Source organism: Nematolebias whitei, chromosome 5 (assembly GCF_014905685.2).
Source record: "Nematolebias whitei isolate Nwh7 chromosome 5, NemWhi1, whole genome shotgun sequence".
NCBI classification, from domain to species: domain Eukaryota; kingdom Metazoa; phylum Chordata; class Actinopteri; order Cyprinodontiformes; family Rivulidae; genus Nematolebias; species Nematolebias whitei.
The window spans coordinates 7,328,870-7,396,306 of record NC_056502.1 but is presented as its reverse complement, the minus strand read 5'-3'; the positions used below and the strand labels follow the sequence as shown (position 1 = coordinate 7,396,306).

Below are 67,437 nucleotides of genomic sequence, written 5' to 3'. Positions count from 1 at the left end.
GCTGTTATCGTCCGATCCATTTATTTTAATGCAATGCGTTGCAGCGCGTTTTCGATAATTGAACGGCACCTTTCATATTGGTGAGTTATTTTGATGAAATGGCATATGTTCAATATTTAACCTTTATCGCTATTATCGTCCGATACCGATACATGCCGATAATATCGTGCATCCCTTGTTTAGAGTATTTTGAACTAGTTAAAATCACACAAGCATACAAGGAAGCATGCTCAGACGGTGCAGCAGATACAAATGAAACGCCTTCTAAAAGTTTCAGTCGATTTAAAATTGCTAACTTTTTAAGCGCATTTTTCCGGCGACTTTAAAAATGCATAAGATCCTTTTAATGGCACCGCTAAACCCCTGACACAGTTTGATCTCTATTCTTTATTTTATTTCCTCCTTGATCTCCTCTTTCGCTCCTTCTCCAGTCACCCAGGCCTTACACCCTCACCATTTAAAAGATTCAGCTGCCGGTTGCTGTTATAGGTGCATGTGGATGTTTGGCCAGGGAGGTCCGTGCAGCCCTTTAGGGCACGAGATAGTTTGAAATCGCTGGGGAAGAGAATATTTAAAAGCAGAATGTTTGCACAGCTTAAGGCTGCGAGCAGAGAAACATCTCGCCTCGTACCAAAGCAGAACATCAACTTCTATCTCCCCCCGTTAACTCCCCCCCCCCACAAATATTATTAATAGATGGGAGGGAGAAAACCACAGAAACACACAGAGAGAGACACATAAGTCCTCCCTCCTCAGGATATGGAACTCCAACAGACATGAAGGCTCCTTCTGAGGAGGACATGAGAGGCATGGCACAGGATGAAGGGAAATCCTTCATACAGGAACAACACAGGCAACAGTCGAAATGCAAGGTGGCCTTTCAGGAACCCACTGAATGGGTTTCTCCCCATGACCCTTACCCAAACACACACCTCCCGCACCCCCTGCTGCGTTTTGCCTTCTGGTAACTTCTCTTTTCTCCAGCACTGAGCTTACAGTGATCTAGATCCTTTTACATTTACACACATCTCACCCTCTTCTCTTCCTCCTCCTCCTCCTCCTCCTCCTGACTCCTCTTTTTCTTCTCTTCTTCCCTTCGTATCATTTTTCACTCGCACACTGGAACAATCGATATGTAGAAAAGCGTTACAGCATCATGTATCATTGTGGAATATGTGATATAGATTATGGCCACTTCATGTTCACAGAATTTTTCTGTTGTACTCCTCACTGTTTGCACATATATCCAGCCCCTTGGACAGAGTTTAGGTAAATATTGAAAACTGTGAAGGAAGAAAAAAGGAAAAATATGTAAAACATTTTACAGTTTGTGAAACTGATAATTCAATGAAATGACAGCATAAAGGCAAATAACTCAGTGCTGCGTATGTATGTTGACAGGATTTAATGTGGACCAAAGAACCTTCTGGTAAACTATGAATTGCTTTAGCCTTTTAATATTTTTAGATGAGTCTTCCACAGCTAAACAGAAAAGCCAATATCCTCCGCCTCCAAATTTAGGCAATATATTTTGGACTATGACTATTTGAATAGCCTTTGGTTTGTCAAATCAATATTTTTCATATATGGTCTACGGTCGTTTGGAAATCGCACGGGTGCCATAAATATGTTTCATGGAATTTATGTTTTCGTGGAAAATTCTCTGAATACCTGCAACTTCCCATAAAATGAATCTAACAGCTGCTTTTCCATTTTACTTTTGCCACAAGATACGCCATAAACGTATAAATGTGCCACATCACAGTTCGCCGACTGCATTGATCGCGTGGAACGAAAATGGTGGACGGCGCTCTCTCCTCTCCGAGGTCGTCCTTCCTTTATATTTCTGCTTTGCCCGTTTGTCTCGCTGCAAGCTGAGGTCCAGTTTCATTGCATTATCTGCATGTCCGGAGCGTCCCTGAGGGCCTGCAGAATGACCAGTGGCCCTGCTGACCCTCAGCGCTGCTGTCACCCTTCATCACCCCTCTCTCCATCTTGGATGGTGTGGTCACCTAGCAACTGGGGCCAGGGTTCGCCGCTCATGGACCAGAGGCTATTGGGAAATCAATCGATACGCCTCAGCCCAACCCAGAGAGCTGCCTGGCTGGCTTCCCCTCTCCTTTGCGTCTCCCTCCCTCCCTCGTTATGGCCAAATGAAGACGATGCAGTTCTCACTTTTCCACACCTCGCTGTATGTGGATATCCTGTTACAGGATAAGAAATGCCTCTGCTTGCCAGGGGCTTGCAGCTCTTGTGGCTGATGTATTTGTCCTGTCAACTGGCCTCCATTTCCACCAATATTTGGATTGAGAGGCGGAGAGACAGCAATTAATCAAATTTCAGATGAGGATTTCTTCCCGATCACAGCATTGGCCATGAAGAAGTGCTGACCAAAGTGGTGCACAGTTGCAGCCCAGTATACTCCTCCTCTAGTTACGATTTCTTTCAGCGCCTTAAAGGACTCCCATGTCTCTGAGAACAATTGGCCCACCACCACAATCCTTTCTTGGCTCATACTTTGGATTATTTTGACACGGGTCTATACGAATCAGATTAGAAACCTATCAGACATGAACACAAAGATTACTTACATTCAAACAATGATAAATGTTAAAGGGATTAAATAATTCCAAAAGATTATAAAATGATTTTAACATCTTAAAAGGTCTGATCTGTTTAGCGGGACCTTTATTTATTATGAAGGGTTTGCCATTACATCAGGGTGGGGTCAGCAACCTTTGATCCCTTCTGATCGGAGTGGGGGAGGGATGGGCCGAATTCAAGCACCTTAAACAGTTTAAGACAAAAGATTTCTGGAAGAAGGAGAGGAGGATAAAACGATGGGGGGAAGAAAGTGGGTTGAAAATGAAAGAAGCAGCACAGAAGAAAAACGGGCGAGCTCAGAACTGAAAATAAACTCATCTAATCTGTTTTCATGTCAGATTCATCAAACCGAACATCCCAACAGTGTTGCAGTCAAGACCACCTAACCTGAGACCAAGTCAAGACCAAGACCTCAAGTCTTGGAGCTCAATCTTTTCACAGATTATCCGTCTTATACTATACTGTCATGACATAGTGACAGTTTTAACAAATATGTAGAAAACATATGCAACTTTTATAAAAATATTTTTACAAAAGTTACATACTACAACTTTAAGTTTGCTTTTGAATGAATGTATCAGCTTTTATAAATTTTCAAAGCTACATAAAGAAATTAGCCATTCAGTGGTTTTTGCACAATAATTTTCATGTCATGTGACCCACTGACACAAAACTTTTGTTAAACTACTCTACTGGACCTGACAGACGAGGCACCCTCATTCATTTCTCATTTTTTTAAAGCATTTTCTAATTTTACATAATTTATTTGTTCAAAAATCATGGTTTTCGCTCAATAACTAATTAGAAAATGCTTTAAAATGAGAAATAAAAGATGGTGTCTTGTGTGTCAGGTCTATTAGAGTAGTTTAACATTAGTTTTGTGTCAGTGGGTCATATGATGTAAAATATATACATTTTTGTTTCTGAAGAGTGTTTGGTTCGATAATTTGTTGACGGTCCCTAAGCGAACCATTACATCTTGGAGGAGGGACAGACTGAACGCAGCTGACTGAAATCAGACTGTCTGCTTCGGATCGAACGAGAGGAACACACCGCTGAAGCCACGGAGCTCGAATCTCCAACATCCAAAGTAAAACTAACTTCACCGCGGTAGAGAACTGAGGCTCCAGCATCGCACGAACAGTTCAGAAACGATTTGAAATGAGAAAAAAAAAGCTATTTATTAACTCATTAAGTCGTGTTTTAGACTGCTTATTGCTAGAGAATCTATTCTGACCCAAAACGCAGCCGTGACTGGTTCTGAATCAGGCTTTACAACAGACAGACGCTCCTCTCTCTTCCAGACAAATAAACTGGACAATATCCTGGCAATTTAGTGACATTTCTTCAGTTGTGGTCTTGAAATAAAATCCCAAGTCCTCAATGTCCGAGACTGAAACAAGACCGAGACCAAATGCGGTTGAGTCCGAGACAAAACCGAGACCATCAAAAATGTGTCTCAAGACTCGAGTACTGCAACACTGCATCCCAGCTCAAAATCTGGTGATCCATCCAAGATGCTGAGTAACTCTTAGGTCGTTTTCACACCTGATAGTCCGGTAGGCTCGGTTCGATTGGGGACCAGAATTCATAACATTTGTTTACATTTTCAGCTGGTGCGGTTCACGTTCACACTGCACGGAGTCTGTCGAACCAACCTGTTCCCCCACCTCACCTGTGGTGGCGCTGCACCAAAAACTACTGAAGGAAACGACACTAAAACCTCTGAAGAAGAGACTTCTTTTTTTCTTCTTCTGGAAATAAAAACAAAAACAGAGTGGAGTCAACTTTTTGTGGTTTTAGGATTTCTGTTTTGTCAATTTTCAACTATGGACTCAGCATGAGCAGAAGATGAGGCAGAAGACCATGGAGAATGTTGTTTTTCACACAAGTGGCTGAGACGGCTCCGTATGAGGTAAGAGAAACGCGCCTTTGTTTCGGTTGTATTCACACAGAATGCCCTGCGCTGTAGTCCACTTCCTGCTTTTGGAGCGGTCTCCGGTCCGCTTGTATTCGCAATGCATTCGAACCGCATTCGAGTTCACTTCAACTGAACCAAGACCTAGGTATTTAGGCAGACCAGAGTTTGCTTGTTTGGTCCGCATCAGAGTTCGATTGCGCATTCACACCTTCCCAAATGAACCGGACTTTCTAGGCAAACGGACTAGAGTTCAATTAAAGTGGACTAAACAGGACTGGTGTGAATGCACCCTTAATGTCCAGACCTCTACTTTACAATTTTTTTTTTCTAAAATCATCCCAAAACTTCAAATTTAGATGCAAAACAACAGATAACTAAAATGTTGGCCATTTCTAATTATCATCCACTGCAAAGGAGCAAAGGAATATATTTATGATTTTGCCCACGTCTGTCTGTGTTAATACCTCATGAGCCATTGGGTAAATTCTATTAAAACTTGCAGAAAGTAATCAATAGATCTACAAGTGATTATCTGTTGGCGTCAACTCAATTCAAGTTGACTGCCACAGCTCACCTTAACATAAACATAAAAAATGGCTTTACCTCGGTCAATTATACAAATATTGAGTTACTCCGATTTTGTCAATGCTGAGAACGACGCTGAGAGTTGGAATGAACAAACTGGCCAACATTTGTGGTTGGAGGATTCAGAGCGCATGTGGAGGGTAAAGTCTGTCCATATGAATGGGTAGGTGTGCAGCTGCAGTGCCCCCTCCCACCCAACACCAGATTACACTGACAGATTTCTGGACTTTTGTTGTCGCTGAAACTAAGAAGATGATTCTACATCTATTCAGAGGTTTTGCAGATCCCCAGATGGTCATCCAGCACGTGGCCGGAGGTGGGCTGTGAAATGACCCCCCAGCTGGACACTGTGGCCAGGTCACTGATCTCTGAGCCTCAACTGACCCCCCCTTCTCTTCCTTTTTTTAGGCCCAGCTGCCGACTCCACCGTCCTCTACTAATGGTGTTGGTTTGCCGGCCTCTACAGCCCCCCACATCAGTGACTGGCCGGGCCACGGGGAGTGTCCAGCTGCCCGCCTCTCCTCCCCTCCCTTAGATTCACTAGCCTTTCACTGGACACAGGAGAGCCCTGAGGGATGGGGGCAGAGTGTAAAAGGATGGGCTGATCTGAGCCCCCCATTCAAAGAGAGGAAGAGGCAAATGAGAGTAATGGCCACGAGGATGAGCCACACGGGCACGACACTGACACGGATGAACGAAAGGAGCCTTTCAGCTATAAAAATGGAATAGTCGCCTCTGGAAATCAGAGGCGACAGTAAATGCATTTGTGAGTGCCAGGGTGTCTCACTCATTGTCCCTATTACATGTTTCGTGGAGCTTAGGAGACAAAGGGGCGGGGGCGGGCAGGGGGGTGAAGTCTAAAAGCATTCTCAGTGACACAGGCACACATGCATCCATATTTAAATACCTTTCCATCGTGTGCAGCTAATGCACCGCCTCTCCCAGAGACTGGTACAGTCGGATGACTTGGCATAGGCCCACCCAGTGCAGGGGGAGGTATGTCTCTGCTGGGCTGGAGCCGGGCTGCCTACTGAGAGAGGGGGCTTCTGGGTTCGCTTGCCTGGAGTAATGTCGATAAATCAATAGGACACACGTCACTGCAGGCCCAGAGAAGCCACATGAAACTGTCATTGATCGGCATAAGGTGGAGAGTGTGAGGGGTGGGGGATAGGAGGGGTGAGGCTGTGGGGGGAGGGAGAATCCAAACGCATTGAGCTGAAGGGTCATCTATCCCTTCTTCCTCCTGTGTTTTCCTCCTCCACTAACAATGAAAGCCATTGCAGGAATGGGGGTGTCAAAGGTCAACGCAGCGGCCACCGGTCCCTGAACAACATTGTAGAGCCACGTGCCCGTCAATAGCTCTCTGTCACAGCTCACAAAACAAAAAATGCCTCAGAAGACGGCCGCTGTGTCGTCTGCCGCGGTGCCGCTTGCCACAAGCTGACGTGCTGTGTTCACGCATGACTTTCACTCTGCTGTCATTTCTTTTTGAAATCCGCTGCGGTTTCATGATTGGCGTTTAATACTGGTGCAGAACGCACAAAGATATTAAGAGACCCGAGTGATGTGTTGCATAATGTTCAAAGAAACATTGTTTCTTCTGAAGAAATGTTGAGCTGTCAGCCTGATGGAAGAGAACTGACCGTAGTAAAAAAGCCACAGCTGATTGCCTTTCCTCCCACTCCTTCTGCTCTCTCATTCCCAATCTTGCCTTTTCAGCAGTCATTTCGATTGGCAATCAATACAGCACATGATCAACACAGGCCCAAAACCATGATATCCATCCCCTTCACTTAGGGGGATCCCATCTAAGTGCCATGTCTCCACAAGCCGCCGGTTCAAAAATGGGTTGGAAGTTCAATGCCCACCATGCACAGACAGACTGAGAGTCAGGGATCGTCTGGGTGTCAAGTTCTCCTGACAGTCTGTCTGTCTCAACCTGCTGAGTTTTGATCTGAAGAAAGCTTTCCAACCCCGTCCACAGCACTCCCAGCCTACTGCTGCGGCTCCTTACTACGTGTCTGCCCTGCTATCGAACCTTGCAGTTGCTCATAGCGAGCTAATGGCCATCGCATTGATCAAACTAGTTCGACCTCCAAATTGGGGTCAACCAGAAAAGAGACATTGCCTCTGCTGTCTGGAAACAACTGTAGATGTCACACGTGTGTGTGTGTGTGTTTATGAATAATGACGCAGAACCGAGGCATGCATATTTGTACTCACTTTGCTGCATCCTGGTTTGCCTTCGAGCGTCCTTCAACTTATATCGAGAAGGGGAGGAGGTCGCCAAAATCCCCCTGGAACCCCCCCTGCCCTTGCCCCCATTTTTCCTCCACAGATTTCCAGCAAGCTATTAACCTTCATGTAATTCCTTAAATTGTTAAAGTTGACGCTGGGCTGGAGCCCCCGCATCACCTTTGCATTCGTTTTCCTGACACTTTCATTATCACAATAGGTATATGAAATAGACAGGTGCAAAATACATGGCAGCCCTCTGTCCTTGCTCGGCCGGTTGCCATGGAAACGGCTGATAGAGTAGGTTATCGATCGTCGTGTCCAGTTCCCCTCCGTTCCCCCCCCCCCCCCCCCCCCCCCCCCCCCGCCCCCCCGCACCGACTTTTTTTTCTGCAGTGATGGGCGTGGATCAATAGCTTGTATATTGTATGCTTTTCTCCACTCGTCCTCCATAATAGCAAAAAGAGAGCGAGAATTGTAAAAAATGTAAGTGATACTATTTAGGTGGAAAGTAGAGGAGGCTAAAAGAAAAAGGTGTAGAGTCTGATGACATGGAAACACTGAATGGGTTTTAGAAAGAAAGATGGAAAAAAAAGACAGAGAAAAGGATAAGAGGCTCAGGGGCCCTAAGCATTTGTTCTGCTTTCCTGTCACAGCCACTTCAAAACCTTTGCCTTCCTCACTGTCGCTGTGTCTACACATACATGTCACGGCACATTTACCCACATATGTAAGTTTTTATTTCGATTTATATAAATATCCCCCCTTTTATTCAAATCCAACCATCATAGAGAGCCGATTCGAGCCTTTAAACATGCGACGATGAATCGAGGGGCCCGCTGCAGACCTGGGGGAGCTCGTTTAAATCTCGCCTGAGGGATCCCTCGAGCGAGGGGTCATGGTTGAAGTCATGGAGCAGCGGATTTAAAGGTGGGCACTCCTCAAGGTGTCTCTGTTGCCCCGAGGCATGGTCATCACAATTCCAAGAGAGGTGGAAATAAAAGTGCACCGAGAACACAAAGGCTTTTGGACACTTCTGGAGAAATTAGATGGCCAGCTCACTGATGGTCAACAACCTTGGCTTAGCTACAAACCGCCCATACGCCCCCCATGTCTACCCTTCTAAACGACTTGATCCCGTACATCACAATTCATCCCCACAAGTCTCCGAACAGTGTTGATATTTCCCTGACAAATGAAGTTGTAACGATGTCAGAAGAGCAATCTAAAACAGCAAAGGTGCAAGTTCTTATATGTGTGTTTCAGCTCAGCTTTTAGAGTCAGGAACTTTATCACCAAATTAACAAAAAGAATGAAAGACCCGACATAAACCAGTCTATATGTGTCACATTGTCCAGTTTTCGCCCTTGGCCCCCGACTGATATCATATACAGTCTGTCCCCCTACACACATATGTCAATATGTTTGGTCTTCACTGAGAGGAATGTGCCCTGAGGCTCCCATATAAAATTAGTGGACCATTCCCATGTTGGCGCCCTTTCATGCCCCCACTCGCAAAGCGGCCAACGCCACTGTATCAATAATTCAGCCACAATTTAGATGTAGTTGGGCCACATGTTTCGGGTCAGTGGTAACGAGCACGTTTGCCGCTGGATACTTGATCCTTGTGATGGGTTTGTTTCAGCTTTGTGTCCAAATGGGCCATATGACCCACCACTTTGGCTCGACTAATGCAGATCTGTGTGTGAGCCTGTTGAGCGCTGAGATCTCTTCACAATAATGGGATCTTCAGTTGAAGACATTGCGTATACTTATATAGAATAGGGTTAAAAATAGTGTAAATTTGAACCAAAACACGTTTTTTTTCTTTTCTTTTTACATTCATTAACAATTTCTTTCCAAATAAAATATAAACGTTTGTAAAGAAAATACTGTTTCCTTGAGATACAATCTAGAGTAAATTTGTCAGCCTCTTTAGAGGGGACTTCTGGGGCAATGTCTGGATTTAAATGAGTTGTTTTTTACAGGTTTGAGCACTATAATCATTCAACCTTTATTTAGACGGGTAAATCCCATTGAGCCTCGAGGACTCATTTACAAGAGGGAGGGATTCACTTCCACTGAATCAGAATTGAGGCAGAATTATCAAAGCAGAATATCTTACAATGAAATAAAAAATCTGGACAATAGCTGTTTTTTGTCTTTCTTTTTTTTCAACAAGTTTTATTTTTTAAATGTGAATGAACAGTCGTTTTTAAGCTTTTCAGCTTTTGAACCCCATAATGATTTTTGCACAAACACGTGACTCTAATACAAATCCTGCTGGTGTGCCATTTAAACAAGAGCACAACGAAAAGCCACAACCAATTTACAGTTTAATTAATTTAAAATTACTATCTTTAAATTTTGCTATAGCTACTAAGGCAACAGCATGTTTTTGCTCGTGTGCGTTTATCTGTACCATTAGGAAAATATCTTTTAATATAAAAAATAAATAAATTTCAATTAAACTTTTACAAAGAAATTATTGAATTTACAATTGATTACAGTTTGAAGACATTCCAAGTACTATAACATAAAAAATATAAAATATGGCTGTCACAGTTCAACATTAGACAACACGTAAAAGACTAACTCAATCTACTTTAGAAATACTGAGCGTGTGGTGGTGCCAGTGGCGATTTCAGACTCTTTTGGGGGGTGCTCAAGCACGCCTAAATTTTAACTTGGCACCCCTGAAAAATTAAGAAACCATCATTACGATTTTGTAAGGAAACTCAGTTCTCAAACTGTATATTCACCAAAAATATTGAATACATTTGAATTAAATAGGCAATGATGACAGTCTTAAACAGGCCAGTAAAATTTACGATTATTTTTTTTTTGCACGAGTCAGATCCTCGTCGCCACCTGTCAATCATCCAGGCTCGTCAGAAACTGACCAACCAGCGACCTCAATTTGTCCCGAAGTGAAAACGCCCCTTCCCTGCAGGAGCTCCACCCCCTTTTCCTCCAACAACAACGTTGTCAAGGTTTTGCTTTACAACGTTTTACGGTCTGAGGGATTTCATGAAAAATCATCTGGAAAACGATTAAACATTGTCAGTGGGGAACATGTAATTTAGACACGTTACCCTGAATGTTTAGAGGGTGGAACACAATTTATTTCATTTCACAAACTAAACAAAGTTTGGAAAGATGGATAAAGGTCGGGGGGCAACTTCATGAGCAGCTCAATACAACAGTGATAAACAGGAAGTAGCGCGTGTTCGTCTATATGAAGGTAACTGCAGGTGAGTTTTCCATTTTCTGTCGTAATTACATTGTATGCTTAATGGTTAAAGGTTAATGCTTCAAGCTAGTTGTGCCTGGTTCTGTTGGAGGTTTCTTCCTTTTAAAAGGGAGTTTTTCTTTCCACTGTTGCCACTGTGCTTGCTCAGGATGGGAGACTGCAACGACGCCAAGATTCATCTTGTCTGCTGGATTCCTCAGATAGAGAACTTTACTAATTGGCTTTTTTATGTGTGTGAATGTTCCTGTAAAGTGCCCTGAGACAACTTTGTTGTGATTTGGCGCTATATAAATAAACTGAATTGAATTGCTTTGATTTGTGTGTATTATATGTAGATATATGTTGCAACTTCTAGTTGCATAAACTTAGGCTTTGTTTGTCATGATCACTTAACACCAAGCTGATTTTGTACAAAGCATTCATTAGGTTGTGTAATGTAAAGTGGAGCGCTACGTTTGTAGCATCTTAGTTTGCATGTCTGTATTGCGTGCCACTAGCTTAGCACTACATTAGTGCTAGCGGTTGTGTGCTCTATTCACACAAGGAGAGCTGTTGGTCAGGCTACATCTTGTTGTGTCATGTGCTCCAAAAAAGTTATTGAATCAAGTGTTTACTTATGGTAAACATAGATGTTTAAAAACCCATTAAAATACACCAGAATGCAGGAAATGGCATGTACTTTATTCAAAATTTTTGGGGCGAGGAGCCCTTGACCCCCCAACCAATGTGTCCCCCCCACATTACAAATGCTTCTAATGCCAATGGCCATCGTGCTGTTCAAGCCAAGAGCCATTGTCATCACTGGGGGGCTGCCCACCCATAAAGGTCAGATTCTAGAATCGCCCCTGGTAGTAGCAGAGAGTCATTTCTAACACATACTCCGAGCGCTAACAGATTATGCACGATCTCTGTGAAACTGCAGCGTTACAGTAGATGGCACGTTATTTTTTTTAAAGATGAACCAATCTTGGTCTAAAACTCAGGTGTGAAAGGCGGTGGGTGATAAGCGTTGCCTCTTCTTGACCTTTAATCTTTTAAAATCCTTTTATTTCTGAAGATTGTCTCAGGACTCTTAGAACTAAAGTGAAATCAGCTCCAGATTGTTGTTGTGATTAGAGGAGTTATGCGCTTCTTAGAAAAGAAATAAAGAGAACTGTAATCTGTCTGGGGTAAACCCTTTCAAACGGTTATAATCCAAACTGTATGGTTAAGTTAATAAATTAAACCTTATTGAAGCCATGCTTTACTTTACTGACCCATTTAATACCCAAAGTTAACAAGTAAAACTACTATTTTGACAAAAGCAAATACCCCCAAGAACCAAACTTTACAATATTTATTTCCAGTGCAGCTGCAGAGCCAGCTGCATGTGAGGCCCTGGAGTTGACGATAAACTGACACCTCACACCACAGCTCCTTCCAAACAACCACGTGTGTATTTTGAAATCCACAGCGGCCTTACACAAGTCTTAAGGGATCTTCTCCCCCGCACGCATCCCACCAACACTGCTAGTTGTCTGCCCTCCTGTCTTAAGCCAGCCTTGGGGTGGTGGAGCAGCTAATCTCGCGCTATAGCTGAAATGGAAATCCGCTTGTGTACGAGCACATCGGATGGGAGGAAGGGGCTGGGAGAGGGAAGAAGTGGCTGCCCTTGCACCTTGGCTAGATGAAAAACCCTCAGCCTGGAGAGGCAGGGCAGAAGTCAAACACCTAAGGCCGTAAGAGACAGAGAGAGAGGAAAAGAGAAGAAAACTACAAAACTTTTGATTTCTGCCTCTAGCTGATTCCAGTCAGACTTTGGACCTGATGTGAAAACTCAAAGTTATCGTATATGAAGTGTACGTTGGGTCCAGCAGGAAACGTGCGAGGAGCTGCGAGGCTGCAGTGACCTGGCTTCACTGCGAGCATCGCACTGTGCGCTGTGGCTAACACAAACACAAACACAGGAATGGATGAGCGTTCCTGCTTCGTCCAGTCGTTCTCATCGTGTTGCACTTTAACATGTTGCAGAATCTTTTCTGGCCCGGTTTATTTCAGTGTCCGTATGAAGTGAAACAAACTTAACGTGATTAAAAGTGTTTGTTGTAACGTCCTGTGGACTAATAAAAAAACATAAATAAAGTAAAAAGTAACATCTGCACTATTTTATTAAGGGAATGTTTATGAAACAATCACACTGTTATGATCCAATTTTCTTCCGCACGTTTTTCGGCGTGATTCTCGCCTGGAAGTTTTCCAACAAATCATAAATCAAAACGTTCGGCTCTTTCAGGACAATCCTGCTATGACTTTTGGTGTTGGTGCAACTTTAGCTTTTTGAGATATTTAGCTTTTTCTGCCATTTTTTCCTCATAGAAAATGAATTGAGCTCCTTCAGATCTTTAGATCTGTTTACAACCTTTTACGGCTCCTTTCACATTTTGTTCTGCTTCAGCTTCTTTCAGATTCCTTGTGCAAGTTTTTTCAGCTACTTTCAGCTGTTTTTTCATCTGTTTTGTGCTCCTTTCCGATGCTTTCTAACTAAAACATTTTCGTGCTTCTTTAAATTATTTTTCTGTTAATTTCAGCTTATTATGTTCCTTTCAGCTTATTTCTGCAAGTTATTTCAGCTACTATATAGCTGTTTTACGCTAATTTAAGCTTTTTCAGCTAATTCCACATTTTTTGCACTAATTTCAACTTTTTCCAGCCTAATTAAGCAATAATGTGCTCTCTCCACTTCTTTTTTTTAGCTACTTTCAGCTGATTGTTGCTAATTTCAGCTTTTTCAGATATTTTCCACTTTTTTGGGGCTCATTTCTGATTCTTTCAGCAAATGCGTTCCTTCCATTTAAGGTTGTTCTACCTTTTCATCTACTTTTTAAAAATTTATTTTGAAATTTTAGCTAATTTCAGCTGTTTTCAGATAAATTCTAGTTTTTCATTTTTGCTACTTTCAGCCCAATTAGCTTCTTTCTGCTAATTTTTATCTTATGCTCCTTTCAGCCTTTTATTGCTAGTTTCAGCTTTTTCTACTATTTTACATACTGTTTAGCTGTTTTGTGCTCAATTTATCTTTTTCAACTAATTCCAATTTTTTAGCTAATTTCAGCTCCTTCCACTTCCTTCTTTCTGCATTTTCAGCTATACTTTTCAGCAATTTTTTTTGCTGATTTCCTAAATTTTGTACTAATTTCTGCTTATTTAAACCTAAGTCAGCAATGTGTTTTTTCTGCTTTTTTCTAACTTAGGCTTGTTCTTCCATTTCAGCTATGTTTCAGCATGTTTTAAGCTAATTTCAGCTGTTTTTCAGCAAGTTCTTCAGCATTAAGCATTCACACTGCATTTTCGCAGGAAATGCAATTTCTCTTGTTCTTACATTGATGGTTATTATGTCTTTAAATTGAAATTTGTAAGCAAAATGTGTTAATAGTTGTCAACTTCCCATGGTTTGTTTTACTTTTGGAAACAGCTGAAGTGATTAAAAATAGGTCAACATTGAATAGATGGTGACGCCCATGGAAGAGTGGTTTGAAATCCAAGAGTTTTGACGAATTGGTACAAATTTACTCAGTTTTGTTGATTAAAGCAAATCATAAATCATATCACAAACTGTAGATTGATTGAATCTGGAGTTATAAACCTTCTGAGTATGAAGAAAACAGATTAACAAAGATTTCACAAAAGCTGTGTGTGAATAAACGCCGAGCTCTGCCCACCACCCTGCGTGGTCGCCAGTACTTCTTCTTGGCGTTGAAGAGTCACTCTTACATTTCTTCCTAAGCGCCTTCACCTTGCTCGTCTGATTCAGAGTAAACTCTTTTCAACTGTGCCATTTAATGTAGGTCAGGATAAGTTGTTTTATTTTCTAATATGCAGTGAGTACCTTTAATTATTACACACAGGAAATGAAGAGATGCATCATCTTTACAAGTTTACAGTAAATCTGGATGTTAAAGGCATCAAAACATATTCGAAGTACACACATCTGTCAAGGCTAAAAACCAAACTTCATCAAGTCCATAATGACTTGAAGTTCATTATTTTTGTTTTATTAATTGTATTCCTTAGTTGTTTTGCATTATGGTCACACACCTTCATTGTGGCCTCCTCCATCCATCGATCACCGTCTAGTTAAACTTGTCGTTGGGTGCAACATCTGACACGAGACATTTTTTAGTGAGGACTTTTGTTCAGCAACTTTTCTGAACAAGTTGTTTACTACATTTGTCCTTTATCTAATGACAATATCACAAACCTTTTCATTTCACAAGCTGAGGCCAGCAGAGTTTAAACAGAGGATTTATTGTGTTTCGCAGTCTGACCTCACAGTGAACTTACTGGGACATTAAAAACTGGTGCCTGTCTGTAAAACCCAGTAGCAACCTAATAATTTTTATTTTATTATCGTTATCCGTTAAGATGTAAAGTGCAAAGCTAAAACAAGATATAATATCGTCATGGTTTTGATGCCAGTTGTGGTCCAGTTGGAAGCTTACATGATGTGCAAACCACAAAGTGATTAGAATGAGTGTGCCTCCCGTTCTGTGGCTGTTTTCACATTATATGTGCATTTTCATGGATTCTAATATTTAGTTATTGAGAATTGTGACAGATTTAAGGGAACAGTATTGACTAAAGCAGATCTGGTAGAAATCCTTCAGGATTGAATGGTTTTTGCAGTAATTTCAGCCTCAAACGACTTCAAAGTTGCCAAAAGTTAAAACTGGACTGTCTGGACGAAACTGTTTCAAAGCAATGCTTAAAAATCAATAACACAATAGTAGAACTAGCATACTGTACATATTGTTCACACAGTCCCAAAGACAAGAAGGAGGAATATGATAATAGAGGGCTGGTGAGGTCCTTTAGAAACTAGGACCTCTGAGGAAAAAGCAGAAATGTAAAAGCAACTGAAAGCAGTGGCGGTTCTAGGGGGTGGCACAGGGTGACAACTGCTGCAGGAAAAAACAAAACCTACTATGCCACCCTGTTCAGTAGGCTATTAAGAACATCACAGAACGTCCTGATACATGCTCAACCATCCAGGTAAATGAATCCAAAAAAGTTACCAAGAAGAATCCGTCCAGATGACCTGACTTCACTTTTCTCCACAGAACTTTAATCTCAATCCTAGCTCACAGATTTTGAATTTGCCCACCCCTTAAATTAAAAAAGTGGCTTCCAGACAAAGATTTCACCAGGAGAGATAGTCTCAAAACACATTAACCCTCAAAGGCTTCTGGTGTCTTTAAGGCAGTGGTTCTCAAATTGGGGTACCCGGGCCACCGGGGGTCTGCGAGCCGGTGCTTGGGGGTCCGCAAAAAATAAAATAAAATTTTATATATATATAGTTAGTTAGTTAAGTACATAGATGTTTAACAACCTGTTAAAATACACCAAAATGCAGGAAATCACATCTACTTTATTCAAAATTTTCTAGGGGCGAGAACCCCCCCCCCCCCCCTCTCTCACATGACCCCCCACTATTTGCGCTCCGGCATCGATCTGTTTATAAATGAAGCCGTGTTACTTGGTTGGACTACTGCTGTTATGATTCTGTTCAGTTTCCTGTAAAAGTTTTCTGTAATAATTTGAAGAAGTGGCGATACATTTATTTTATCCCAATAGGTAAAGTTTTTGAAGTGGCTTTTTTATACTGTTAATTTTCTCAAAAGTGTAATTTTTGGATGTTGAAATTTAAAATTTTGTTAATAAAATGTGTCTTGAATGAAAAATAGCCCATGTTCAAAAGTATAGAAATTGTATTCTTAAGTATTTATGTTATGCAAATATTTCCATTGCATTAAAGAGACGAACTGAAATTCATTCATAAACACGAGGGTAAATTATGAGGGGGTCCCTGAACCCAAAAAGTTTGAGAACCCCTGTTTAAGTACCGGTAAAAGTGTATTCATTTCATTACCAGATAAATCTACAATAACCACCCCACTCCCCTTCTGGAGCCTCATGCCACACTCCTCCCAGAGGAAAAACATCTACACTTCAGATGTGTCTAGAATCAGGTCAGCTGACCAGGAAACAGACATAATGCAACAATGCACAACAAAGCAAAAGTAAATAACAGAAAATTAAACGATCCCAACTAAACCAATCTACTGTAGAACCTAAAGTGAAAATACCACTTCAAGAAAAAAGACAATTCTCACAGCTGATGTCATCACCAGTTCACTCGCTTTAACCCCTAAATCTTTGACCCCAGTTTAAGTTAAGGGGGTCATCCAATTTTATTTATTTTATCTGTGTGTTTTTCACAAACTAAAGTAAATCCACCCGCTTAAAATGATCCGTAATGAGGAGAAAATGCTCTGAACAGCTGATGATGGAGGTTAAGTGCTGCCGAGTTGCGCTGAGCTATGTGTTGATCAAACTGGGCAAAGCGCAGGAGTGATCTATGTCTTTAAGCACCTCTGTGTGCTCTGCTGGCACACTTGATGAGCTCTCACAATGACTGAGAGGAAAAACAAGTCTAAGTGATGTGGCCCTCCAGTCACCTGACCACTGCCACTGTGGGCCCGTGGCTGGCTCCGGTCTTCGTGGCACGGTGACATATCGTACAGGTATGAGGCAGTCGGTAGTTATTCATCATCCGTAATGTTAACGATTACAGCATGTCGATAGCAAACCCAGGAGTAAAATGAGTTTGTACATCCAGCTACGCCTGCTCGGAGGTGGTTCAAGGTCAATCCCTGCCGTCCCTGACAGGAGGGATGATTCCCGGGCCAAACTGCGAACACACACATCTTCCTTCAAGGTCAAACGTGCCACTATTTAGACCAAATAGATACATAAAACACTCCGTCACGAGGGGTAAAGTATGAGGTGAGACCTTGGGCTGGGGTAAAGTTGGCCAGCAGCTTGTATATTTCGTACCGTACTTGTATTTCAGCTTGACACTTTGTCTCTTCCTCCCTCTGTCTAACCCCTCATCACTTGAACGTTTAAAGTCTCTTTTTATGTGAATGAACGCAAAAAGTTGCCATCGATTTTTGCCGTGTAAGAGTTCACCAGAGTGCAGCGTGGAAGGATCTTGAGATGACAAACTGTGTTCATCGCTCAGCCTGGTGGCTAGCTGAATTCAGACTCTGCAGCCTCCACTGAGCTGATCTGTCAAACATACTGTGACCAAAGCTGCTATTCACCTACGGCTGGTTGAAAAAAATGAAAACACAGAGCGCCTTTTGTGTTCGAGCAGAAGCAGGACAAGGCTCGGGCGCGTGGTCAGAGGATACACTTGATTTGGAGTCAGTTAGCAGCACAAGCCTATCGTTATGGACAATAGGGCGAGGGCGAGGGTCTCCCTCCCCTTAGCTTTCGGCTCTCCCTCACCCTGTCTCTTGGCGTGCTACCCCCATGAGACACGAGCCGGGGGCTGGGCGCTCTGATGGCCAAGCGTGACATTTAAACCCCTGCCCTGCGGTACTTTTATGGGGTCTTTGTAGAGGAGATGGGGGGTGCATAGAGGTCCATCTGAGCGCGGCGAAAGAAAAAAGGGGGTACAGACAGAGGTTCATCCTATAAACTCCTATTACTTGACGTACAAGGACTACTCTCCCCCCACACACACCCGCCCCCTGCAGAAATCTTCAAGAGGTAGGGGCCCCATTGTGTGCGGGCCTTCTGCTGAAGAAAAGGGTACTTTGGTGGAAAACAATTCAGCTGTCCACTCTGATCACAATGGGGGCACATCCCATTGCTTTGAGCATCTGTTTGGAGGTGTTAGTCCCCTCTCGGCTCAGCAGCACCGTCCACACGAACACGACTAAATCCCTGAATCTGCTGGCCCATTACCACCTGCTCTCTGCCTCCTTTTATCATTCTGTATTCTGATCAATACCGTCGACTCCACCGCGGTGTCTCTCAAACACAGAAGGCAGAACGTCCTCGTGCTGGCTGTTCAGCGACGACGCACGCTTTTAAAACCGCGCACGGTGTAAAGGCCAACTGTACGAGCTGACCGAGGCACCATAAGAAAGAAGATGCTATGTGGGGTAAATAAAGGACCAGTAGTTATCCTGATGGATAATCTGTGGCTACCTGTCGCCCCCTTGTGGTCATTTTCCATATTTGATTTCCTACTTCTAAAATTGTTTAAATTTTAAATAAAGAATACTAACGTGATTAATGACTTATTTACATGTAAACTGATCCTAAAAAAGCAGATACCAACAATAAAACCAGGTGAATCCCTTGAAAAGTTACTTATTCGTGTTTTATTAGATATTATACAAAAGAAAGTATAAAACTACTCGATAAGTCTGCTTCAACAGGCATCTGATTTTAATTAACGAGTCTCATTTAAACTATTAAATATTTTTGTGCATTTAATAGAATCACTTTTTATTTTGTAATTAGATGTTTGCGTCTTTATCTGTAGTTCCCAATTATTTTATTTTATTGTCTATTTGACACCTGTTTTTTTTTTTTTTACTAATGCATTACTAAAATGGCCTTTACAACATTGCATCAAACTTCTTATAATAAAGAAATGACAATTTGAAGCATTGTGATGCCATCAGTCACGTTATATTTCTGGATAAATGTAAATATAATGTGAAATTTGCACATGTAATCCATGTTTAAGTGCCCTAAAATAAAATCTGTACAATTTCCCACCAAGATGCCATAAAAGACAAAGTTAAAACAAAAGGAAAACTACAGAATTATATAAAATTTAATGTTTTGTAAATGTGAACCTTTTGTAAAAAAGTGTGGTGTACAAAAAAAATGTAAAAGTTGTTTAAAAAGATTCAATTGATCATTTTTATTTCTTTTAACCACATTTATTTTTCTCAGAAATTATCTGGATGACATTTTTTTACCAGATTTCCTCCGACGCTTCAGCCCACCACTTATTTCCAAAGCGATGGGCGCTCTGCTGGGGAAGCGCTAATCAGCTCGGAAACATTTACTGGCCTTCTGGCAAGGTCAGAAGGGTCAGGTCTTTGGGCTGGACGTCCACTCCACTCTTAGCTCCTCCCTCTCCAACTGTACAGTCCAACCCCCCCTTGGGCCCTATAGGCCCTGAAGGCACAATCATCGCACCACAACTATAGGAGCAGAAGCTGGCTTTAATCTATACGGAGCCATGGGATGGATTGCGTCTGTCTGTCCATCAGCCTGTCAGCGCGTCTTGCCTTGAACGTAGCGAGGCAGCCCCTGAGCAGAGTTATCGACTCAGACAGGCTGAACCCAGATCAGCGATTGGTCTGCAGAGGCGTCGGGCCGGTCCCTCCTGCTGTTTGACCAGCTGATTGATCTGTTAACACTGGCCGCTGGATGTGTGTCCCTGAATTTAATTTCAGAATTCATTTCTGGGAGACGTGTGTGCACAGAAATGATGAAGAGCCCCGAGATCCAAGTCAAGGATTGAGGGTGGAGACCAAGTAAAAACCGTGATTTCTTTCCTCCCACAATCGTTGGGTATTTGTAAAGCGCTAACGCTTCCACTTTATTTGACAAAAACGTGATTTCAAAGTTGTCCTTTTCTCTGGTGGTTAATTTTTCCATATCATCAGTGCACTTCTGTGCTATACTTGGCCATCTGGTCCAAAATATTTGATTGTTACACATGATGATAGACTGTTTGGGGCGGATTGGTCCTGCTTCTGATTCCAACAGGAGGTTGGCTTGAAACCAGTGGTGTAGTCTACATTTCTCTAGTGGGTATACTGGGCTTAGAAACCAAAATGCACCAATTTATTTTGAATCTGAAGCATATTGAACATTTCCAAATTTCTCTGATGCTTATATTTGAATAAATGAACAACAAACTTTGTACAACCGTTGGCTTTGTATTAAAAACATGTTACAGAATTTATAAAACCGTATCAAAGCAAAGCGCCGCATACCGATAGATCGTTACGGAACCGTTTAACTGCGGTTTAACGCATCAACGACACGTGCCTAATATGTCTCATTGGACACTTTTAAGTGGGTATAATGAAATTCTTAAGCTTTTCCAGTGGGTATATTCCATGTGTATCACGTAGACTACACCACTGCTTGAAACACAGCAATGAAGACGGATCTGGTTGGCAGGCCGCAGACTGATGAAGTCTTCCGGATGGAAGACGAAACGTTTCTCCCTTTAAGAAACTGGTCCAGACGACACGATTGAACCTTTTCTCGTGCTATATTTGCCAACGTGTTTTGCCATTTAAAAACTATTAAATATTGAATTTTTGTGATGCAATATTGATAAGACGATACGAGTTCAGCAACACACAACGTCACCTGCAACATCCTCTGCTGCTAAATTAATAGAACGTGTTGGAAAAATGCCACTGGAGTCGGGCTGCGAGGTTAGGTAACCCTGATCATTTCACAGCTCATAAAGAGCGCCACTGCACCGCCGAGTGTCCACCGCGGGTTTCCTGCACCGCGCTGCTTTATGCCTCTCTGTTATCATAAAAAACCTGCGCGCACAATGAAATAAATGTGATGACCGACGGAACCGCTGCTAGGAAGTGAGGATTGATTTGATGGAGTCTTTCACCCTTCTGGCCTGCTGCAGACATGTGGAGAGGGGGCTGCTTGGATATGCATCACAAAGGCTTCCTGCAGTATTGATCTGAAGTGGGTTAAGGCAGTCTATCAGCAAATGTCCCTCTCTCTGGGAAAAACAATAGGAGATTAAAAACACACAGCTTGCCGGGCGGGAGGCTGCTGATGGGCCTTTATCTGGGCCCAAAGGTCACAGTGTACAGATATAATCCACTTTCACTTAACAGCTTCATTTAAGACACCACGCATGCAAATGGTGACATTTTAGACACATTTATTTATTTTTCCTCGAGACCACTTTAACAGAGAGGAAATTAAAGCCAGCAGACGTTTTGTTTAGCAAATAAAGAAACACAACTGTCTTAAACTGCTTTGTGAGACCCGAGGAGCCGGGTTTTATCAGTTATTTCAATTTACTGCATCCTGAAACACAAATAAATGGACGTGTTGCAAATACTGTCTTTATAAACAGGTGGCAAATAGTTCTAAATATCTAAAGGTTGAATGATGACGAGGATGTCTTCAAACTATTACATAAGTCCTAAACGTTTTAGGCCTGTGTGTCAGTCAAATAAACTAAACTGAACGTAACGTTAAACTGCTCTGCAGAACAAACGTGAACTTTTCTTCTAAAAACAATAACTGCGTAACTTAAAGGTATCCCAGACGCATGAGCCCACATCAACAAAGTCGCTGGTTTCGGACCAGCGAGGTCATCAATGATCTTTAGGCTCGCTGAATTTGCGCTTCTTCTTGGGTACGGAGGCTGATGATTCCTGGCTGTTGGTGATGTCATACTGAGAAACCTGAAAACAGCAGAAGAATCGTGCTGCTGACATTTAGAGAACCTTAACATCCCACTCTGAGAAACCAGAGCGATCAGAGCTGACTCATCGAGGAAACAACGGAGGTTCCTACGCATGTTCCTCTGCTAAAATCACCCCAGACCCGAACACAGCATCTTCATCCAAGTTCAAGTTTAGCAGCTTTATTGTGTGAATGTTTATGAAGCATTCACACTATTGTGATCATTCTTCTGTATGTTTTTCGGCACGATTCTCGTCCCGCAGTTTTCAAGCTATTTCAACAAATCATAAATCAAAACGTTCGGCTCTTTCAGGACAATCCTTCTATGACTCTTAGTATTGGTGCAACTTTAGCTTTATGAAATATTTAGCCTTTTCTGCCATTTTTCCCTCATAGGAAATGAATTGAGCTCATTTTACGTCCTTCAGACCTTTAGATTTGTTCACAACCTTTTACTGCTCCTTTTCACATTTTGTTCTGCTTCAGCTTCTTTCAGCTTCCATGTGCAAACGTAAACTTTTTTCAGCTACTTTCAGCTGTTTTGTGCTCCTTTCAGATGCTTTCTGCTACATGTTCATTCTGCTTTTAACTTCTTCTGCTAATTTCTGCTCGTTATGCTCCATTCAGCTTACTTCTGCAAGATTCTGATTTTTATACTATTTCAGCAACTATATAGCTGTTTTATGCTAATTTAAGCTTTTTCAGCTAATTCCACATTTTTTACACTCATTTCAACTTTGTCAGCCTAATTAAGCAAAATGTACTCACTCCACTTCCTCCTTGTCATTTCAGCTTCATTCTGTTATTTTTAGATACTTTTCAGCTGTTTTTTTTTGCTAATTTCAGCTTTTTTCAGATAATTTCCATTTATGTGCTCATTTTCTTTCAGCCTCATTGGACAAACATGGATTCTTTCTGCCTTGTTATGCTAATTTAAGCTTGTTCTACCTTTTCAGCTACCTTTTTAGCAAATGTAGCTAATTTCAGCGGTTTCAAATTCAATTTTTTTTGTGGTAATTTCTGCTAATTTCAGGCTAATTAACATCTTTATACTAATTTCAGCTTGTTATGCTCGTTTCAGCTTTTTTCTGATAGTTTCTACTATTTCAGTTACTATTTAGCTGTTTATGCTTATTTTGCTTTTTCAGCTAATTCCACTGTTTTTTTTTTTTTTTACTCATTTCAGCTCTTTCCACTTCTTTCTGGTAGTTTAAGCTACTTTCTGCTTTTTTCAGCTACATTTCAGCTATTTTTGGTACTTTCTTTTTTTTTAAGCTAGATTACTATTTTTTGTGCTAATTCTGTTCATTTAAACCTAATTCAGCAAATGTGTTCTATCTACTTCTGCTACATTTCAGCATATTTTAACCAATTTCAGCTGTTTTTAGCAAGTTCTTCTGCAATAAGCGTTCACACTGCATTGTCGATGGAAATGCAATAAATTACTTTTTAAATTATATTTTTAAAGTGGGATATATTTCATGTGGGGAACTATTGTATCACAACTTCTCAATATTTTCCAGCTAAATAATGATTCTACATTTATCAATATATATATTTATATATATATATATATATATATATATATATATATATATATATATACTTTTATATATATACTTTCTAGACTTGTTTAGTGTGAACGTGTACTGCTTGAATGTGCCACAAGCCCATTAAAAAGTCTAACATTAAAGTTTATGAGTTACAATTATAGACATCATAATAAATATATATATATATATATATACACACACACAAGTATCAGATCAGAGTTCTGTAAATGATTTATGGAGTTTATTACCGTCTTTTCCTTCGGTGTTGCTGCCGGCTTGCTGTCCACAGTCAGGTCTGTTTTCTGCTCGCATACAAAAACATGTTTTTAAAATCTTTTTGAAATCTTTTGATATTTGTACCAAGCACATTTAAAATGATGCGCATTCTTTTAAACTAAAATGTTGGTTTTAAAGTACACAAGTCAGTCACAACATGAATACCACTGACAGGTGAAGTGAATGTCATTAATTATATCAGAAAGGACTCAACCATGTCAATTTAAGACAATTTGACATCAAACCCAACCCTAAAGGTGAGGGGTGCTTCTGTCAGCTCCAAGCTCCTCCAACAGGACAACGCAGAGATGAAGAAACAAAGAGGAAAGACTTCATCAGAGCCCAAAATTGACTAAATCCTACACCAGACAGTTCGAATCAATCGTGGTTCAAAAAGCTGATTTAAGTTTCTGTGTGGTGTCCAGTGTTTAGACACCAACCATGTCAACACACACGCATATACACATATACATGGTCAGATGAAGCAAAGTTCAACTCACTGGTCATACTCCAGTCCGATACGTGGAAATACTGAGCTGATATGTCAATCTTTGCCACCTCTGAAGGAGAGGTTTGTCATGTGATGCACCGTCTTTAGGCAACACCAAGAACCTCCATATAACCATAATATGTGATTTAAATATTCTTTCTTATTTGTATTTTCTTTTATTAGTAAATCACATTACAGTATATAGATGTAATTTCTTATACAAACAAGACAGATAAAGGTTCTGATTTTAAAATACCACATGTGCACCCTCGTGTTTTTTTACATTTTAGACTCTGAAACCCTGAAGAGTTTGAGTTTAGATTTAATGACTCACGCTCAGACAAAGCTACGTCTTCAGACTGAGCTTTTTCCCTGGTTCAGTTGTTAAAGAGAAGCGTTAAAGCTGAGGTTTAAATGATTAACTGACCGTTGTGGACTTTATTATCCGCCCACTCCTGGTCCTCTTCTGGCCCACGTCCATGTCAGAGGTTTTCTTCACCAGAGTGTCCATCTGACAAAGGATAATGTAGTCATAATGTAAGCAACTTTTAAATGGGCCTAAAGTTGTCTTTTGCTGCTTTTGCACACATCCTAAAGAGATTCTGCATTTTTGAATGACTGCAAGACCCCGGATCTCCCTGATTTCTAAGTTTCAGCCTCTAAACGATGCCTGAAGTGTTTTATTTTGTCCAGTTTCCCTTCAAAATTAATTAAAATCCACCAAGCCACAGTGGTATGGTAAAGGATAAAACATAGGTAGTCTTTTGTACATTGGCTTTAATTTACTGTGCACGCGAAGTGTTCATACGTACCTCTGTGATTTCCTCACAGGTCCCATCCTTCTCATCACAGCTCGGCTGGATCTCTAATTCGAAAAAAAAGCAGACACTAGTTACTTAATTAACAATAATAATAATAATAAATCAGCACAGTTATGTCAATTCCATCATAAAGACTTTTAAAAACAATTTAAATCTCCGCTACACATGGGTCAAAATGACTCACAAGGTTTAAAGCAAGGCCTGTGGGAGGTGGGGGGGTGGGGGGTCATTTTGACCAAAGGTCAGCAGGAGCATTCAATTGATAAACTGAGGTGATGTGGAATGTGTCATAGCTTCTATAAACTTCTTTGTGTATGCAGAATTGTTACATTTTAGTACACACAAAAGCCCAGACCTAGCTCTAGACGGTGTTTGGATATTTACCGGTGTTGTCCAGGTCTGTGTTCTTGCTGTCAGCTTTCTCCACTTGTTTGGGAACGGCACCCTGAATAGGACGGTACGTTATCTGAACATGGCCCGTTTGAACATTCAAGCAGCGCAGAAGCTACAATAAACTGGTGAAAGCGTGTTTAAGAGGCCAGCCAACTCTTGAGCAACTGACACTTTTAACAAGCTCTCTGATCACGTGACTAATTTTTTTTCCAAGAGGCAAACGAATTCCTAACGGATAATGTCACAGAAAAACACAAGTCAGAGGAGGCAGCAGTGCGTTTTGTCTATTAGAAAACTCTTCGACGTGGAAATTAAATCGGACTATAAAACCTGCATAAATTATCACCTAACACCAAGCGAGACCAATAAACAAATAAAATCACAAAAAGCTTCAAAGCTAACTTTGCTTAAAAATGTCTTGAGTTCTTCCAAACCTGTGTTATGACATCGGGCTCCTCAATGGTCATCACCCACTTCTCGTTCGCAGAGACGCTCTTCTCGACCTGCAGACGGTGAAGCAAAGCAGTGAAGCACCGGCTGCAGAAACCGCGATGACTTCGAGAGCAATTTTTACAAAAGAAACATAAAAGCTTTGAAAACAACTGGTGCATCCGTTGGTGTGTTTTTTCACTAATGTTATTTAGATTTATATATATATTCAAATTATAACGTATCACCTGCTCCAGTCTATGCTTCTCTGTGACCATGTCAAACTTAACGCTGTGAAATGGGGTGGCCACCTCTCCCATGACCAGTTTGACTGGTTCCTGCTCAAACTCTATTACATCGCCCTCGGCCTCCATAAAGCCTGGAGGCTGGTAGTCAGGAGGAGTGACTAGGAAAAAAACAAACAAAAAGAATAAATCATCATACATTAATAAATAAATAAATACACTGAAACTGAAAACAACAAAAATAAGTTCACTTTAACGATTTAAATGTTTGTTTTTTTTGTCCTACGATTTCTTCTACTGCTTTTATATTATTGTTGCTAGCTGGAAAACCAGTTTGTTTATATCACCTAAAATATTAAACATAACCTAAAATAAGAATATCAGCAATGGTCCTCGTTTGGAAAAGGGTGGATTGACATCTCTAGGAGTGAGGATCTGCCTCAAATAGAGGAGATCATGTATCTCTGGCTTTTGTTCACAAGAGAGGGAGGAATGGAGGGTGAGATCGACAGACGATTAGTGCAACTACACAGTGTTGCGGACTGTGTACCGGTCCGTTGTGGTGAAGAGGGAGCTGAGCTGTAAGGTGACGCTCTCCGTCTCTCGATCTATGTTCCTACACAAACTTTGAGCAGTGACTGAAGGAATGAGACAGATGATACAAGCAGTCAAAATTAGTTTTCTCCATCAAGTAGCAGGACTCTCCCTTAGAGATGGGGTGAGGTTTGAATATCTGTGAGGGACTCAGAGGAGAGCTGCTGCTCCTCCACATCAAGAGGAAACAGTTGAGGTGGTCTGGGGATCCGGTAAAGATGCCATCTGGACACCTCCCAAGGGAGGGTTTCCAGGCATGTCCAAATAGGAGGAGACACCAGGGATGACCCAGAACACGCAGGAGAGTCTCGGCTGGACTGGAAACACTTAGGAATCCTCCCAAAAGAGCTGGAAGAGGTGGCTGTGAAAAGAGATGTCTGAGACTCCATAACAAGCGAAAGATAATGAATAGAATGATGTTTAAAATTTTAAATATATACCGTATTTTTTGCTGTATAAGTCAAACCTTTTTGCATAAATTTGCAAGTCCTGCGACCTGTATAATCCGACGCGACGTAGTTGTTTTTCCCATATTTATGAACCAATTTTTTGGCTGAGATCTGACGATTTCATTCATTCTGACATGGAAAATATTGAACACTACCATTTTCAGCCACTAGAGGGCCCTCGAGTAGTATGGCAAGCCAAGTGTCTCATTAATAAGTAAACGTGGCTATTAATGAGACACTTGGCTTGCCATACCAAGCCACCTTCGTCTCGCTCCAGAACTCCTGGAGCAAACGTCAAATCAGCTGCATTTCGACGCCCAGGTGAAATGCAGCTGATTTGACTGTCAAAGTGCATTTATTAAGGAAAAGCTCAACTGAGACGCACCTTTACTATAACGTCGAGCAAACAAATAATTGTTTGTAATGTATCGGTGATGCATGATAGATGCGACTGTATGCGGCGAAGCAACTTATTTATGTTTTTTTTCCACTTTATTGGACATATTTGAACTGATGCGACTTATTCGGCGGTGCGACATGTACGGCAAAAAGTACGTTACTGGAAAAAATATTAAAACAATTAAAACTCAACAATAAATGACAAAAAAAAAAAGCAGTAAAAAAAGAAAGAAAACAAATTAACAATGTTAAAGAATGGTGGAACAGGAAGAAGATAACGTTGTGTGTTTGTTTTACCATCATCGTAGTAGGACAGCTTCATGTTGAGGCAGACGTTTTCCGGCAGCGGCTCCAGATTCTGCATCAGAGTGTAAAGCTTCCTCACCAGCAAAATGCTGGCTCTCTTGGGGTTTCCACACGACACTGTTGACAACTTTTGGTTGCTGTTGCTAATAACAAAAACCATCAAGGCAGAGCTTGAAACGTGCCCGTCATCCAATTGCTTTGTCAGGTTTCTTCCTTCACTGTTGACGTAAACCAAGAAAAAAAAGAATGAACACACCTTTCAAAATCCATGTGCACTCCATCTGTGGTGTACTGGATCCTAAACTGGTAACACTCAGTCAATATCTGTAACAGAAGAAAAGATTAGTTAAAATATATAAGCTGCAGATATTTCATTTGTATTTATGTTAATAGGTATACAATGGCATTAAATGGTCTGAACACTACCTGGGGGTTCTTTGGGTCTGTATAAACCTAAAAAAAGAAGATTGAAGGTCATAACAGCCTCAACTCAAACATTTCTGGTTGAATTTCAAGTCAAGGAGCAGATGAAGTTGTGATCCCGTAAATTTGCCAGAAGCTCCTGAATTTAAGTATCTAAGACCCCATATAAGTACATAAATGTTAGTAATACTCACAGACATTATAACAGACCGCAGCTGGTGAGGAAAAAGTATGAAAACGCAGTTTGACCCCATTAGTTGGTGTGAACATATACTGTAGCGCGTTTATTTTGTCTGATTCATAAAAACTTCACTAGTTTTACACTACAGGTAATCTCAGGAAAAACTTACATATCTCTTCTGGATGGCATCAAAGCATCCCTGAATCCTAGATAAAAATTAAAACAATGTATTATTTATCCCCAGCATACAGAGTCGTGCTCATTACAGCACAGGTAAAAACAGAGGTAATCTAGAAACTAGATAAAATAAACCCAAATGATTTAATTCAGACTCATTAAACGAAAACTCAAGAGATGAATTCTTGTATTTTGTCAACAGTAAACACTAATCCACAGTATAGTCTTAAATATAAACTATAGTGTAGTTTACCATTTAGTTATCTGAAAAGCACCTGGACAGTCACTGTCTCCTTTTAGGATCATCACTTGCTGATCTGTTAAAAAAAAAAGGAAGGAGAGGTGAGGACATTCTAGCTAATATTTCTGAATCGTAAATAGGCCTGTCACGATAACAAATGTTGCTGGGCGATTAATTGTCTCAGAAATTATTGCGATAAACGATAATATTGTTTGAAATTTGACAATAATTAGTAATTATTGTCAAATTTAAGAAGAAATGTTTGCCAATTTGTTTTGCGTGTAGTAACTTTTTAACCACCGGATGGCAGTATAAGACTGTTTGAACTGAAAGGATGAATAGTGAGAGAGCGAGCAGCGTGTCTGTTTAAGAAAATGTGAGGGAGGGCCCTTGACGTGACATGGGCTGTCTCTCCTTCCTGTTTTCCAGTTCTCAAGATGGCAGACGCCCCGTGTGGTTTGAGTTCTTTAGCATAGCATTTTTCACACAAAGCTTTTAATTTAAAAAAAATCAGTAAACAAGTTCTCAGCTTCTTTTTGCAGAGAAAAACAACTTTTTAGACAAAGGCACGAGTTTCAACCGTGGATTTTGGAGCTTCAACAAAACGGGGGTTATATCCCCGAGGTCGGCCTGTTAGCTTAGCTCGTAGCTTAGCTTCTCAGCTTAGCTGCTTTTAACTATCCAAAAACGCGATTTTGGACGATTAAAGCAGATTTTAAACAAAAAAAGAAAAAGGGAGGGGTCAGTGAAGAGCACCGGAGTTGAACCTTTTGTCATCCAGTGTCTTCAGTAGAAAGAGACACGTAGAAACGATAAAGTCCATAAATGAAAATGAGGTTGATAATTTTCATTTATCATGCGATTAAATGATTTATTGTTAATCGTGACAGGCCTAATTGTAAATGGAAACAATGCAGACAATACAGTTTAATTTGTTATCTAACCTTCCACATATTTGCTCCCATAGGCTCTCCCTGGGAATATTCCCCTGAGGTATGTGATGCCTGAAACAGCAATGGCCAGAAGCCTCTTTACAACGACGAGGGACTGTTGCTCGGTGCTAACCTCAGCGGGCAAAAGCTGAGCAGCCTGCAAGAGTGAAACAAACTAATCAGGCAAAGCTGTGCTCACTTTTCTCAGTTAAATATTGTATTATGCTTGTGCACAGGTGCAACACGTCCTTTTAAAATGCACAAACTCAACTGGTAGAAAATGACTTTTTTTTTTTTTTTTCTTAGAAATTAACAAATCCGGTTTTTCAAAGTTCAAGGTTCTTTATTGTCATTCGCATCGTATGTAGTACAAGAGGTGGAATGAAATTGTGTACTCAAGGTACACAATTTAATTCTAATCAAATCTGACTTTTAAAAAGTGGATATCTGAAGAATCTAATGCCAAAAAAAACACATCGCTTACTGGGAGTGTGGAAAACAAACATCAACAAATTAAATATAAATGCATTACTAATCGATATAAATTCTATTTAAACGCAAATCAGAAATGACATTGTCTGTCGCCGTTTCTCAACTCTTAAAATGAAAAATAAATTAAGAAGCTCCATATCACAGCAATGCCAAAGTGTCTTACTTTTACCAAAACACATGTGCCCGAAGTAGTAGCCTGCTGCTGAAAGGCAAAGGTGGATGATAATGTTTTTGTGTCCGTCTGTTATAATATCCCATGAACTACTTAATGGACAGCTTTTTGTGACACTTTCAGAAAATAATCTTTAAATGTATATTTACATCTACACAGCCTGTGTAGTATACGCTAGTTATGTGCATTTAAGCTTATATTACTGCCTGTGAAATACTTACTTATACAAATTCATCCTACTTGCATCGTTATATTCTACCATGATGTTTACTATATTTCCTTTACACCTTGTACTGGTAAATATTTTTCTTTTTCACTTTTTGGAACTTTATTTTGTTCCTTATTGCATGTTTTAGTACTTCTTGTTTGTTTGTTGTTTTTAGCGAGTCGAATCAGTTCTTCTCATCCTGAATATTTCATTGTATTGCTGACCTTGTGTTAACCTGCATATGACAAATAAACAACTTAATACATTTACAGCTGACTAACTTTATGGTGGCATACACTCACAGCCAGCTGACCTTAGAAAACACAAAAAATGGTGATAGCTCTATCAATTTTACAAGTATTGAGCTGAAATACATTGTGGTAGTTCATCCTTAAATGGTGGGAGATGTTAAAGTTACAAGTCATTTCACATAAAAATGTAATTTTACCTGCGAAGGCCTCACTTGCTGAGCAGATGCCATTCTAGTGGAAGTAAAAAAAAAGAAAAATCAGCAAAAAAAATCATAAATAATAAAATAGAGAAGTACTTTTAAACCTAGCACATTTCGCTATGCAGAATACTTAGCTAGTTGACATGCTAACTAGCTAACCTAAAAACATCTAAAACACCGTTAACAACAATTTTGTACAAATGTAGTAACAATGAGTATATTTTATAAACACACATTTCAGCCTCTTTGTTACAAGTTTTAAAGGGCAATTTTTCAGGTTTTGCTGCAACCGGAACAGATATCTTGAAGTTTTAACCGTAACGTTTCTAGTTTTCAGCAACTTTTCACCAACGATCACTAAATTAGCCAATCACAAGGCAGGGCGCCTCTTACAGGCTAAAGACAAAATAATAACAGCTAACAGTTAATGGAGGTAGTTAATTTGATCGATCACAAAAGCAGTGCAACGTTGTTTTTTTTTAAATTGATATAATAGCGTACATGTTCTATAAATTTTATCTTTAGCGTTCTGATATTTTGTGTCGATGCAGATTAGCGCGGCAACGCCCCCAGAGGACATTTTGTAAATCCATTGGACGAAGACCTGTCACTCACAAGCTGCGTTTCTATTGGCTAAAGCGCAAGTCAGTTACTCAGTGTTGCCAGATGGGGCGGTTTACCGCCAATTGGGCAGTTTTCATTTGCGGGTAATAATTGCTTTGGGCGGGTGGAGATAATTTGGGCGGATTTGGAGCCAAATCGGCGGTTTTTGAGTTAATCTGTTAAACACATTTCAAATCATTCATCATTATTTCATAACAAAGCTCCCCTGACCTTTCTGCATCACTGATTGGCTATTGTCATCTGCCAGGGCGTACAGAGAACTGGTGAGGCAGTTTTAGTAGACGCCAACGCCATAGACATTTATAAATTATATATATATATATATATTTATAATTTAATAATTTATATATATATATATATATATATGTATATATATAATTTTTCATAGATTCTCATAGGGCTCTGGTTGCAGCGGTACGTCTGAGCGGCCGCCATATTGGATGTGGCGGAACTGCCGGTCGACTGACAGAAGGAAGTGCACTGAACTTTATAAAGCACCGTTCTGCAAAGTGGTTTTTGTTAATGCCTGTCATTCACACACACTGATACATTTGGAAAACAAAAAGGCACCAAAGACAACATTTGTAACCTTTAAAGTGAATATTAAAAATGTTTACTCCTAAAATATTTAGGTTAGCACTAAACCAACATGTATTGTTTTGAGTGTTTACCACTACTAATGTGTGTAACACTATTACTGTGGTGATAAATATAGAAATATTCATATTGAACAATTAATCTGTGTCTATAATAACCAGATCCTGAAATGTGACGTGTTGAGCAGTAACGTTCAACTGATTTTGATTAATCACATCGATGAACATATAAACACCAATAGATCTTTACAGGGGGTGGGGGGTATTGTGTGTCTGTGTGTGTTCAAACAGTAAATATAACAATATTTGATTGGGCGGGTTTGTTTTTAACATATTTTTTGGGCTGGAAAACCTCGACTCTATCTGGCAACAGTGGTGGTGACGTCTCTCCTTGTCGGTGACGTCACATGTAGCTACGCCATTTTTGTTGGGGAGCAGTCGTGTTCAGAAAATCAGGATTAGGTCCAAAGCAGTTACATTTGACGTGATCTCGTTTGATCAGCCCTTCGAGTTGTCCTCGAGTTGGACAGCTTGTTGTCCGCCACACTCAGACAATGTCGTCGGAAAACCTTGACTCGGACACGCAGGTGGACTACGAGGACGAAAAACAGGTGGGTTTCCTGACTGCTAACTGCAAAACATGCTAACGAGAAGAGGCTAATATAGCACAAGTACTTTCAGAGCACCACAGAGAATACAGCTGAAAGACACTGGTAAGACATGGACAAGCTTTTTTTTTTTTTTTTTTTTTTTTACATGTAATGAGTTTATATGTCCGTGCATTCAGGCTGTATTTCGTTTTGTCCCTTGTGTTACTGGTTGAGTACTCAGCAAGTCGGGCCTATTGGTTTGAGCTAAGGATTCCCAACTCATCTGGATATCCTCTAGTATCTAAAAAAAGACAGAATGTGCTCATTAATCTTATACCTATATAGTAAATATGTTTGATAGCTATAACAAAACAACGTTTTGTCTTAAATAAACACTTTCCACAAGCTTTAAGTTTTTATTTTTTGTTTTATTTTTCCTCCAGTTATGACACGAATGTGATGTTTCTTCAACTGCTTGGCATCAGCAACACCTCAGTTGACATTAGTACACTTCAACATCTGCAACTTAATTTAGTCAAATTGTAAAGTTTGCAACTTCTCATGCTGATCTTGAAATATAAATGCCTACGATTCATCACAATCCAATCATTGTTTGTCAGTATTGATATTGTGCTTTCTGATAATGTGATAATTTACTTTTTTATTATTATTTGTGCAGCTCTACTTAGGATCTAAATGTAAATACTTCCTTGTTTTGATTATCCACCTGTCTAAATGGACTTTTAAAGCAGAAACTAAAAACATTTGGTACAGTGAGGATAAATATAAATACTGGTATTTTGTCCATTCCTTTACAAGCGTTGTTGGTGCATGTTTGAAAGTTTAATAGTCAGACTTATGTTGTCTCGAAACCCCCCCCCTGCTCGATCCCCAGTCATTGTACATCTCGTGGTGTCTCTGCAGGACACCCCATCCCCAATCGCTCACTGGGCGCCCCCAACAGCCGCCCACCCGAGCGCATCCCAGGCAGGAACATACAATGACGACAACACAATACATTTATTTATTTGTTTGGTACAAAATTTGATTGCAAGGAAACTATAAATTTACATGTTTGCACAACTAAAGTAAATAGAAATTGTGCTACTTTATTATGACCGATGTCGAGTGACAGCTGAATTATTACCAGTGAAATTCTGGGTCAAGAAACTTCAGAAATTCCCAAATAGCATGGCCTCAATCATCATCATCAGTCTTGTTTTTATTTAGAGTTCCAACATTTGTTAAATGTGTCAAGGTGTGAAGCAACATATGTAAACTAAATCATTTTCCTTCTAACATTTTGAATGAAGTCTCTTATTGATTAGTTCACTGAGACAACTTCACCGAGGTGCTGGGAAAAGCTAATAACATTCTTCTTTCACATCACATTACATATTGCTGAACTGTCAAGTCAAACCTTAAAGCTACCTGAGGGAAATTTAACTTTCACTTAACTGCTGTAAGCTGTAATACAAGTGGGTACACAAAGGACGTGTTGGTGGATATTGCCATTTCCTTGAGTTGGGACCAAATATAATGGCTCATAAATTTCTTGCCAAGTGAACCAGTGCTCTGAGCTCTCCGTCCCCTCCTCCTAAGGGAATCTGTTCATCGGCTTCTGTGTCCTGAGTCACATTTTATCCTTGTCCCAGCAAGCTGTGTAGACCGGGTGCATAGTTGAAGTAGGTCCACACCTTTTGCTGCTTGCTCCAGGCAACGAATGCACAAATGGCATTTGTCTTATGCAGTCTTGTACGCATTTACCAACTTCTGTCTACTCGCTGTGTTTAACATGCAGTCAGAACTATTATAGACACAAGACCCAGGTTTATGGCTTTAATATTTCACTGGACAGGCGTTTGGATGAGAAGTGTCTTACCAGATTATAAATATTGGCCTCTAGAATCAAATGGCATTTTTTGCACTTGAGGTTTCTGTAACCTCCACCAGGTGTTGCAGCTTCAAACACGCAGTGAATAATTTCATATTTCTATGATTTGTTTGGGTCGGTCTTTTTACCTGGCCTTTTTAATATTTAACGGTACCAAATTCTTCAGCGATGCATAGACTTGGCATCAACGTGAGCATATAAAGGTGATTCTGACCTCTCTTTTGGTTCATGCTTATCATTAAAGAATTCTTTATCTGTGTTCTCTGAGGCGTTAGAAACACGTGATGAGAACATTCACGCTGTGATTTGTATTGTGTAGTTTATTCAGCTTCAGTTATAGCCATCAACTTTAGCCCAATTCTTAAGAGCTAGCTTAAATTTCAGCTGCAATTTAAAAAAAAAGATTTTAAATAAATTGGACTTGTGCACCACAGTAATTTAATTTTTTTTTTGTTGCATGGATTGTGGCATTTTGTGGAAATACTGGAATTGTGGGATGGTTGTAAACCAGGACTATTGACATTACATACCTGCTGTTCCAGTTATGCTAAACCTTTAATGTGGACATACTGGCTGACATTGAAGGGTCAGTGTTTCTTGCAAAACAAGGTTGTTTGAACCAGTTTTATTTTTCTCTTCGCAGGACTCGCAGGAAAAGAACGCAAACCCAGTGAAGGCAGAGGAGGCCAAGCTGAAAGCGAAGTACCCCGGCCTGGGCCAAAAGCCTGGAGGCTCAGACTTCCTGATGAAGAGACTACAGAAAGGGGTACGTGACCACGGTGACTAGATTGTATGACACCTAGACCCGGTTTTGAAGCCACAGTCGAAGGTTCCTGAGCACCTAAATGATACTGAAAGAATATTGTGACTGTTCTAACCAATGCTTGTACTTTGATCAGTTAAGCCTCTCTGCTAAAAGAACAACATCAACTACTGTTTGAAGATCAGTTACAGATAATATTCTCTTCAAAATGTAAAATAATATGTATATTTTATTAATCTAAAGCACAAAAATTGTATTGTGTACAATAAAACCAAGATTTTATTATACATGCATCTGTACTTCAAGGCTAAATCCACCAAAAAACTGTGAGAAATATTAGACTAGAGCAAAGTGCAACAACATTAGACTCTATATTCTTGGCATGTGAAATGCAGCTTATATGAAAGGGCTTTTAGTTTGTGTTGAGAAAATCAGAGCCACCCGGGCTTGTCTGTTTTGTCCTTTTTTTAAACTTTTTAATGACTGCGGAAACTGTTGCTCTTTCCACCTCCTCGTGCTGTTCCTGCTGCAGAGAACCTGCAGCTCTCAAGACACAAGTCAATCTGAGAGATGTGGATAATCACGGGTAAAGAGTGGGCGTAGCCCGAGCGGCTGTGGGAGAATGCAGCTAAGAATCACTGAAATTCAACATAAGGTTATGAGCACTCTTGGCTCAAATGTTTTCTAGTTGGTCATATGTATTTATACTGCAGTCGCGGTGAGTTTAACTGTGAACAGGAGAACGTGACGTGGTAATCCACGCACAGCCGCCACACTAATCACAACAGCTATCGTGCACGAGACGACTGTTATGTGAAATCTTCTTCTGTTTTTGTCTTCCTACACAGCAAAAGTATTTTGACTCGGGAGACTACAACATGGCCAAGGCCAAGATGAAGAACAAGCAGCTACCTGTGGCAGGACCTGACAAGAATCTGGTGACTGGTGACCACATCCCCACACCGCAGGACATACCGCAGAGGAAGTCGTCCTTGGTGACCACCAGCAAACTAGCTGGCTAGCCTTCGTCATCCCAGGAGCGCCCTCGACTCCCCTCCTCCCTGGGATCCCAGGAAAATGCCCCTCTTCCATCTCAACTGTTCCCAATATGTCCACTCCTTCCCTCCTTTTGCTTCTTTTTTTTCATCCCCAGGCACCACTGGCTTTAACATATCGGGCAGAGTTGTATAAGTTAAAACTCCCATTTGCTTGTATGTAGGCGGGGTGGGAGGAATGGAGGTTTGGGGTGGCCACAAGGCTGCAGCCCTCTCTGCCTTTTCACCTCGTACATCTCCATGTCCTCTGCACACGGCTCTACCGCCTCCCTTAGATCTTGGTTTTCTTCATTCCAAGATGCGTTACAGTAGGTGTGTGTCATGAGGCAGGTTGGATGGGGTGAGTTATTGCACTTTGTATTCTGTATAGTATGTTTAGTTCTTTTTTGCATCCTAAGTGACACCAAAATATGTGTAAGGGAGTTAGGAACCATGACTGCAACTACGGTTTGTTTTTTTTTCCTGTTCCAGTGGTTTGCTTCGGCAGGAGGTGTTGAAGCTGTATGTGAATAATCACTTGCGTACCAAATCTGTGAGGGGGAGCTGTTTAGTTGGACACTGTTTTGTTTTTTTACTGACTCCCTGTTGGCAAACGAGTGGAGTGTACTTTTCATCTCGCCCTTCAGTAACTTTTCATCAAAATGTAACCGTGGGTCAACCGCTGCGGCTTAGGCAAATGGGGGATTTAGATCTTTTTATTTCACTTTTGCTCTTTTTGTCTTTAAATATGCTGCATGGTTGTAACTTTTAACAAAAAGAGGCTAAACATAGTTTTTCAAAACGGCTGTGGAACATCGGATTAGCGATTCAGAGGAATTAAAAACAAACACACAAATTGCTGTAACGTCCACAGTCGTATTTCCTCTCTGTGCATTTTGCCGTCCTGACAATCCATTTACGCACGCACGCACACGTTCGCAGCCCAAAGCAAGAACCGGCTGATTTAGTTACCCTTGTATTTCTTTATATTTAAGACTGGGATCTCTAGTACTTGTTGAGTTCGGTCTTAGTTGAGCGGCAGTTGCGTTGCATCAAGATGTGTGTTTACTATGAGCCTATAAGATTAATGGGGGGATAGGAGCGCCCCTTGCAGAGTATATGCGATACTCTCACAAGCACGTAGTTGGTGACGAGCCCGGCGCTTCGAGGACGAGCCCGGATAGCACCCCTTTGAGAACTGGCAGTGTAAAAATCGTCTTTTCTGGGATTTTAGATTATTTACGAACTGAGCTAAGTTCTGCACATCAGGACCAGAGGGTGTGGATTCAACTCTGTTTTCAGATTAGACTCTTGCAGCTTCATATTCGAGCGGCAGGTTGACGGCAACAGCTCATACACCGTTTGCTGGAATGAGCAGAAAATTCTAATCTGCCTTCGTTTTCTGCACACGATTTTACGTCTTTAATTGCTTTAAAGTAATTAACGTTCAAACACTAAATTAATTGCGTTTGACGTCCTGCAAATGCCCCCGAACTGACGCTTGACCAACCTCAGGGGTGTTTGTATGTAGACGGCAGGCAGTCTAATAAGAGCAGCGCAGGCTTTACGTGGAACGCTCCACGTCTGCAAGAGCACAGCGACAGGTTTTATTGCACATCGTGACGGGGCAAAGTATGTGCTCATTAAGCCCCACTTGTGAGTCAACCTGTGAAGACGGGGCAGAGCGATCACACCATCCCCAGACTTTGAATGTTCACCTTTCACACACTTTAAGGATCTGAACTGGACGCTTGCACTCGCTCCTTTGGAATACGTGTAGATTACTGCTTCAGGGAACCTTCACAGACTTGCACTCCACCACGTAGGGTAAACGATAGGACATTTCACACAACTACATGTGCAACCTCACTTGAAAACGTGTCAAATTTGCAGCGAGTGAAAGAAAAGTGACGTGTGCATAAGACCTTGTTATGGTGCTGTATGAATGTGATGCTTTCCTCTAGACGGTTGTAAATAGACGACAGGATATCATTTTTTTTTTTTTTTACGTTTCCCTTCTGCTTTTCAGTCTTTTGTAGCCTGAGCTGTTATCTGACTCTGTGGTTCCTTTCTCCTCACAGTTTAACGCTATTTCTGCTCTATCTTGGTGTATTGCAGAGGCTTTGTGAATCTGTATTATAGAAAAATGTGTGTAAATGCTGCTGGTTCAAAGACAAATCTGAGACGATGCCCTGTAACCAACTCCTGTCCTCTTCCTTTTAGATGTCTGGTTCGCTCCTTTTAAATTGACCACGCGAGTCCGTTTTTAATGAATAACGCCGTTCAATTACATTTTAAGACGTCGCTGAATTTAGTCCAGTTTCTGTGGTGTGATTCTGAAATGCATTTTATCTGGAAATCAATAAGAACAAACATTTTAGGCATCGTTTGGTTTAATTTTCTTTTTTTTTCCCCTGTTAGATTTGGTCAAAGAAATCGATCTGAATACACGAAACACTAGGCAGGGGTTCTTCATTGCTACTTGACATTTAGCTTCGCACGGAGCAGTTCAACAATAAGAAATGGACAGGGCATGTTTTAAACCCCCACAGACAGGGTGTGTCATTCAGCCACGCTAAATACGTGCCAGAATGTATAAAAAAAATGACAAGCTATGTGCTCTGAAGTATTTTTGCGCTGCTTTTACCCTACATATTTTCTTGTTTTACATGTGTATTTTTTTCTTTTCTTTTTGGTTTTGTGTTCTGTTGGGTAATTGGTGTTTGATTCTGACCCAAGATATCTGCAGGGAAATCAGGAGCGCCCTTCCTTCCAAGAAAAAAGGGTTTACATGATACAAGAGGTCGACTGGAGAACACGCGAGTGATTTTCAGACTTCAGAAAGTACAGGGGTACTTGCTATGTTTCTGTTGTGTGGAAGACAATGAGAGGATCTTTGTCAGTATTTGAAATAAACTTTTACAATAATATGAAATGTTTGGCCTTTTGATGTCAGGAGGGGGCGTCTAGTTGCAGATTAAAACCATGAAATATTACAATTAATGACCAGTAGATGGAGCCACAAGCATCCAACATGGAAGTCTCAAGAAAATTCTGGGCCATTCCACTTCATAAACTGAAATGAATGTGAAATACCAAACATATTTGTGTAATACTACCATAGTAGCCTTAACAGGACTAATACTTTTAATGTGTTTTTTTATTATTATTAAAAATGCTGTTATAAAGCCAAAATACAAATGTGAATGTACATGCAGTAATATTGTAACAGTTCCTAAATATCCTTTTGGTTGGTTTAAAAACTTACCAGTTTAGTCTAATGGAGCATTTGTCACTTGAATTATTATTATTTTTTATTAAGGACAACAATTTGTAAATAAAGTAACAATTAGGTTTAAAGTATAAAGTTGTTGAGCAGATTCACAAAGTATTCAGTTTAAATCTAGCTCAGATAAAATAATTAGTTTGGTACACGCTTAGAATTTTAAAATGGACTTCCTTAACTTTTGGAGGAAGAGAGATGTTTTGTCCTAATTTTGGAAATTATTTCCGTTCTAAAATCCTTTAAGAATATAACACCGTTCGACCTGGCCAGGGTACAATTCCATCTGTAAAACTTTTCACGGGCTGGTTTGTAATTTTTTTAAAAATCTTCCTCACTTGAATGTGTTTTGGCGACGAACTGTAAGAAAATCGGTTTTTTCCAGTAGACCATTCACTTCCGCATTTAAGCCCCGCCCCCCGTGCACTTATAAAGCCACCCTGTTCGATGGCACAGTCTCCGGCTTCGCTCGAACTTGAAAGGAATTGAGTCATGTTGAATTGGTTAAAAAGCAACGACTAACGTTTTTTATTTTATTTTTTTTAGCAAGTAGCTAGCAGCAAATTCAAACCCGATTATATTCGAGTAATATTTCGGTAGTCACTCTAAACTTAAAAGATGTTCCCTAAGCCGAAACCGAGCTACGTCTTTCTTCTTCAAAATGGAATCGCGGATCATGGACTACACAGAGATCCCTCGCCTCTGTTCTCCGTGGGCGCCTCGGTAGACTCCGCTAACGGCCACGTATCGTCCTGTAACTCCGTGAACCGGCCGAAGGACCTGGGAATGGCTACGTTGAACGGATATCCCGAGAAACGCTACCAGGAGCTCGGCCACGGCTCGTTACCGAGCACCCCGGCGGAGCTGCGCGGCGAGGCCGACGTGCCCAGCGGTGCTGGGTATGAGCTGCTGGAGACCGAGACGAGGCAACTTATCGGCAGGTTTTTAAGAGAGTTTACTGGACTATCTAAAGCTCAGTGGTCCGAGAGCAAGGAGCTATCGACGATGAAGAGGGTGGTGAACGACCTCCTGGCGAAGCACCGATTCTCATTCAACGGTGAGTGCTGGGAATTTCCACTGATCGCTCGCAGCCATTTTTTTTTTTTTTATTGGGCTGCTTTCAAGGAAGTATTTACAGTCGTGCTTTATTCAACACAAACTGGCTCTGTGTTGGGAATTCTGGCTAGATGGAGATATTTTTACCACCCGCTTCGAATGCTCTCTGCCATTAAATGACTAGTTCTCATCCCCGTAGCTTTCAGCCTGTACCGCCGTAGTGGTTTTAAATGTACGTTGTTAGCTTAGCGCTGATAATGGGTCACGTGGTTCGGTTCAGAGCACAGGGTCTGATTAGGGTTAGGCACAAGGGTGAGGGGTCAAGTTTAGGGTCAGTAGGGTCAGGTTTAGGAAAATGTTTTTTTTTGAATGTCCAGAGGACCAGACTTAACTTTAGATTTTTCTACCTGGATCATTGAGCATGCATCAGGATAAAAACGATTCCCGTTTCACCCTCGTGCAAGCTGCATATTATAAAACGTAGGGACAATTAGTTAATGGGCTGCTGGAACAGAAGCCACTGTTTTTACCATTTAAACAAACCAGGAAGTGATGCGTCGTTTAAATATTCGCCCGTTGACTTCTCTTTAGCGGAAGTAGCCTCGGGATGCCACCTTTTTTTTTAATGTTTGAACCAGTGGATCTCTGACGTCACGTGCTTTTTTGTTTTGTTTCCAGGTATGATCAAGAAGCTGGATTTGGACAACAAAAGAGACATGATGTTCGTATCGGAAGTAGCCTGCAGCCTTTTTGCAGAGGGCACCACCAACTGGGGTCGTATCGCCAGCCTGGTGGCCTTTGGAGCAGCGGTGTCCCAGTACCTGAATGAGAGGGGGAGGGAGAGCTGCGTGGAGCTGGTGGGCCAGGAGATCTCCACATACCTGCTGTCTGACCAGAGAGACTGGCTGCTCAAAAACAACTCTTGGGTAAGTTGCTTCCGGTTGAGGCTGTTGCAGCCTGCTGTTGCGTAACCTGCAAGAAATCCAGTTGAAGTGACTGCACCTTTTTTTTAATGTTGACTTTTTACTAATGTTCTTCTGTTTTTTTTTTCCCAGACTGGCTTTGTGGAGTTCTTTCGGGAGCCAAATCCTGAAACCGCAGTCAGGAACGCATTAATAGCTGTAGCTGGGTTTGCTGGGGTTGGAGCAACTCTTGCCTTGTTGATAAGGTGAATCTGATGGACTCTGAGATGAGGATGCTTCTCCTTTTTTTTTTTTTTACCACCTTTTTGTTTGGATGGAAGAATTATTAAAAGACTCGAGGCTTGTCAGTGGCAAATACTTTTTTTTTTTTTGTCCTCTTCCACACACTTGTAGAAACTGTACATTTTTAGTCTTGTAACATAACTAAGGCGTTTATTTAATTTAAATACATTTATTTTTCTAATTAATGTAAATATGTGTCTATGCAAATTGCAATGGTTATGGGTATCAGTTGACCTGATGTTTCTTTTATTTTACCACTGATTGTTTACTCAACCTTGTATAATATAGCATAAAACAAGAAGGGTGAACTGTATTTTCAGTGCTGTGCAGGCATGAACCCCATCTCCACACAGTCCATCCTCGTGCCTCAACCCCTTTTTGTTCTAATGTTTGAGACAAAGGCAGAAGTGCATTGCAGGTATAGTCTGTGCAAGGAAGACGATTGTCTTGGGACTTTTCCTGGATGAACCTTTTTTGAAAGGGGGAGATGCAAAATGACTGAGAAGAGCCCAAACTAGCTCATCAACTAAGACTATAAAGTTCATTAATGTGGGCAACATTAAACAGTGGATACAAATGAAAGGTGCAGAAGAATAAAGCAGTTTGAACTGACGTTGTTTGACCTGTTGAGTCTTTCTGGTGAAACTACTGCAAACGCATGTTGATGGATCACATCTGCACTTGGTTCTGCTGCAGCGATATCGATGCCATTTTAACGCCCCCTGCTCGTGTATATTCGCACCCCAGCTAAAAGAACCGCTGCCGTTTCCTAGAAATTTGTAGTGTGGTCGTCTGCAGCCGCAGTTCAGCTAGCTGCAGTGTCCTCGCCTCTGCAAAGCTGGTGCATCAGCTACACGAGTTCTCAAACTTTCATAACGCGAGTGCTTCCTGTCTAACCTCGGCTGCACAGAGACTGGTGGCTGATTAAAAACAATGCGTTTGATTGGGTAACTTTTTTTAAAACTCTTCAAAACAGATTAGGCCTCAGTTGAAGTCATGAAGGTTCTAGGGTTCAGTAGTTTTAAGTTTCACTGTATTGCGCTACTTATGTTGCATATTTTGTTTGGACCATATAAAGCTGATGTGAAGCCTCGCCCTTGTTGGTTCAGCTCCTGCAGTCGTCTGGGGTTACAGAACAAACAACTTCCACGGAAGTCTTTTGAGGAAATGGAGAGGAGTCTCCATGGTGATGATCCACAGCAGACCTCCTCGGGTCTACTCCAGTTAATGATGCTCCCCACCGCCCCGGCTACCTGTGAATGGCTTATTGTGAGGAACAGGCTGTTGGAACAATGGGGAGTTTGATGCTGAGGCAATCGCGTGGAGCAGTTTGCACCATCCAAGTGTTTGTGGGGAAAGCAGACAGCGGTGCAGTGTCATGGGGCTGATGGTGCAAATGCAAAACTTGAGGTTGATTGTATTTTCTCCACGACGCGTATCGATTCCATTCTACATAATCTAACGTGCAGGGCCACTCTAAAAGCAAGACATTAGGTTGACAAATCTTAAAGACTGCACCAAGTTTCAACAATCTTCAAGCTTTTGTGGTTGGCCAACTTTTTAAATGCTCTTCTGCACAGTCGGGCGCCTTGAGGAAAAAATCCTCCTCCGGTTGCATTCCAGTGCAGGGATGGGTGCAAGGAGCGGTTTTGAAACTTGTCGGCAAACGTTCTTCAGTGCACATTTGTCACAGATAACCTGAAGTAAACCTGAAGAATGGGAGGAAACTGTTAACTGGGACTACCAGTAACCTTTTACCACCCAACTGGAAGATGGTTGTCAACGAACTTGAACATAAGTTTAAAAGTTATCTTGACTATGAGAGGGTTTGGTGCACTTAAATTGCCCTTTTTAAAGACGTTTAACAATTGGTTTACAAAAGTGACTGACCCATTTCTTAAATTCTTCGGGGAGCAGCTTTTGCACTGGTCTGCCTTCAGCTGTGAAACTTGAGCTCAGGAGCTGCTTCATTGGTTGAAGCTTTTCTACTTCCCTCTAGCAACAGACTCTCCCCTAATTTAAAAAAAAACACCCATTTCTGGGAAATCAGTTGACGCACAAGTTTCTCTTTTAAGGTGGATAATCTGCGCTAGTTGTTTTAGGCTTGCAGTACTTAGAAATGTGACTGAAATGTAGAGATAGGAAATGGGTTTGCAGAGTGCTGCATAAAAGTGAAACGACTAAAAGTGCATGCCTTAACACAAACACACACAACTAGTTCGATGTAGAGCAGCTCACTGACTTTAAATTACAGACTTGCCTAAGGTTGCTTTGAGCTGCTCGAGTTTTTAATTAAATTATGACCTGCAGTCTGTACTTGTCTGAATATAAATAAATGCTTATATGCAAAGTTCAAGTATTGTACAGAGCACCCTCAATATGTCTAATCTCTTTCCAAATCAACCAAAAAAACACCTTTTTGAAGAATATATTTCAATATTGGTGCACAAAAGAACATAGTTTTTTCGTCTTAAGCATCTCGGTAGATGTTAAAAAAGTATCTGCTGTGACGTACTCTTACTTTCTAAAGTTTTATCAGTCAGTGCAGCCTGGGCTTGCTTTATATTCACTTCTGCTGAAGCGGTTGGGGCCCGTTTACAGCTTTATCTATGCTAACACAACTTCTTAGGAATCTAGAGGTCACAGTCGTGTGTGTGCGCATGTGAAATTCAGCCGCTTCAGCTAGAATCTATTGCTAAACGTGCATAAGCGTTTACTGATTATTATTATTATTATTTTTTAATATGGTTCTTTTTAAAAGAAAAGGCGGAACTGTGCATTTTAAATTCAACTTTTAAGTTGTGCACAGTCAAGTAAATGTGATTCGGAGCCGTCCAGTGGTGCAGTTTGAAAGAATTTACTCCTGCAGTTTTCAAGGAATACTGATATGCAGGTACGCATTCAACGTAAACACAGCCTTCCATCCGTTATCTTTACCCGCTTCCTTTTCGGGTCACTGGTGCCCATATCCAGCAGTCCCAGTGTGAGAAGTGAGGGGACACTGGACAGGTCAAGTCCATCATAGACACGCAAGACAACCATTCACTCTCACTCACGCCTAGGGATAATTAAAGTTATCAATCAGCCTAACATGCTCGAGAAAACTCGCACAGCATGGAGAAAACATGCAAACTCCACCCAGAAAGGCCCCCCAGACGGGATTCATTCTAGCAACCTTTTTGCTGAGGCAACAGCTCTACCGTCTGAGCTACCGTGCCGCTTATAAACAGCCTGTAAATATAATTATCCATCCACTGTTGAGCTTCTTGGTCTGAAATAGCTCTTCCATAGATGTCAACAGTGTTAAATTACTTCCAGTCACTTTGGCTGTTTTCAAAAAACACTTGTAGCCATTTCCAAACTTTGCCTTTATTTTTTACTGTTTTACTGACGTTGCTATTAGAAATCAATTAATTTACACTTAGTATATTTTTTTCATTCAACCTTTATTTATACAGGTTAGTTTCATTAACATAACACTTTAAGTGAATAATTGGTCATAAAATACAGAAATTTTTGATAATTCTTTATTTTCAGCCTCCCTCCATGACACCTGTTATGTTTTATGTCCAGCATTGTAAAAATGTGTTTGTTGGAAATGGCCTTTGAGTCTCTTCCATTTTTAGCACTTTCATCGTTGAACAATGAGGCGCATAGTTGAGGCCTGAACTGTAAGAGAAAAGCTTTGAAGCAGAGTTTAAAAATACTCTTCAGATCAGAGGTCAAATGGCTCGTGTGTATCTGAAGCTCCGTCTGATCTCTCGAACATTAAGCCTTTCTTGGTGAGTCGATACTCGCCTCGGATCAAGTTCTACCCACTGGCCGATGTGTCATGTCCCTCTCAGGACAAGTTATACCATCTTTTGAAACTTTATTCTTTGACTCATGACTTTACTGCACCATTAACAGATCATTCATCCAGGCTGGCAGCCATGACGCGTTCACTGACCTCTATAACTAAAACTACTTGCATGTGGTGACCATGTGAGCTCTTTGACCTGTGCAAGTTTTATTTGTTTTATTGATGGCTGAAACATTTGATTTCGTCAAGTAGCTCGACACGTCTTGTATGAGCTGCTTGTGGCGTTATAAATAGTCTCCTTATCAGTTCTGGTGTGCAAAGTTATGCAAAATAACAGAAAACAAAGGTCTTTCTGTTCAAAGTGAATATTATGGACTGCATACATACCAAACTTCAGTTAGCTTTACGGAAGAATTTAATACCGAGGCTTTTTTGGCTCTTATTTGAAAATTATTTGACTGATAAGTAGGTCGTTGCATGAGCTTCCGACTTTATGCAAAGCGTCGTACAAAAGTGAAGCGCTGCACCCAGCAGCCATTTTATTGATTTCTTCTTTTGCTTAATGATTTGGTTTACAAAGTACCACAGTTTGATGTACTGACGATTGATTTCCAACTAAATAAGACAAACGAGCAAAAAGAGATAAAGTGGTGATGAGTCACATAAACAGTTTTTTTTACTTTAAGCAAAATTCCATCATTTTATAAAATTTCTTCATAATCATTGCATAAGGCCTGTCAATGAAAGTCACTAAAACTTCAACCGAATGAACTACGCAAACTGAACACTTCAAACAGGCTGCAGTTAGAAGAACTTCTGAACTTTTCTGTTTTAACTTCAGAGACAACTTGTAGCTCTACAACAACAAATTCTCCTGTCGTCTTATGAATCTTGTAAAAATGTAGCTGCTAAAGATACAAAAAAATGGCTGAAGATCTGAAGTAACAAAATACCTGATATAACCATTTTTGTTTATATTGTTTCATTTGACTAATTTACTTTGAACCTGGTGGGGAAATGAATAAATAAATGAAAACTACTAACACTATTTACAGAAGAACAACTTAATGTTATCAACAAAGTCCATGCTCAATAATCCAGGTATACAATCCAACAACTTTCAGTCAGACCATCTTAGCACCAACATAACTGGTTTGTTCCACTTTGGAGTAAGCTGTTGGGGGAAGAATCCGTTTTGTGTTGTTTCCTTGACTGATGAAGCCTTCTGGATGGAAGGTGAAACGTTTCAGCACAAAAAAAAGAAACCGTCCAGATGACCTGACTGAAAATTGTTGAACTTAATGTTATGTTCAAAATAAAGTAGGAACACGTATACTTATTTAAGCCTACACCTATAACACACCTACCCCCCTGAACATAGGAGGCTCTGCAGTGGAAGTGGTCTCCAGCTACAAGAACTTGGGTGTGCACCAACGACAACCCGAGCTGGAGCAACAGCACCACCAGTCTGATCAAGAAAGCTCATCAGAGACTCTACTTCCTCAGGCGGCTGAGACGAGCTGGACTGGGAAGCTCAGTCCTCACCTCCTTCTACAGGTGTGCAGTGGAGAGCATCCTGTGCTCCAGCATCATCGTGTGGCATGGAGGCTGCACAGCTGCAGAAAGAAAAGCTTTGCAGAGAGTGGTGAAGGCTGCACAGAAGTCTGTTGGAGTCAGTCTCCTCACCATCACAGACATCTACACCTCTAGATGCAGGAAGAGGACCACCTGCATCATGAAGGACACCACTCACCCAGCACACTTTTTGCCCCATTCCCCTCAGGAAGGAGGTTGAGGTGCATTAAGTGTAGAACCACTAGACTGAGGAACAGCTTCTACCCTGAAGCTGTTAGACTCATGAATGTCTAACCAGGATGGTCACTGTGAAACGAAAAAAAAATCACTGTAATGCAACTTTGGTTGTTGATATGTTCTGCTGATATCATGCTGCTGATTATTTCATGCTGCTGTGTTCATTCATATCTGCTCACACACACTCGTGTTCGTGCTGCTGTTCAGTGTATTGTTTTTGCACTATTAGTGTTCAGCGTATTTCTTAGTTTATATATTGGATCCTTGTTTACTGTTTCTTTTTACATTTGATATTTTTGCTATTGTTGGATGTAACTGGGACCCTGTGGACACATTGTTGTCCCACCTTAAGTACCACGTGATGAAATGACAATAAACCTACTTGAACTTGATAAACGTTATTCTTGTTTCATCATTGTTATAAATTCATTATTGTCATTTTATGTCAAATAAACACTTTTTAAATTGACTCCCTTTTCTTTATACAACACAGTGAAACTGTCACAGTCTGTCCTTTAGCTGTCTGGTATTTCTGTCTTTTCCTTCTCTGCTTATTCTGTTTATTTCATTCTGCTGTTTGTGTCCTGCTTCTTGTACTTTTCATTCTACCCCTTGTGTGATTCTGTTCCCCTGTATCCGATTCTGTTGTCACTTTCCACTCACTCCTCAGTCTGCCTCTCCAGTCCTCAGTTTGTATCATTCACACCTGTCCCTCATCAGCCACCTGCCCAGGTGCTCTCATTACTCACTCTCCCTTGTCTTATAAAAAGCCTTTCTCTCCTCCGCTCCTCGTCCGGTCATTGTTCTGTTTTGTACAGACGTCCCAGTCCTCCTCTGTTCGATTATCTGCCTGAATCTGAACCCGTCCTGTTTGCCTGCCTGGTCTCAGTTTGTAAGTTGTTGCTGCCACGTCAGCCTTTTTGTTTTGTTGTTTTAAAATAAATTATTTTTATTTTGAACTCCTGCCTCGCTCGCCTGCCTGCATATGGGTCTAAACACTTTAGGATTGTGACAGAAACAATATAAAATGAAAAGTATTTATTTCCAAATGATGCCCAAGCCTATTTAAGCCTCATGTTAAGTGTTTGTCAATAAAACGGTTCCAAATGTTTTAGTCCACAGGTGTCAAACTCCAGGTCTCGAGGGCCGGAGTCCTGCACCTTTTAGATGTGTCTGATGATTTGGTCTGAGAGAACATGCAAATGCCACCCAGAAAGGTCCAGGGCCGGGATTTGAACTGGCGACCTTCTTGCTGAGAGGCTCTACCAAACGCATAAAATAAAAAATTGCACAAATACATCCCTCTCAAACAGTTAGTTATACACAAATCACCTACAACAGATATTTCTGTATCCACATTGAAACAGTTTCATAGGGCGGCTGGCTTGGGACCGGTAAGTTGCAGGTTTGATTCCCTGCCATGCTCATGATTGCCCCTGAGCAAAACACCTATTCCCTAACTGCTCCCCAGGTGCCTAAATAGCTGCCCGCTGCTCCGCTTGGGTGTATGTCACGTGTGACGGGTCCAAAGCGTCTCTGTAGGAGCACATTCAGTGATGACGATGCATGACGCTGACATCACTAGTTGGGTTTGGAACCTGGATGATTGAGCATGGACTTTGTTAACATCACTAGTCTTCAAAAAAACCTTTTGTCTCGACGGTGTGGATATATGTTTAAAAAAAAATAAAAATCACTTTTTTTAAATTTACAGTACTTCAGGATTTGCTGTTAAAGATGTTTAAAAGAAATTCACTGGCGTCAAACTGTATCGTTTAGCCTTTTTCTAATTATAGTTGTGAATATTTAAGGATACTGAAGTTATTCTTGTTGCTGTGGGTCAGCAGCTCTGTCTAACTTCAGCCAGAAGTTTTGTGACCATTTATTTTCTCAGCACACGATGTTCCCCATACAAATTTCTCAGGCTGCCTGGAGTCATTGGCAACTTTCCATCGTCTGTTTTTGTCTGTTTATAAGATCGACATTCTGACTGGAGGAGGCAGGATGTTCCCAGCAATGTTCCCAGCCAGTTAACAAACAGGAAGGAAGCAGCACTGGGTGTAAGAATAAATGTCGGGCCTAAACTTCGTTCACCGTCTGCAGCAACTCTCAGCTGTCCAGAAATAGAGATGTTTTCCACCAGAACTCAGTATTTGTTTACATACTTCTGTATTCCTTTTGGAATATTGCTCATCTTTGTTTAAAAAAAGTCCAAATGCAGCGCCTCACTGACTGCACTGTGGAATGTTCCTGCCAGTTCAACCACTGTAATTATTGACAAATGTGAAGTTATTTCACTGAGATTAATAGTTGGAAAGCTAATGAAGCATTCACACTGTTGTGATCCATTTTTCTTCCGTATTTTATTCTGCATCTTTTTTGTCCCGCAGTTTTCAAGCTATTTCAACAAATCATGTCAAAACGTTCGGCTCTTTTCAGGACAATCCTGCTATGGCTTTTAGTATTGGTGCGACTTTAGCCTTTTGAAATATTTAGCCTTTTCTGCCATTTTTATTCTCAGAAAATGAATTGATTTCATTTTACATCCTTCAAATCTTTAGATCTGTTTACAACCTTTTACTGCTCCTTTCACATTTGGTTCTGCTTCAGCTTCTTTCAGCTTCCTTATGCAAATGTAAACTTTTTTTCAGCTACTTTCAGCTGTTTTTTTCAGTTGTGCTCATGTCAGATTCTTTCTTCTAACTACATTTTTGTGCTTCTGCTAACTTCTGTCTTTCAGCTTGTTATTCTTCTTTCATTTTATTTCTGTAAGTTTAAGCTTTTTCTACTATTTCAGCTACTATTTAGCTGTTTTATAATAATTTAAACATTTCAGCTAATTTCACATATTTTTGCACTCATTTCAAATTTTTTCAGCCTATAGCAAAAATATGTTCACTTCCTTCTGGTAATTTAAGCTTTTTCTGCTTTTTTAGCTACTTTTCAGCTGTTTTTTTTTTCCTTATTTTGGGGGGTTTCAGATAATTTCCACTTCTTTGTGTTCATTTCTGCTTCTTTTAGCCTAACTGGGCACATGTGTTTTTCTGCGTTCTCATGCTAATGTAAGCTTGTTCCACCTTTTCAGCTAACTTTTTAGCATTTTTTAAGCTGTTTTCAGATAAATTCAAGTTTTTCTTTGTAATTTCTGCTACTTTCAGTCTAGTTAACTTCTTTCCACTAATTTTAGCTTGTAATGCTCCTTTCAGCTTATTTCTGTTAGTTTCAGCTTTTGTTTTGCTATTTCAGCTTCTATTTAGCTGTTTTATGCTAATGTTTTGTTTTTTCAGCTAATTCCACATTCTTGGAGCTCCTTTCAGCTCTTTCCAGCTTCTTTCTGCATTTTCAGCTAGTTTCAGCTAATTTTTTGTTGCTCACTTCAGCTTTTTTTTTTTAGCTAATTTCCTAATTTTTGTGCAAATTTTTGCTTATTTAAACTTAATTCAGCAAATTAGTGTCCTTTCTGGTTTCTTCTGCTAAGTTAGGCTTGTTCATCCATTTCAGTTACATTTCAGCATGTTTTTAGCTAATTTCAGCAGTTTTTCAGCAAGTTCTGCTACAAGCATTCACACTGCATTTTCGCAGGAAATGCAGTTTCTCTAGTTTTACTTGGCGTAGTGTAAAATATGGAGCCAACACAGGCTGTAGATAAACACAAATGTCAAATGGCAGCCATGAAAACATTTTGTTTTACAAGTTTTCATTGCCGAGGTCTTCGTCTCAGCGATATCAGAGGTTTAAAGGTTTAAAGGCTGCGTGATTCTTGAAGCTGCTCACCGTTAATAAGCAACGATAATGTCAGAGCGAAAGTGAAATTAAACTGAAGATTACCAAGACTTTGGATGCAACTTTGTTCTTGTGTATGCACAATCCAACACACGCGCGCACACACACACGCACACACACGCACAGAGCTTTGTTCATGCTACAATTTGAGACAGCTGCTTCAAAGCTTCCCAGCACAAAACCGATCCACAGTCCTTTTACTTTTTAATGAAGCGTCGTGTGTGTGTGTGTTTGTTTCAGGTTACATTGTGGGGACCAAAGCCTGGTTAGGGAGAGAGGTGGCGCAGAGGTTAGAAGATGGGCTTGTCATCGGAAAGTCGCAGGTTCAACTCCTGGTACTGTCAACATCAAAATGTGGAAAAGGTGAAACACCCACACCTGCCTCCACCCTCATTTGCCCTACTCTGGGCCCCTGAGCAAGGCCTTTAACCCCCACCATCTGCTCCCTAAACAGGTCTCTCTTGAAAATGAGTTCTCGTGGCTCAATGAGACTACCTGGATAAATAAAGGCTAAATGAATAAGAAAGGTCCCTATAAGCATAAGTCTCATTGTGGGGCTGAGTTAGGTTTAGGACTAAGGTGTAAATTGCAGTTAGGGTTAGGCGTGTACTAGTAATGGTTGTGGTTTACGGTAAGGGTCAGGGTTAGGCTACAGAAATGAATGAAAAATGAATGGAAGTCGATGCAAAGTCCCCACTAAGTTAGAATTACGTGCGCGCATGCGCATGTGTGTGGTTTTTCTGTTCTCTTTGGTGTTTTCTTTCTGAATGGGAGATTGATGAGTTGTCGTACACTTGTATCCTGGGGGGGCTGAATCTTTGAGCTGCGTGTATTTGCTATAGAAGGGAACTTGTGTGTGTGTGTGTGGGGGGGGGCTCCTCCAAGCAATGGTACAGATGGCACAATGTACGTCACACAGGATGCTGAAGTCCTTTTTAAATAAAAGCAGTATTGTTTGATTCCTCAGTTTGTGACTCTGATCCCTCATGTTGTGCTCACGCTAAATGTTCAAAGTCATTAAGGCTAAACAAAAATAAATAAAAGTCCATAACCCTGTTCCTTGTTCAAACTATGGTTTTTGAAAAAACTTGACTTCCGACCAACTGTTTTAATCACTAGTTTTGTCAAAACAACTTTATAAAATACTAAAAATGCCATAACTTAGTCAGTTTTAAATATAATACACCACAATTTGTTGTGGTAGTAGCTGAAAGTCGCATGCACTGAACGCTAACACGTCTTGCAGTGTATTGTGTTTGTGCCTCACCGCATTTATAACGTTTGACCAAAATGGCCTCCGTCTCTTATCATCAAAATATGTTCTTGGTGTGGAACTTTGGGATGAAATGTGGCGAGTGATGTGCATCATTCCATGATTGTTGAGGATGTTGTTAAGGAGTTAACAAATAATAAAAGGAAAGAAAAGCAGGTCATCCATGTAATCCTTACTGGAGCACCGTAAATCAGCGTTCGTTCTTTTGAATGTTTTTTTTTTTTTGTTTAAGGGTCAATCTGTGACAGGCCTAGACATGTTGTACCTAAGGACTCCAAGGTGTGATGTTATGTTTAGATGAGCCATTAGGTGCGGGTGGTGGGGGGTTTGGTGTCACTTACAGCTTTTTGGACCCCTACAATTTCACCCTTTGTTTGAGAGCTACATAACAGCTGAGCTGTGATGGTTTGTTGTTCTCATCTGTTGCCGTCTGCTGAGCTCAGTGGGTCAAAAGCCACTGAACTCTAATGAATGGAGGACTTTGTGGTGAAAAGGAAGAACAACAATGATGCTGATCGTCACCATTTCATGAGGTCATTTCAAGAAGTTTATCATTAGGCCAACTCATATGACCATTTAATGTTTCCATTTGAGGAATCATGCACTTTTGGATCACACGCTGTCCTCGATTTAGCTGAAGTGCTCTACAGGAAAAGGCAATGGATGATTTGATTGTCAGCAGGATAATTAGATACTCTTTTTTTGTTTTGTCCTCCCTTCCTGTACTGAAGCTGTGATCAGCACTTGGTCAGCAAAATGTGAACACAGACCTCTGGAAAATGAATCATGCCTTTGAATGTCTGGCGCCCGGGATCAGAAGTTGCCACCTAAGCACAACCACAAATTTCAGTTGGGCAGCAAAAATCTGTGCTCCAGGTGTGGATCAACAGGGTGAGTCAAACCTTAATAATGGCATGTGCCATTTTGAAGAAAAGCTGCTTCTAGTCCTGTGGTGCTGTGGGTTACTTCAACTTTGACAACAACGTAAGGCGTTGAAATGATGTCAGAATATTCTCTTGTAAATGAGTCCTCGAGGCTCATTGGGATTTACCTGTCTAAGTAAAGGCTGAATGGAAAATTTACCACCTTGAAATTGATCTTGAATGTAAAGTTCTGGTTGTTACTCAACCTGTACCCTGTTTATGGCATAATGATCACTGGAGGTAAATGATCTGTACTTATATAGCACCTTTCTATCTTATCAAGATACTCAAAGCTCTTTACAACACAATCTGTGTCCTCATTTACCCATTCATGCAGCACTCTACTATATATATATATCTATATCTATATATATATATATATATATATATATATATATATATGCAAAGAATAATCAGAGCTTTAATACACTGATGGGACGCACATCAGAGGCAATGAGGGGTTCAGTGTTTTGCCCAGGGACACTTCAACATGTGACTGCTGGTGGAATCAAACCCCCAACTCTCCCACTGGAGGACGACTGCTCTCACTAGCCACAGCTGCCCCCTAAGCACCAGATCTCCAACAACCGTGCACAGAGAAGCAGGTATGTATGTTTGTTACCTGTTGTAAGCGCAAAGATTTTTTTTACTCAAATTGAGCAACAGAACAAATTCAATCTGTCATTAGTGCCTAAACTCTTCAATTCAAATAACACGAGAAATAATGTCCCAGTGACACTTTTGGGGATTTCCTACACAGCAAAACCAAAAGTTCATGTAAAGCAAACAGAAAAATGAAACCGATAACTATTACCATTCTCTGAAAGCCAATGAAACCATAAGACAAGTCAGTCAGAATTAACCGTTTCATACCAAATATATATGTTTGAAATAAAAGAGACAAAGGTCGTTTTCACACCTGATAGTCCAGGAAGACTCGGTTCGATTGGGGGGACCAAAATTCATAACGTTTGTTTACATTTCATCTGGTGCGGTTTGCATTCACCTCACATGTGGTGGCGCTGCACCAAGAACTACAGAAGGAAACAACATAAAAACCTCTGAAGAAGATGAGGCAGAAGACCATGGAGAATGTTGTTTTTCACACAAGGCGGCTGCCGGCTCCGTATGAGGTAAGAGAAATGCGCGTTTGTTTCGGTTGCATTTACACAGAATGCCCTGCACTGTAGTCCACTTCCTGGTTTTGGAGCGGTCTCCGGTCCACTTGCATCCACAATGCATTCGAACCGCGCCAGAGTTCACTTCAACCGAACAGAGGCCTAGGTTTTTGCGGACCAGCGTTCACTTTTTTGGTCCGCATCAGAGTTCGATTGCGCATTCAGACCTCCCCAAACGAACCGGACTTTCTAGGCAAACGGACTAGAGTTTGATTAAAGCGGACTAAACAGAGCTGGTGTGAATGCATCCTAAATGAGATGTGGAACTGATCAAGTTCATTGTGAATTAGTTTAGGTGTGTAAGACAAAGCATTCACTGTTGGTGATTTTTTTTTGTTAGCAAATAAATTCCATCTGACCAGAAAGTAGAGTGTAACTCTGTGCTTTATTGGAAAACAAACCCATTTGTTTTACAGCTGATGTTCCTGTTGAGAACCAGTATTGTGTCCCATACTGTATGTAACCCCCACCCCCCATCTCCATCAGGATGAGTAAAATTGATGGTTTGAGTGGCAGTACCAGTACTCGTGGTCAGTTTACAGTAGATTGTCACTGGGCTGTGACTGTTTAACACAGAGGTCCTAAGAAATGTTGTGAAGAGGTTTACTCGTGCACACAAAAAAAACCTACCGTACTATAAATATTTTGAAGTGCTCCGCAGTTGGAGACCAGCTGCTGACTCAAAACTGCAAGAAAATAGAAAACTTTTTTAGTTGCAGTCTCACTGACTTCTGAGAATTTGCAGCCAGTGAGTCTCGTAGCCATGTGTTGACCGGCCGAGATAATCACAGCTTTTTGTGTGTGCACGCCTTGCAAAACAGTATTCTAGGCCCTTTATTTGCACATCATATCAGCATTGGTCCTCTTTGGGCCCCCACCCCCCTTCTTCAACATTTATCATTGAATATAAGTTTGCAAACAAAGAGCAAAATTCAAACCAGTTTTTTGAGCATGGTAAAAATGCAGCACCCTCATGGATGTCATTCTTCAACCAGTCACAGCCCAGTGAGACGTTACCTTTAGGGACGAACCGTTAAGTCTTTGACCTTATGTGACCCTGCTGCTACAGCTCATTGGTGTTCATTTACCTGCAGCTGAGCCACTCTGCCCAGCGTTATAATCTACAGAATGATGGCAGGTTGTGATAAAAGGTTCACAGAACAGATTAAATTATTGTTTTCAGTGTGTGGATCCCCTGAGCCTAGATGTATGCCTTAAAAAACAATAATTAGAAGCTTTTCTATAAGATTTGCTATTGTTTTGTCTGAAAGTCTGTCTGTGAATTTGGGTCAGGGCTGAAGTCTTTCATCCTCCCCCCCCATAGATAACCATACGAGGGATTATCACAAAGACAAAACAAGAGCTCTGTATATATCCACAGAAACAAAGAGCCCTACCAGCTCATGGCCCCTTTGCCGTCATGTTACCAAAAATCTGTTTGGCAAACTGTTGATTGTTTTGTCTTGTTAGTCATTTCAAAAAGGACAAAGAAAGGGTTGCTCATTGTTTTGCAGAAAACACAATTTGACAAGATAATCCACTCAGATTATGCCACGAATGGAGATCCGTTGTGCTTTATTGTAAATTTTATAATGTCTGGTGGTGCTTTAATCCAATTTATCTTAATCCTTCTTTGATAGAATTCAATCAAAGTTCTTGAAATCGGAAAAGAGGTTTACTAGTTTAGCAAAAGATAGAATGTGTTCGTAAACAGCCTGGACAAAAAAAAGGGTTGTCGGCATGTTCCTAGTTACAAACAAACCCCGTGAAAAGAACAAAACAAACCCTACGGACCAGCATAGAGCCTCACGTGTAGCCAGAATGCGACGCATCTCGTTCCTCCGGGCAGTAAAATATTATTTATATGAAACACAAAATTGTACAGGGCAGCATGTTCCATTGCAACTACAAAAACACACGTTTAATTTATCCTAACGTAATCCCTGCTGGTGATACGAAAGAGCGTGTCACATGCGCGTGTAAATCCACAGAAGAAAATAATCCTCCACAAGTGCTCTGTTTACTATTGTTTTACAAGCATTTTCCAAACTTCACAACGGAAAGAAATCATGTGTAACCACATGAATTAACCATAACCATGGTTTATAAATGTTACATGTACAAGGTAGGAGTCAGCTCAAGGGCCAGGAATCCAACATCCTACATGTTGTCATGGTCCTACACGCTCAAGTGGGCATAGAAAATGGATGGAGCTGTCATGATCGGTGTGTTATTTGAACCCAAATGCAGGCAGGACTCAGAGAATTTGGAATATAGAAAATAGTATTTATTTAAACAACAAAAAAAAAAAACAGCTGACGTGGCAGCAAAACGTATGTTTTAAGATGAGTTGACGCGGGGAGAGAACGAACATGACACCGATGAGGACAATCCACGGACAACGAGAGGAGGACAAGACGGAGAATAAACAGGAACACCCGTGATTGACAGTGAGGGACACCTGGGGTGATTAGAGTAGGGGACAGGTGTGTAGGAGCTGGAAAGACACAGGGGTGACAAGCAACACTCACCAGTCCTCACAGTCAATGATCACAGGATCAATGGATAAAATACACCAGACTATGACCTCTGCTTTAACAAGTGCATCATAAACACAGTTAGCCTTTTTTATTTTATAGAATAATATGCTAATGTAAAGAGAACATTTCTTGTTGTGGCCATTTTTTATACCAAGATTGACCAATATATATAACCATAGTTTTCAGATTATAATGCACATTTAAAATCCTTTAGTTTTCTCAAAAATTGACAGTGAGCCTTATAATCATGTGCACCTCATGTATTAGTTGTGCTTATTGACCTCAAACTGATTTTATGTGGTTGTTGTGAATGAGATGAATAAAGTTTGACTTATCGGACTATTTTGTTTCACTTAATGTGCCTTATAGTCCCAAAAATACGGTATATAATATACCAATGGACATTTTTTCTTGACTTGATTTTTCTAAAGTCTATGTCCAGGCTAAGCTAACGGTTAGCCTAATGAGGGCTCATGTACTGCTGGATAGGCTTTTTACAAAAAAACAAAACTAATGCAAGGACCCTATAGTTAATAATAAGCCTCTGCACTTTTGCATGTTACCAGTGGTTAGACCTGTAGCCGTTTTCTCAACAGAACCATGTATTACAATGCAAATATATGTATCAGCTTTGACTAGATTTAGAGTTTCAGTAGATTGATTTAGCATATTTCTTAATTCATATCTTAGATCTTATTACTGTTTTTCTTTTACAATTTATACTTCTGATGTAGGGCAGCACGGTGGCGCAACTGGTAGAGCTGCTGCCTCTCAGCGAGCAGGTCCTTGGTTCAAACCCTGGTCCAGGGGCCTTTCTGGGTGGAGTTTGCATGTTCTCTCCGTGCATGCGTGGGTTTTCTCCGGGTACTCCGGTTTCCTCCCACAGACCAAAAACATGCATGTTAGGCTGACTGGTAACTCTAAATTGTCCCTAGGTGTGAGTGAGAGAGTGAATGGTTGTTTGTCTCGTTTGTCTCCATGTGTCCCTGTGATGGACTTGCGACCTGCCCAGGGTGTACCCCGCCCCTTGCATAGTGATTGCTGGACATGGGCACCAGCGACCCCCGTGACCCAAAATGGAATAAGCGGGTAAAGATAATGGATGGATGGGATGGACTTCTGATGTAACCGGGACCATAGTACACAATTTTGTTCCACCACATGTACCACATGTGATGCGAATGACAATAAAGAAACTTTGACCTTGATCTGGACCTTTAGATGTGCTGATCGGGTGGACTGACACATTGGGCAGCTGGACATTAACGCGGGCATTGTTTGGTTGAGATATCACTGACAAACTACTAAAATGTTGTTCTACAGTGTTTAGTGTTGATTATGTAACTTTTTTTTTTTCAAACAGGAATGTTTTTAAAACAGAGTTGTTTTATACGCCAGAAAAATCGTAAAAACTAGGCCCTCATTTAGTTAATCGTTAGCCTAGATAAAAGATTCTGCCCTTGTCTCTTTTGGCCTTTTTACAGTTAGTAACGTGCACACTCAAAGTCAGTCTTTTGAGATTCGTTGTGGTCTAGATAGCTTCATGCCTACTTCTAATTCACTGAAATACACTTTGTCCAAAGTTCATACCTAACTCTGCTATCCACCTGGATCAACAAAGAAGAATCCATCCAGATGATCTGACTTAACCTTGTTAGTTGTTTCTACCTGGATTACTGAGCATGCATCAGGACATATCTAGTCCGTTTCAACTGAGCTCTGCAGTCATTCAGACACCCAGCAACATTGCACTTATAATGTAAACTACTAATAACTAATTTACAAATGCGTTCGTAGATAACAGTCAATGAAAAAGCAGGTGTAAAGGACACAGCTAAGAAACTATTTGGGGGCGTGGTGCCTCATTTTACACATGTGCATTAGTAACTGTATAAAGGTCGATGTCTGATGTCACAGCTGATAAAGGTCTTGACTACTGATAATTTGAGAAGGTGTCACAAAAATTATTAAACTGTACTTTTAATCCTGTTCAGTTAACCTAATATGCATGATTTTAGTGTATGGGAGATAACCCGCAGGAAACCCACACGTGCATAGGAAGAGCAACTCCCATAGAAGCGAACAGACAACACTTATTATTATTATTACTGTTATTTATCATAATCATTAAAACACATACAATGGTTTGCATTTCAGTTTGTATTGTATTGTACGTTGGACCCAACCCCAAATCTGAACACATGGTGTGACTATGGTCTGAAAACTTTCTGCCAATCAATTTCAGAACTTATCAGCACTCATCTAATCTATACAGCAATGGGATCAAACTCCCTGGGAAATTACTGCGTGGGTGGCTGGTTTATGCCGAGGAAACGTGAAACGAAACAAGATAAATTAGCATCAGTCATCCATCTGAGCTGTAATCACATGCAGCCGGGCCGGGGGGGGCGGCTGTACCAATTTTGTTTGTGCATGTGCATGCATGTGTATGTGATTTGTTTATTCATTCTTTGTAGTGTTATCAAAATATTTAATACTAACAACATAACAGTAGACAGATTTTATTGAAACTCTTAAAAATGAATCATTGGATATTACAACGGATTAACTTTTTGACTTAATCCATTTCATTATGGCCGCCAAGCAAATCCATAAATAGATGCAACATGGTCAATTTTACAGATATGAAGGTAAATTTGGTGTGGTAGTAGTTGAAACTAACACGTACTCCAAATGCTAACAGATTGTACAATATCCATTCAACCTTTTATTTATACAGGTTAGTCGCATTGAGCCTCGAGGACTCATTAGGGATCTGTAAAGACCTGGTCTTCGTCTTGCTCTTTTGCCAATCTTTGGGGTCATGTCATATTGTGGGTCGAACAAGAGAAAGTCCCCCCACCCCTCATGAAACTTGTCTCAAACCGGATGAGATGTGGTCCTGGAAAGACGTGTCCCTTCCTGTGACGGTGTGAACCACTGGTCTTTGCATCATAGCCTTCTGGTAATGAGATATGTGGCTCAAGGTAGGATGAATCATCTTCCTTCTGACGAACAACGACTCACAGTGCCAGCTTAGTTTAGACATTTTAATTTACTTCACGAACCTCAGATAAGTTTACCTAATTTTTTGCATTAGTTCCAGATTTAGATAACTTCTCTCCTCAAAGCTAATGATGTTTTTACATCACTCATCTTCTCTGATAATGTTACGGGTTATACATCCACATTTCAACACTGTTGTTATAATTCACAGTTGTCAATAAAGGTTACATGCAAGGTGACTTTAACATAAACCATTTTTTTTGTGTTCAATTCATGAAGGGGATTGCAGCATGGTAACAAACTTCTTGTTTTGATCAGGGATTGGTCCATTTACCGATTTTATTTCGCCCTATAAGTGTTTTTTTTATTTGCATAATTTACATGCCCTGCGACTTATTTATGGATTTTTTCCATATTTATGAACCAATTTTTGGTTGAGATATGACCGTTTTAATTCATTCTGACTGAAAATATTTAACACTACCATTTTCAGCCGCTAGATGGCACTCAAGCAGTATGGCACTCGAGCAGTATGGCATGCCGTTGTGTCATGTAATGGGTAAAAGTGGCTATTAATGACACAATCAGCTTGCCACCTTTGTCCAGCTCGCATGGAGCAACTGTCAAATCAGTTTAATGTTGCTGTGCCTCCCCGGTGAAATGCCGTTAAAGTTCAACTGAGACACAACTTTACTATAATGTCGAGCAAACAAATAATTGTTTTTAGGTGGTTATCTTGTTAAATTTCGAAGAAATGCACAGCGACTCGTCCCTCTGCGCGCTCCCGCGGCCGCGAAGCAGCTTTTGAAATGCAGCTGATTTGACCGTTAGTGCATTTATTATGCAAAAGTTCAACTAAGACACACCTTTGCTATAATTTTGAGCAAACAATTAATTGTTTTTAAGTATTATTCTTGTTAAAGTCCATGCACGCTTCCGTGGCCGCCATTTGGCAGCCAATTGATTTTTGGCACAACACCGGCCCACATTTACGGGTTCGGCCCACATTTCTGGGTTGTCAGAGGTGATGCGTAACAAACATGATGCGTCAGTGGTGATGCATAATAGTTGCGACGTATATGGCAAAGAGATGTTTTTATGGATTTTTCCACTTTATTAGACATGATGCAACTTAAAGGGCGGTGCAACATGTACGGTAGAAAATACAGTATTTTAATTTTTGATCTCTCCTCTGTACTACTGTACTGTATACTCTTACATCTGTTGGCATATGTTATATAATATGCATATCTCAATAAATGCTAAACCTTTAATTGTATTTATTTCTTAGATCTGCATCTTTATTTAGAGTATTCCAAAAAAAAAATTACATTTTCAAACCTCTTGACAATAGAAAAACTGATCTTGAAAATTTTGTTTTGTTGAATTCTGTTTCTTCTAATACAAAAACAATAATTAGTATAATAATTGCATAGCTCGGGTGCACTTTAAGAGATCAACAAAATCAGAAGAACTGAGGAGACGTTGCAAACTAAAGGGCGGTTCCAGTATTATACATATTTTGCGTGTAGCAAAACACACCTGTGTTTTTTACCAACACACCTGTCTCATTTTATTTTCTTTATAATGAACACTACTGACAGTTTAAAAAAAAAGAAAGGATGAAAAAACACCTGGATTGTTAAGCTCTTTGAGGTGCACAGTAGCATGAAATGAGCATATGGTAAATGCATGGACCGCGTGTGTCTCTACAGCATGTCATCTGATCAGGCTGTTTGTGCAGGAGCGTTTGTTTGCTCTCCATTCACCTGATCCAACAACAAGCTGAGCTGCGTTTACTTGATGTGACAGAAGGATTTCTTTAACACCCCTTTTTAAGAAACACATGACAAGTATTTCCTGATCAGCTGATGGGAGGATTGGTGGTCGGTGCTTTTTGTTTGTCAAAACTGTGAAAAATCAACATCAGGGAGGAGCTTATTGTGTCGGGATGTTATGTTGTTTATTTGTCATGTGCAGGTTAACAGAAGGTCAAAAATGCAATGAAATGTTCAGGGTGAGAAGAACCGACTTGACTCGCTAAGAAAAAAAAGAAATACTAAAGCATGCAATAAGGGTACAAAATAAAGTACCAAAAAAGTGAAAAAGAAATACAGTATTTACAAGATCCAAAAGAAATATAGTAAACCACAACATGGTAGAATATAATGGAGCAAGTAGGATGAATTAGTATAAATAACAGGTAGTAATATACTTTAAATTGCACATAACATATACTGCAGGGGTTATGCGACAGATTTTTGCTCAGGTAGTGAATAATATTGAGATTATTTGAATTATGATGGTAACATAGCCACATAGTGCAGCAGCGATAAACATATTCGGTGTCACAGATGTGGTTTAGTGCAATGTTCTTGCCAGTTGTTCAGTATTATTGTCAAAGAGTTCAGTAATCTGACAGTGTGTGGGTAATAACTGTCCGAGTCTTTCCGTGTGCGATGGCAGGCTCCTGTATCGTCTGCCTGAGGGCAGTAGATCCAGATCACACTGGCCTTGTGGGATGTGTTTTGTCCTTTGCTTGCTATTTAATATTTCCGAGTACATTCAGTTTGGTTTGTTATCACATGACATTATTCCTGGATTGAGGAACAGGATAGTCAAGTACACTGAACTGTGTTGTGTAACAGAGGTGACAATATCTTGTTCTTGGGAAAACTCAGTGGAACTCATTTCAACGTGATGCCAACGTTTTGACAAACACACCAGTCACAAGATTTAGCCTGAAATAGGAAATGTGTTTTTGCATTCTGTCCTCAACAACAGTTAATACCACACTTTAAAATAATCAGGGTTCTGGTAAAAAATAAAAAAGATGCTTTTTGTGCACCAACGATTGAATTTGACCTGTTTTCACTGGACTCATCTCCTTTTATTGATGATGACAGCTCCAAGATGTGAACGTTTCCAGCTGACTTTTTGTTCTTTTGAATTATTGCAGCTACTTTATTGTTAACTGTTATTTCAAATATCAAATTATTATTATTTTTTTTATTGTTTGTTGTGTTAACACACACACCTAAAAGCTTCAGGACAGCAAACTGCCAAAATGCTTTTTTTTATTTATTTATTTTTTTTTATTTTTTTTATAAAAGAGCTCATACTTCCAAATGATCGCCTCTTCAAGTCAATTAGATTGAGCACGTGGCCTGTTGGCTCCTATAAAAATATTATGACTACAATAAATTTTATTTGTACCATTTTACAACATTTTACCATATGTCAACAGCAACCTCTGGGCCTTTGATTAGAAGTGGCAAAATTTACTGGTTGAAATAGTTAATGGTTAAAAGAAGCGAGTAAATATTGATTTAAAATACCCGTTCAGTAACCTGATACACCAGCGGTTGCTTATTCTCTTTAAGTAAACAGATGCTACATCAGCACGCCCACAGAGGTGAGTAAAACTAGGCATCAAGCCTCCAAAATTTTGCATTTAATCTTGTTTTTTATGTTTGTTTTGGAAAAATGGTAATAAAACCAAATGTAATATACAAGAAAATAGCTATTGAAATGTTTGTGTAATCAAATATTGTACCATAGAAATGTTTGGCTGTTATATTTTAATGTGTATTTATGCCAACCAACAATAAAACCAAACAAATTGCATTGGGATAAATAAATAAACAATTAAATGGTTTTTGTGACAGTAAATTATTATTATTATTATCATTATTATTGGATATGCAAGTTATAACATTTTGTTTCAAAGTGTACCCTTGAAAAAAAAACATTCTATTAAGAGTAAAAAAAAAACTGTGCTCCTTTGTTTTTACATCACATGTTACCAAAAATGTAGGTCTAGGTCTGAAACATAATGGTGCCAAATGGTACGATGGGATTTGGCCAATGTCACCATCATTAATCTGTTCTCACTTCTTGCACAGGAAGTAGAGTCCACGTGCAAATCCGATTTCAATCGGTGACAGTCAGGAAGAGGTTAAATTAAATTATGTCCTAAAGCTTCTGGAGTTTATCTTAGTTTTTGTGAAATAAACAATGACAGTAACCCTTTTTTAAAATTCAATTCAAATTCAAAATAATAATACAAATAATAATAATAGAAAACCATCTGTAGATTTTTTTATTTTTTTTTTACTTTTATTTTACAGGTTTGTTCCCATTGAGCCTTGAGGACTCATTATAAGAGTGACCTGTTTCAAACAGACGAAAGTAGATAAGGACAAGAGAAACACAAGGAGAGGGGAGGTAAAAAAAAAAAATAATTGTATCTTGCACTCTGGGGCACAATGTAAAAGTTATATATAAAAAAAAAGACCTTGCACATAAACAGCAACATACAAATGACATCATAATACATTCATTAATGAGGAGGTCGACAAAGGCAGTGAGTTGTCCGTGGACACTGCCAGAAAGTTCCATAGTCCTGATAAGAGATGGCACAGTGTCTATCAGCTGGCTCCGCTCTGATACAGGCCCACAGATGTCCAAGGGCAGTGGGGGAGCAGAGCAGAGCTTCTTGTTCATGTAACCTCCAGGAGAAATTTGAGATAGTTTTGGTTCTTACATGGGGAGTTTTAATTATGTAACACAGATAAATGTATAGTTTGAAACATTAGGCCCTGTTTACACAACGTGTTCAAGTAACACTGTAACATTTCTGTTGCATTTTGATTGTTTGTGTGCACAAAAACTGCAAGTGTATTTTCTGACACTACTCTTTGTACGCAGGTCTCAAAGGGGAAGGTTTTGAAATGCCCACACCGTATGTGTGAAATAATGGCCCACGTGCACTTCAGACGGATGCAGTCAATAGTTTTTGTGCGCTTGCACAAGTTGATCAACAACAGTGACAGTGCTGGATAGCAGAGTGCTGTTTGTGCTGCAGCTTCAGATACAGAACACATATGTGCATATTCAGAAGACAGTTCTGCAAAATGTCTGCACATACCTGTTTGTCTTTAAGCTTCCTCTGGCCTCTCTCGCCTCCTCGGCGTGTCTTCTGAATGGGCCGAGGCAGCCAGAACAAGTCTCGGTCCCAGTGAATGAGCTATTGTCAGTGGAGACACATTTCTCACATTCCAGTGCTGTCGGTCCAAACCAACATACATTTATATTTCGGATGAAACTCTTTTCATAGTCGAGACTGAAGAGTTGGCTCACATGCCTGTCATTGAAATACAAAATCCACAGATCCAGCTAGTGACCTGGCATGAAAACTACAGATTCTGCTTTTTATGTGGTTTCATCTAAACAGTGATTACAGCATTAACTGTTTCACTGTTACCATCAGATAATCTTTGATGTTTCTAAACATTGTTCTCACGTAAACATGGATCTAAAATGCCTGCAATCATTATCTTTTAAATGCAAGCTATAAATCACATGCGGCTGGATCACACTCCCCTTCCTTCTGAGGGTCATTGGGATCTAATTAACACCTTGCATGTATCCGAAACATTGTGAGACTGGCAAACAAAGTCCCTTAAACTCTCAAGTGGGAAGGGACGAAAGAATTATCTGCATGTGAATTTATCTTGAAAATGGAGCATCGCATGTATTTTAGAGCTTGAAACCCCAAACTCTCCTGTTTTGAATCAATAAAGCTGTCCAGACGGGAATAAAAACATCTTAAACTACAGAACAGCAGTCCATTTCAAGTTCAAAGTTCTTTATTGTCATTAACATCAACTGTGGCACATGAGGTGGAATGGAGTTGTGTACACAGGGTCCCAGTTACATCCAACAATAGCAAAATATAAATAGCAAAAGAAACGGTAAGAATTTAAGATATAAACCAAGAAATGCACTTAGTGCAAAACAACACGCCGAACAACAGCAGCACAAATATGAGTCTGTGAGCAGATGAGTACGAATGAATACAGCAGCATGAAATAAATCAGCAGCATGAGATCAGCAGCATGGACAATCAGCACAAATCAACAATCAAAGTGACATTACAGTGATGTATTTATTGTTTTCACAGTGATAACAGCTTCAGGGTAGAATTTGCTTTATTTAAAAAAAAAAAAAATTGTATTCAATATCTTCATTCCATGAATGTGCTGTTATTGTATTGAAATGAATTCCTCCTACAGGAAACTGTGACTATATTTATCTAAAAGTGTGTTTCCGGAAACAAAGTATTAATAACATCTTCACACCCTGTGCAAACAACTTGGTGTTCACCTTTTATTATGTTACCCCCCACCCATCCCCCCACACAGGACTGATATCATTACACAGGAAGGACTGTACCTTCCACACATGTCAAACATCTTTGGCTCACAAAACTGTATTTTGTTGTTGGGTTGCTGCTGAGTGGGAAATTATTGTTCTGATAAATCACTGATATGATATCTGAGCTCTGTGAGAATGAACTGCTGCTCTCAGTGTTGGAGCTGGAATCTGCTGCGTGCAGCATTTTATGTTTTGAATGACCCCTACTCCTCGTGCGAACGGTCGCCTGCAAGAAACCGCTTATGGTTCAGTCACAATGTAGGTGCAGGTAGAGCTCAGGGCCAGTCACAAGTTAGCTGCATCTCCTGAAAACATTACTCTGAGATTTTCAAGAATAAAAGCATTTTCGGTGAAAAACTAAATTTATTTAATGAACAAGCAGAACAGATGCTAAAATGAGCAAAAGAAATGCTAATATGAGCAGAGCACAATGTCAAAACTAAAGGCAGCACAATGGTAGCTAAAAGAAGCAACTCAGTAGCGAAAAGTGGTAAAAAAAAAAGTAGCTAAAAGAAGCAAAGCAGTAGTTAAAAGCTACAAAACAGTAGATAAAAGTAGCAAAATAGTAGCAAAACAGTGGATAAAAGAAGCAACTCAGTAGCTAAAACAAATCAGTAGCTAAAAGTAGCAAAAGAGTAGCTAAAAGAAGCAAAACAATAGCTAAGTAGCAAAACAGTAGCTAAAAGAAGCAAAACAGTAGCTAAAAGAAGCAA

General features: G+C 40.3%; 3 protein-coding genes across 3 annotated transcripts; 2 read left to right on the top strand and 1 right to left on the bottom strand.

Annotated features, from left to right (window-relative positions):
* Positions 1 to 21,682: 21,682 nt before the first annotated feature.
* hormad1 (HORMA domain containing 1) lies at positions 21,683 to 31,173 on the bottom strand. The gene is made up of 15 exons (XM_037676755.1): positions 31,141 to 31,173; positions 29,833 to 29,977; positions 28,901 to 28,964; positions 28,640 to 28,676; positions 28,484 to 28,504; positions 28,293 to 28,319; positions 28,123 to 28,190; positions 27,858 to 28,009; positions 26,122 to 26,279; positions 25,879 to 25,947; positions 25,436 to 25,496; positions 25,043 to 25,095; positions 24,658 to 24,741; positions 23,713 to 23,766; positions 21,683 to 21,910 (listed from the first exon to the last, which is right to left on the bottom strand). The coding sequence occupies exons 1-15, from the start codon at positions 31,171 to 31,173 to the stop codon at positions 21,821 to 21,823; spliced, it is 1,116 nt and encodes a 371-aa protein (XP_037532683.1). The 3' UTR covers positions 21,683 to 21,820.
* Positions 31,174 to 32,778: 1,605 nt separating this feature from the next.
* ensab (endosulfine alpha b) lies at positions 32,779 to 39,250 on the top strand. Its single transcript, XM_037676127.1, has 3 exons — positions 32,779 to 32,974; positions 35,491 to 35,613; positions 36,459 to 39,250. The coding sequence occupies exons 1-3, from the start codon at positions 32,918 to 32,920 to the stop codon at positions 36,630 to 36,632; spliced, it is 354 nt and encodes a 117-aa protein (XP_037532055.1). The 5' UTR covers positions 32,779 to 32,917; the 3' UTR covers positions 36,633 to 39,250.
* Positions 39,251 to 40,387: 1,137 nt separating this feature from the next.
* Positions 40,388 to 42,800, top strand: mcl1b (MCL1 apoptosis regulator, BCL2 family member b). The gene is made up of 3 exons (XM_037676754.1): positions 40,388 to 40,984; positions 41,662 to 41,909; positions 42,039 to 42,800. The coding sequence occupies exons 1-3, from the start codon at positions 40,546 to 40,548 to the stop codon at positions 42,153 to 42,155; spliced, it is 804 nt and encodes a 267-aa protein (XP_037532682.1). The 5' UTR covers positions 40,388 to 40,545; the 3' UTR covers positions 42,156 to 42,800.
* The last annotated feature ends 24,637 nt before the right edge of the window (positions 42,801 to 67,437 follow it).

Coding starts and splice junctions, on each gene's coding strand:
- ensab (XM_037676127.1), top strand. CDS start 32,918: ATGTCGTCGGAAAACCTTGACTCGGACACGCAGGTGGACTACGAGGAC. Junction 32,975..35,490: donor ACTACGAGGACGAAAAACAG/GTGGGTTTCCTG, acceptor TTCTCTTCGCAG/GACTCGCAGGAAAAGAACGC. Junction 35,614..36,458: donor TGAAGAGACTACAGAAAGGG/GTACGTGACCAC, acceptor CTTCCTACACAG/CAAAAGTATTTTGACTCGGG.
- hormad1 (XM_037676755.1), bottom strand. CDS start 31,173: ATGGCATCTGCTCAGCAAGTGAGGCCTTCGCAG. Junction 28,320..28,483: donor TGCGGTCTGTTATAATGTCT/GTGAGTATTACT, acceptor TTCTTTTTTTAG/GTTTATACAGACCCAAAGAA. Junction 26,280..27,857: donor GCTGTCCTACTACGATGATG/GTAAAACAAACA, acceptor TTTTTTTCCTAG/TCACTCCTCCTGACTACCAG.
- mcl1b (XM_037676754.1), top strand. CDS start 40,546: ATGTTCCCTAAGCCGAAACCGAGCTACGTCTTTCTTCTTCAAAATGGA. Junction 40,985..41,661: donor GCACCGATTCTCATTCAACG/GTGAGTGCTGGG, acceptor TTTTGTTTCCAG/GTATGATCAAGAAGCTGGAT. Junction 41,910..42,038: donor TGCTCAAAAACAACTCTTGG/GTAAGTTGCTTC, acceptor TTTTTTTCCCAG/ACTGGCTTTGTGGAGTTCTT.